The 72,089-nt window shown below is 48.3% G+C and overlaps 1 protein-coding gene across 1 annotated transcript; it reads right to left on the reverse strand.

The window, feature by feature from the left end:
- Window positions 1-23,031: 23,031 nt before the first annotated feature.
- Window positions 23,032-28,134, reverse strand: LOC147091180 (putative G protein-coupled receptor 139). The gene is made up of 2 exons (XM_085976670.1): window positions 27,950-28,134; window positions 23,032-24,068 (listed from the first exon to the last, which is right to left on the reverse strand). The coding sequence occupies exons 1-2, from the start codon at window positions 28,086-28,088 to the stop codon at window positions 23,167-23,169; spliced, it is 1,041 nt and encodes a 346-aa protein (XP_085832796.1). The 5' UTR covers window positions 28,089-28,134; the 3' UTR covers window positions 23,032-23,166.
- Between the last annotated feature and the right edge of the window lie 43,955 nt (window positions 28,135-72,089).

Consider the following 72,089-nt stretch of genomic DNA (forward strand, 5'->3'; position numbering starts at 1 on the left):
ACAACGAGCGGCTATTCTCACACATACCCTTGAAAGACACATCCATTGTCTTGAAGACATATATGGGGCAGAAAGTATACCCCAGAGGGAAAATAAGGGTGCCTGTCGAATACAACGGCAAGGAAATACAGAAATTGTATCTGTACATATTGCAAGATGGTGGACCACCGTTATTGGGACATGAATGGATCAGAAAGATAAGTTTAGACTGGCACTCCATTCAGGCACTGATGGTGGCTGGTAAAAAGGATGAGGACGTCACACCTGGACGATTGTCAAAAATCTTGGCTAACGCTAAAGAGGTATTTCAACAAGAACTGGGAACTCTTAAAGGCGTAACCGCCTCGATAAAAATAGAAGAGAATGCAATTCCCAAGTTTTTCAAAGCAAGACCGGTACCGTATGCAATTCCCCCAGCCGTCGAGGCAGAGCTGGAGAATCTGGAGAATGTAGGCATGCTAACTAAGGTAGACTGGAGCGAGTGGGCGACACCCATCGTTCCTGTCATGAAGAAAACGTTAAACAATAAGTCTGAGGAGCCAAGGAAGGTTCGCATCTGTGGGGACTTCAAGGTGACTGTGAACCCAGTCCTTCACACAGTACAGTATCCTCTTCCGAGGATAGAAGATATTTTCACCTCACTATCTGGAGGGAAAGGTTTTACAAAAATTGACCTAGCGCAAGCATATTTGCAGATGGAGGTTGAAGAATCCTCTAGGAAATATCTCACGATAAACACTCACAAAGGTCTTTACCAGTAAAATCGACTGGTATTCGGAGTTGCATCAGCTCCGGCTATATGGCAAAGAGCGATGTAACAAGTCCTGCAAGGGATTCCAGGGACTCAGTGTTACTTGGACGACATCCTAGTGACAGGTGAAAATGACAGTGAACACCTTGCCAACCTAGAGCAGGTGCTCACTAGACTAAGAGAACATGGGCTACGAGCCAATCACCTCAAGTGTGAGTTTTTTATGGAACAAATATCGTATTGTGGCCACGTGATTGATGAAGAGGGGTTACATAAGTCCCCTGACAAAATTGAAGCGGTAGTTAAGGCTCCAGCGCCTGAAAATGTATCGCAACTGAGGTCATTCCTCGGATTGGTGAATTACTACCATAAGTTTTTGCCGAATTTGTCCACAATTCTGCACCCACTGAACGCCCTGCTACGAACTGGAGTAGCATGGAAATGGAGCGATGAATGTAAGCGGGCCTTTCAGAAGTGTAAAGGCCTGATCACTTCAAGAGAATATTGGCTCACTACAACCCATCACTACCGATAAGACTGGCGTGTGATGCATCTCACTGCAGCGTTGGAGTGGTACTGTCACATAAATCCCTTGATGGTTCAGAGAGGCCGATAGCTTTTGCGTCACGCTCGTTAACGGCAGCCGAGCGTAACTACACCCAGATTGACAGAGAGGCCCTCAGCCTGGTGTGGGGGGTGAAGAAGTTCAATCACTACCTGCACAGACAGAAATTTACTCTACTAACTGATCATCAACCTCTTGTCTCCATTTTCAACACTAAGAAGGGCGTCCCGATAATGAGAGCACAATAGCTACAGAGGTGGTCCCTTTTCCTAGGGGCACACCAATATGACATTGAGTACAAAGGAACTAAACAGCATGGGAATGCTGATGGATTGTCGTGCCTACCGTTGCCGACGGTGGAAGAAGCACCTGCAGTGGATCTTGTGGAGATATTCCACTCGACCATACTCGAATGTCTACCTGTGACGAATACAAACATAGAAAAGGAAACACGAAATGACCCGACACTCTCCAGGGTCTATGATTTAACGGTGAAGGGATGGCCAGCACATGGCGAACCACTGTTGCCAGCATTCTCGCCGAGAAGAGAACAGCTGTCAGTGTACCGAGGAACCTTGATGTGTGGATCCAGAGTAGTAATTCCACCCAAATTGAAGGATAGAGTGCTCAATGAGCTTCATGAGGGTCATCTGGGAGGGGGAGAAATGAAGAACTTAGCCAGAGCGTTTGTGTGGTGGCCGGGAATCGATAGAGAAATCGAAGAGATGACCAAGAGCTGTACAGGATGCCAGAAGGTCCAAAACGCCCCACCACAAGTCCCTCTACATCCATGGGAGTGGCCCTCATCTCCATGGCAAAGGGTACACATTGATTTTGCTGGTCCATTTATGGACTCGATGTTGTTAATTGCAGTGGATGCACATTCAAAGTGGCCAGATGTAATAAAAATGTCCTCAACCACCACAGAAAAAACCATCACAGTCTTACAAACCATATTCGCCAGAAATGGGCTGCCTGAACAGATTTGCTCCGACAATGGACCACAGTTTGTGTCTGAAGTGTTCCGGAGGTTCTTAAAGAACAATGGTGTTAAGCATTACACATCCGCCCCATATCATCCAGCCACCAATGGATTGGCTGAGAGGTTCGTTCAAACATTCAAGAAGGCTATCAAGGCAATGTTTAATGAAGACATACCCCTACAACACAAGGTGGATAACTTCTTGTTTGCGACACATGAGGTTACCAACCAAACTCCAGCCATGATGTTCTTCAATCGAAGTCTACGATGCCTCTTCGATTTGGTTAAGCCAAACATCAGAAGAGATGTGGAGAACAGGCCGTTTCAGAATATGAATGAAAGGCCAACCAGGAGTTTTAAGATAGGTCAACCAGTTTTGGCCCGGGACTACTGCACAGAGAAATGGCAGCCAGGAACGATCTGCATGCGGCAAGGACCTCTAATGTATACCGTGGACATTTGAGAGAGCATTGTAAGACGCCATGCTGACCAGATTCTAGAGTCACTGGAAAACATCAAATCCACACCACAATCCGATACACCTGGTGATGAAACCGAAGTACCAATTGCATCTACCTCAGAATCAGTGATATTGGAAGCAGACGAACCAAACAACGACATTGATCCCGAATCAACTTTGCCAGAAGAACCTGATACCCCAAAGAGGCGTTACCCTGGCAGAATCAGCAAGCCTCCTCAAAGACTGAATTTATAATTGCTTAACTTCAGCTAATGTATATAGCAACTGTAATTGTAAATATGTTATTTAATTGTTAATCAAATGTTATGTACTTTTTAGCTAAAAGGGGAGGAATTGTAGTGTATGTACTTTGAAGAAGGAACTATATTCTGCAGCCCCTGTATACTGCAGTACCAGTAGTGACCACCCCGGTATATAAGCCTGTGCAGTAACTTTGTATAGTAGTTCCAGTTTTGTCTCCATTCAGTAAACACCTGTTATAACCAACTCCTGCAGTCTGTGTCTCAATTACACACAGACGTTACAGGTGCCTTCCCCAATCTCCCATTTACAGCTTCCCTTCCCCAATCCCCCATTTACAGGGGCCCTTCCCCAAACCCCCATTTACAGGGGCCCTTCCCCAAACCACTTTTACTGGTGCCCACCCAATTCCACATTTACTGGTGCCCTTTCCCCATCCCCCATTTACAGGTGCCCTGCTCCAATCCACTTTTTATTGGTTCCCACCCAATCCCACATTTACTGTTGCCCACCATACCCACCTTTAATAGTGCTATTCCCCAATCCCCCTTTTACTGGTGCCCACGCAATCCTCTATGTATAGATGCATTCCACAATCCCCGATTAACTGGTGCCCACCCAATCCCACATTTACAGATCACCATCCCCAATCGGCCATTTACTGGTGCCCTTGCCCCATCCCCCATTTACTGATGCCTTCCTCAATCCCCCATTTAATGTTGCTTCACCAATCCCCCATTTACTGGTGCCTTGCCGAATCCCCCATTTAATGTTGCTCCACCAATCCCCCATTTACTGGTGCCTTCCTCAATCCCCCATTTAATGTTGCTTCACCAATCCCCCATTTACTGGTGCCTTCCCGAATCCCCCATTTAATGTTGCTTCACCAACCCCTCATTTACTGGTGTCCTTCCCCAATCCACCATTTACTGGTGCCTTCCCCAATCCACCATTTACTGGTGCCTTCCCCAATACCTCTTTGATGTTGCCCTCTCCAATCCACCATTTACTGGTGCCTTCCCCAATACCTTTTTGATGTTGCCCTCTCCAATCCCCCATTTACTGGTGCCATTCCCCAATTCCCCATTTACTGGTGCCTTCCCCAATCCACCATTTACTGGTGCCTTCCCCAATACCTCTTTGATGTTGCCCTCTCCAATCAGCCATTTACTGGTGCCTTCCCCAATACCTGTTTGATGTTGCCCTCTCCAATCCCCCATTTACTGGTGCTTAGTTCCAATTCCACAATATATTGGTGGTCTCCCCAATTCCTCCGTGTACTGGTGCTTTCTCCAATTTCCACATTTACTGGTGCTCTTCCATGTTTACTGCTTCATTCCTCCTATTTTGCCATTCACTGGTACCCTAAAAAATTCCCCATATATTTAATGCCGTTCTCAAATGTCCCATTTACTGGTGCCTTCCCCAATTCCAACATCCTGGTGCATTCCACATTTGGCATATTTACTGGTGCACTCCCCCAATAACACACTTACTGGCGCCTTCCTCCAACTCCCCAATGTATTGAACTCTCCTTCACTCCACTGTTTAAAGCTACCCTCCCCCAATTCCACACTTTACTGTTGTCTAACTCCAATAGATCCATTTACTACGCCCGTCCAACTTCTCTATTTGCAGGTAACTGTCTCAATTACTCTATTCACTAATGCCCATCCTCAACATTTATTTGTGCGATGTGAATATTTCCTCAGTTCAGTGCTCATTTATGTTTCATAAGAACATAAGAAATAGGAGCTGGAGTCGATCCTTTGGCCCATCGATCCTGCTCCGCCATTCAATATGATCATGGCTGTACGTCGAACATTTCTCCACTTTCCTGCACTATCCCCATATTCAAATATCTATCGATCTATTTCTTGAATATACTCAACGACTGAGTGTCCACAGCCCTCTGGTGTAGACAATTCCAAAGATTCACCACCCTCTGAGTGGAGAAATTTCCCTCCATCTCAGTCCTAAATGGCCGACCCCTTATTCTGAGACTGTGATCCCTGGTTCTCGACTCCCCAGCCAGGGGAAACATCCTCCCTGCATCTACGCTGTCAATCCCTGTAAGAATGTTATATGTTTCACTGAGTTAACCTCACATTCTTCCAAACTCTGGAGAATATAGGTCTAGTCTACTCAGTCTGTCCTCATTGGACAATCCCCGCATCCCAGAAACCAGTCTGGTGAATCTTCGTTGCACTCCCTCTATGGCAAGCTTATCCCTCCTTTGTATAAGGATATGTTCAATTATACACATCCCATTGACCAATACTCATATATGAGATCTATCCTGTGAATATTCTCATTCCAATATACAATGGCCATTCAAGTTCCAATATACACATTCCATTTCCCTATAGTGAACTTTACTTGTGTAACTTATAGGTTTGTTAAGAACATGGAAGCCCGTGGAATTAAGGGTCAGTGGGCGGTATGGCTACGGAATTGGATCTGTAACAGGAAGCCGAGGGTGGGCGGATGGACGTGTTTTCAGATTTGAGCTGGTTTGCACTGCTGTTTCCCAAGGGTTGATTTTATCTCCTTTACTCTTTTCAACTTTTAGAAACGACCTAGACTCGGGTGTAAGGAAGCTTCATAATTGGCCCAGAATTTCGGGTCCCCTGTGCAGATGGAAATCAATGTGGAGCAATGTGAGCTGATGCACTTTGGGGGCAGTAATATGAAAAGATGGTCTACTATAAATGGCACAATTTTTAACAGTGTAGATGAGCAGAGAGAACTCGGTGTGCAGATAAACCAACAATAAAATGTGGCAGAGCAAGCTGATCAAATGGTTAACAACACCTATGGGTTAATTGGGATTATAGGGAGAGGAACAGAATATAAAAGTAAAGAGATCATTCTAAACTCAATGAATCACTGGTTCGGCATCCGTCGGATTATTGTGGTCATTTCTGGACACCACACTTCAGAATAGATTTAAAGGCGTTAGAAAGGGTACAGAGGATGTCAATCAGGTTGTTACCAGGGAAACATATAAACATAGAAGATAGGATCAGGAGTAGGCCATTCGACCACTCGAGCCTTTTCTGTCATTTAATGAGATCATGACTGGTCATCCAAATTCAGTACCCTGTCCCTGCATTCTCCCCATATCCCTTGATTTCCTTAGCCTTATGAAATATATCTAACTCCTTCTTGACTATAATTCATGAATTGGCCTCAATGGCCTTCTGTGGTAGAGAATTCCACAGGTTCACCACTCTCTGGGTGAAGAAATTCCGCCTCATCTCAGTCCTAAATGGCTTACCCCTTAACCTTAGACTGTGGCCCCTGGTTCTGGACTCCCCCACCATCGGGAACATCCTTCACGCACCTAGTCTGTCTAGTCCTGTTAGAATTTTATAAGTTTCAATGAGATCCCCTCTCCTTCTTCTAAACTCTAGCGAACACAAGCCTAATCGACACAATCTCTCTACATACGTCATTCCATCCATCCCAGGTCTCAGTCTGGTGAATCTTGAAAGATGAGCTTCAGCTTTGAAGAGATGTTGGAGGAGTTAGGACTGCTCCTTGGAACAGAGAATGTGAAGAGGTGACCTAATCAAGGTTTTCAGGAAGATGGGAGGATTTTAGAGAGACAACCTACTCCCTCTGGCGAGTGGATTAATAACCAAAGGTCCTAGATTTAAAACTATTGGGAAAAGATCCCGAGGGGAGATGAGGAGACTTGTTTTCACTCAGAGTTGTTGGGCCTGTGATGCTCCACTTGAAAGGAGACAGAAGCTGATTAATTCAATAATTTTAAAGGCGGTTGCATAGTTTCTTGAGGAGGAGCAATTACCAGGTTTCAGCAATACGTGGGGTCAGGGGTCAAAGCACCACTGTTCTTCCAGAGAGCCAGCGTGGACATGACTGACTGAATGGACTCCTTCTGCTGTAAGTTGATGTGATTCTATGATTACATAGGATTATATCGAATATACGGCACAGAAACAGGCCATTCGGCCCAACCAGACCATGCAGGTGTATATGCTCCACACGAGCCTCTTCCCGTCTTTCCTCATCGAAATCTATCAGCATAACCCTCAAATACTTGTCCAGCCTCCCCTTAAATGCACCTATGCTATTTGCTTAAACCACTCCCTGAGGTAGCGAGTTCCACATTCTCACCAGTCTTTGGGTAAAGATGTTTCTTCTGAATTCCCTATTGGATTTCTTGGTGGCCTCTAGTTATGCTCTTCCTCACGTGGAAACATTCTCTCTGTATCTGCTCTAACAGAACCTTTCATAATTTAAAAGACATCTATTCGGTCACCGCTCAGCCTATTTTATCAAGAGAAAAGAGAGCCAGCCTATTCATTCTTTCCTGATATGTATACCCTGGCATTTCTGGTATCAGTCTTATCAATATTCTCTGCACCCTCTCCAGTGCCTCTGTAGCCTTTTTATAATATGCCGACCAGAACTGCACGCAGTCCTCCAAGTGTGGTCTAACCAAGGTTCGATACAGGTTCAGCATAACATTCCTAAATTTCAGTTCTATCCATCTAGAAATACTTCCTAGTGCTTGGTTTGCTGATATCTGTGTCACTTTTTTTTACTGCCGTTATGTTATCCCGAATAAGAAAAGCTACTCCAGCTCCCCTTTTTCCTTCCCTGTCTTTTCTAAATAGGTTTTACCCTGCAATGTTTAATTCCCAGTCCAGTTTTTCTGCAGCCATGTCTCAGTGAACCCTACCTTGTCTGGTTCCTCGCAACACATGTGAACCTCCAGCTCCCTGTTTTATTATGGACGCTGTGTGCATTGATATACAGACAGTTTATCTCATTTTAATAGGATTTCCTCTCACTTTATGTTTAACCAGCTTTGTAGACTCCTGCTCCATATCTCTATTTTTACCCTTGCCATCAGTGTGCTCCCTCCCTTTATTCGTTCCTATGTGCTTTTTTCCTGCTTTGTTTGTATTTAGGCAGCTTACGCTTATTGTAGATCTCTCCCCCCCCCCATTATACTAATTTAAACCCTTTACCACCTTCTAATTTGCCCTTTCTGCTAGGACGTGTGTCCCATTCTGGTTCAGGTGGAGCCCGTCCCCTCGCTACAGGTCCTTCCTGTCCCAGAACTGGTACCAGTGTCCAATGAAAAAGAACCCCTCTTTCCCACACCAGCCCTTTAGCCACGTGTTAATTCTTCTGATCTATCTGCTTCTATGCCAATTTACACGTGGCTCTGGCAGTAATCCAGAAATTATTCCCCTCGAGTTACTGCTTTTTAATTTAATCCTAACTCCTGATATTCTTTCAGCAGGACCTCCTCCCTGCCCTTACTTAGGTTAATTGTTCCAACATGGATCATGACAACTGGATTTACCTCTTCCCTGTCCAAGTTCCTCTCCAGCTGCCGTGAGATATCCCTTACCGTGGCACTGGGTAGGCAACACACACTTCGCGACTCTCGTTATTGGCTACAGTGGACGCTATCTATCCCCCTAATTATAGAATCCCCGATTACTACGGCATTTCTATTCAGCTCTTCACCCCGCGACCCCCCCGCCCCCTCTGAGCAACGGTGCCTTGGTGTGCATTGTGGCTGTCCTCACTGCAGTCTTTCTCCTTGTGCTCACAGGTAGTGAGTACTTTGCACCTGTCGGACAGGACCAGTGTCTGTGGGAGCTCCTGCTCAACCTCTCCTAAATCTCCACTACCCGCCTCCCTAAAAGTCCCACCCTCCCTATCCTGAACCTGTGATTTCGTCTGGGGTGTGAATGTATTGTGGATAAAAATGTCCAGAAATTCCTCCACCTCTCTTATGTTTTGGAGTATCTTCAACTCGCACTCCAGCTCAGTGACCCTGAGTCGAATTCTATTACTGGAAAGGAAGGGATTTATCTTGACGATATTTTATCTCCAGCAGTGCCGATTAAAATTCCAGCTTACAGAATCATTGCCTAAGAGTGACACATTCCTCATATGGAAGAGATTAATCCTGTACGTTTTTTCTATATCACTCTCTACCCATATTCACCATTCCCCTACTAACCTCTTTTATTTTCGTATCCGCCCCGGGAAAATGCTCTCCCTCAATCCCTCACGACTGCACTTTCTAATTCCCAGCTAGCTCGCCTTTGGCCTACTATTCACCACGACTGATTCAATCACATTCTCTACACCCCCATTATGCCCATGTCTTGACTAAAGTCATTACACTCTCTCACCCGAGTCATTCCCCCTGCTATTCCCCTCATCTCCACTCCCTTATGTCCACGGGATGCAGACTTGATTGTCTTTGGCAGACAACTGGTCTAATCATCCATCATCAGATTAGACTAGATCCTACAAAGCTCTATCGGTCCTACTTTCCATCACTAAAACCATCCAGAATGACAACAATGACACCAGGCTTCCCTTCTCCACCACTTACCGTCTTCTCAAACCACCGTCCCCCGCCTCCTCCCTCCTCATCTCCAGCAATAAATGTGAGGAGCTCAAGGACTTCTTTGTTATAAATAATCGACAACAATCAGTTCAACTGCTTCTGCTATTAATTCCTACTCTTCCCCTATCCCACGGGATCTTACTACCTCTGCATGTCCCCTGGCCCTAATCCTAAATGTATATATTTCTCCAGTTTCTCTCCGGACACCCCTCATGCCCCTCCGAGCTCATGCTATCAATGAGACAGACCTCCTGCTCTCTCGACCATATTTCTACTAAATTGCTGATAACCGAACTTTCCTTCCTGAATCCAAAGTTAGCGGATATTGTTAACTGTTCTCTCTCCTCTGATGTTGTCGCCCTTTCCTGAAAATCTGCTGTCATCACCCCTCACATCAAAAGAAACCCTTCCGCCCTCTGTCCCTTAAACTATCGGCCCATCTCATAGCCCCCTTTCCTCTCCAATATTCTTGAACGTGTTGTCGCCTCCCAAATCAGTGCCCATCTCCCTCAGAACTCCTTCTTTGATTCCATCCAATCAGGCTTCCACCCCTGCCACAGTACTGAAACTGTTCTTACCAAGGTCACAAATGACATCCTAATTGTCTCTGACAAAGGTAATCTATCGCTTCTCATCTGCAGCCTTTGACACGGTTGTCCACAAAATTCTGCTCCAAGGCCTCTCCACCGTCGTCCAGCTGGGTTTGACTGTACTCGCCTTGGTTTCATCCCTATCTTTCAAGCCATAACCATAGAATCTCCTGCAATTGAATCACTTTCCGATCCTGCACAGTCACCTCTCGTCTCACACAAGGATCTCTCCTTGGCCCCCTCCTATTTCTCATCTACATGCTGCACCCCGGTGACATTATCCAACAACACTAACATGAGTTTTCACATTTACGCTGATGATACCCAGATCTACCCCATCACCAACTCGCTCGAACCCTCCACCACCTCTATACTATCAGACTGCTTGTCCGACATCCAGCACTGGAAGAATAGAAATTTCATCCAAATAAATATCAGAAAGGCCAAAGCCATTGCGTTCGGTTCACACCATAAACTCTGTTCACTTTACACTGATTCGATCTCGCTCCCCAGCAACTCTCTAAGGCTGACCAAGTCTACTCGCAACCTTGGTGTTATGTTTGATTTCGAATGGAGCTTCCTACATCCTCAAAAGCAAAATACTGCGGCTGCTGGAAATCTGAAATAAAAACAGAAAATGTTGTAAATATTCAGCCGGCCAGGCAGCATCTGAGGAGAGAGAAACAGATTTAATTTTTCAGGTCGAGGACACTTCGTCAGAAATGGAGAAAGCTGGAGATGGAACAGGTTTGTAAGCCAGGGTAGGGGCAGGGAAAGGGGAGAGGGGAGGAAAGAACAGAAGGGAAGGTCTGTGATAGGATGGAAGGCAGGAGAGATTAAGAGACAAAAGGGACGATGGTGCAAGGCAATAGGAGATGCTAACGGGACAGCTTAAGAAACAATAGATTGCTTTAGATGAAGTGTAAATGGCGATGGCAGAATGAAAGATAGCTGGAATGTGAGAGAGAGAAAAGATATGGAAAAATTGATAGGGGTAGAGGTTATGGCCTGACATTGTTGAACTCGATGTTGAGTCCAGAAGGCTGTAAAGTGCCTAATCGAAAGATGAGGTGCTGTTCCTCGAGCTTATGTTGAGCTTCATTGGAGCAGTGTGAGAGGCCGAGGACGGTGAGCTCTGAGTGGGAGTCGAGCTGAGAATTAAAGTTACAGGCGACCAGAAGCTCAGGTTTAAAATATAGAATGAAGAGGAGTTCGGCAAAGCGGTCACCCAATCTGCATTAGGTCTCCCCAACGTAGAGGAGACCGCATCGTGAGCAGCGAATACAGTGTACTAAATTGCAAGAAGTACAACCAAACCGCTGTTTCACCAGGAAGGAGTGTTTGGGTCGCCGGACAGTGGCAAAGACGGAGCTAAATGGCATGTGTTGCATGTCCTGCGCTTGCATGGGAAGGTGCCAGGGAAAGAGGTGTTGGGGGTGATGTACGAGTAGACCAGGGAGTCACAGACATGGTTCCTACTCCCTATACATTCTATCACTGAAACCGCCCATTTCCACCTTTGTAACATCGCCCGTCTCTGCCCTTGTCTCAAAATACCTGCTGCCAAATCTCACGTCCACGCCTGTCTCACATCTAGACTTAACTATTCCAACACACTCCTGGCTGGCCTCCCTCATTCTGCAATCCATGAACAGGAGGTCATCCAAAACTCTGCCATACGTGTCCAAACTTGCACCAAGTCCCACTCATCCATCACTTCAGTGTTTGCTGACCTACATTGGCTCCCACTTAAAGAATGCCTGGATTTTAAAATTCTCATCCTTGATTTGAAATCCCTCCACGGCCTCACATCTCCTTATCTCTGCAATCTCCTCCAGCCCTTTAATCCAACTCGGCCTCTGCACACCGCCTATTCTGATCTTTTGAACATCCCAAATTTAATTGTCTCCACCATTGTCGGTCTTGCCTTCAGCTGCCTTATGTCCTAGGCTCTGGAATTCCTTCCCTAAATCTCTCCATTTCTATTTCCTCATTTAAGATGCTTCTAAAAATCTACATCATTGAACAAGCTATTGTTCACCTACCCGAACATCTCCTCAAACGGCTCGGTGTGAATTGTTTTTTGATAACACTTCTCTGAAGCGTCTTGGGACATTTTATTACGTTAAAAGCACGATATAAATGTAAGTTGTTGGTCTTTTTTTGATGGAACAATTGAGAGAGAGTTTTACTTTTCATATAACACGTGCTGCACCTCACCTTACCTACTCTTCGTTAATTGTTATTTACCGGGTAGTACCGTACCCTCTCATCTTTAGTAATGCATTATCTATTCTTCCCTTGTTTGCGGGGACATTGAACCAGGAGCTTTATCGATTATCTGCCAAGATGTACCCCTCCAATTATTGCTCCGATGGTCACAGCCCTTGATCCCCCTGATGATCACTTCACTTATTGCCTCTGATGCCCTTCTTGTTGCAGGGAATAGACTGGTTTCAGAACACAGAATAGTTTGTAATATCCCTGCCACGTCCCAAGAGAAATACATCAAACTGCCTCTCACTGCCAATGCAGGAGAGAGACTACAGGGTTTATAATGCGAGAGATGGACAATGGAGGGGGGGCGGTGGCCATGGAATAATGGGACCTGACCTTTGGAGGATTGGAGGTTGAATTCATGAGAGGTTATTTTGGAAGTCTGTGCGCCCTGCCTGGAGTCCCAGAACATGGGAGCGGGGTCGGAGATGAGGCTTATTGTACAACCTGTGTTCATGCCCAGTGAGACTGCACACCAGGAGCAGAGCCTGGTCAATGTGACCCAGTGACATCTCGAGAGGGAGGGGCTCCGGCGTCTTTGTGACATTGTTCCTGGCTGCTGTGTGATTGGCTCCCGATTCCTTTGTGATGCCACCAGCTGACAAGTCCCCACCCCTGATTATGGCCCATCAGTGGGATGTCAGTGTGGGAGGAGCTGGAGTGCTTGATGACACTGGGATTGAGTTTAGTCCCAATAAACAGGGCAAAGGGCAGTATAGATCAACTTAACATTGAAGTAAGTAATTCATATATATTAATTAATTACAAATATATTCAAATTAACTATGATCACTGTGACAAAAGCAGCCCAATTGTATTCAAGGTATATATTCTGGAATTAAAATGAATAATTTCTCTGTTGAGTCTCTGGCAATGAGCAAAATCTCAGGCAGATGGAGAGAGAGAAGGTGAATCATTTCCATGCTCACTGGGACTGGAGAAATATTGCTGGCTGCAAAGAGCAGACCCGGCAGGAACGAGACACTCAGTATTGGAGACAGGATAAAAGGAAACCCTCATCAATGATTGGGAAGGTGAGGAACTTTACTGAGAATGCCATAATCCACGATTTTACCGAAGTGAGAGTTAACCAGACACTGGGAGCTGATCAAGATCTGCCGTCAGGCTCGGACTTTGATGTGAGTAGTTAAGTGGAGCTTTACTCATAGATAAACCTTGCCAATATATCACCTGGGAGTGCTTGACACAGGTAGAGGGATCTTCATTCTGTATTAACCCCATGCTGTACCTGACCTGGTTGTGCTTCATTGGGTAGTGTCAAGTGAGCTGTGCACTGCGTGTGTTTGAGCTTTACTCTGTATCTAACCCGCGCTGTAGCTGTCCTAGGAGTGTTTGGTGGGAGATTGTAGAAGGAGCTTTACTCTACCTAACCCGTGCAGCACCTGCCCTGGTAGTGTTTGATGGGCAAGTGTAGAGGGACATTTACTCTTTATCTAGCCCGTGCAATACATGCCCTGAATGTTTGTTGGGATAGTGCAGAGGGAGCTTTACTCTCTACCTAATCCGTGCTGTACCTGCCCTGGGACTGTTTGCTACGACAGTGTAGAGATAATTTTTCACTGTATCTAACGCGTGCTCTACCAGCCCTTTAATATTTTTGATGGCACAGTGTAGGGGGACATTTACTCTATCTAATGCATACTGAACCTGCGCTGGGCGCGTTTGATGGTGCAGTGATGAGGGAAACTTACTCTGTATCTTACTCGTGCTGTGTTTGCCAAGGAAGTGATTGATGGGACAGTGTAGAGTGTTCTTTTCTTCATATCGAACCCGTGCTGTACCTGCCCTGGTTATGTTTAATGTGAAGGGGAAATAACAGTACCACTCACTTTTCGCTCCTTTTCCGTAACTCTATTTATTCCCTGTCCAATTTAAACATGGTAACCAATTCACAGGGGATAAAGTTATAGTTAATTATTAAATTGGAGATGATGAGCAAGATGTAGGGATATAAAGTTACAGTTAATTGTAAAATTGGAAATGATAAGCGACAAACAGAAGAATGACGCTACAGTTAAATGATAAATTGGACATGATAAGAACACAGCAGTACTTTGTGGAATTGGGAGGCAGCAGTAAATGGTACAATTGGGGAGGGCAGCAGTACTTTGTGGAATTGGGAGGCAGCAGTAAATGGTACAATTGGGGAGGACAGCAGTACATTGTGGAATTGGGAGGCAGCAGTAAATGGTACAATTGGGGAGGGCAGCAGCACTTTGTGGAATTGGGAGGTGGCAGTAAATGGTACAATTGGGGAGGGCAGCAGTACATTGTGGAATTGGGAGGTGGCAGTAAATGGTACAATTGGGGAGGGCAGCAGCACTTTGTGGAATTGGGAGGTGGCAGTAAATGGTACAATTGGGGAGGGCAGCAGTACATTGTGGAATTGGGAGGTGGCAGTAAATGGTACAATTGGGGAGGGCAGCAGTACATTGTGGAATTGGGAGGCAGCAGTAAATGGTACAATTGGGGAGGGCAGCAGTACATTGTGGAATTGGGAGGCAGCATAAATGGTACAATTGGGGAGGGCAGCAGTACTTTGTGGAATTGGGAGGTGGCAGTAAATGGTACAATTGGGGAGGGCAGCAGTACATTGTGGAATTGGGAGGTGGCAGTAAATGGTACAATTGGGGAGGGCAGCAGTACATTGTGGAATTGGGAGGCAGCAGTAAATGGTACAATTGGGGAGGGCAGCAGTACATTGTGGAATTGGGAGGCGGCAGTAAATGGTACAATTGAGGAGGGCAGCAGTACATTGTGGAATTGGGAGGCAGCAGTAAATGGTACAATTGGGGAGGGCAGCAGTACTTTGTGGAATTGGGAGGCAGCAGTAAATGGTACAATTGGGGAGGGCAGCAGTACATTGTGGAATTGGGAGGCAGCAGTAAATGGTACAATTGGAGAGGGCAGCAGTACTTTGTGGAATTGGGAGGTGGCAGTAAATGGTACAATTGTGGAGGACAGCAGTACATTGTGGAATTGGGAGGCGGCAGTAAATGGTACAATTGGGGAGGGCAGCAGTACATTGTGGAATTGGGAGGTGGCAGTAAATGGTACAATTGTGGAGGGCAGCAGTACATTGTGGAATTGGGAGGTGGCAGTAAATGGTACAATTGGGGAGGACAGCAGTACATTGTGGAATTGGGAGGCGGCAGTAAATGGTACAATTGGGGAGGACAGCAGTACATTGTGGAATTGGGAGGCAGCAGTAAATGGTACAATTGGGGAGGGCAGCAGGACATTGTGGAATTGGGAGGTGGCAGTAAATGGTACAATTGGGGAGGGCAGCAGTACATTGTGGAATTGGGAGGTGGCAGTAAATGGTACAATTGGGGAGGACAGCAGTACATTGTGGAATTGGGAGGCGGCAGTAAATGGTACAATTGGGGAGGGCAGCAGTACTTTGTGGAATTGGGAGGTGGCAGTAAATGGTACAATTGGGGAGGACAGCAGTATATGGTGGAATTGGGAGGTGGCAGTAAATGGTACAATTGGGGAGGGCAGCAGTACTTTGTGGAATTGGGAGGCGGCAGTAAATGGTACAATTGGGGAGGGCAGCAGTACATTGTGGAATTGGGAGGTGGCAGTAAATGGTACTATTGGGGAGGGCAGCAGTACATTGTGGAATTGGGAGGCGGCAGTAAATGGTACAATTGGGGAGGGCAGCAGCACATTGTGGAATTGGGAGGCGGCAGTAAATGGTACAATTGGGGAGGGCAGCAGCACATTGTGGAATTGGGAGGCAGCAGTAAATGGTACAATTGGGGAGGGCAGCAGTTCATTGTGGAATTGGGAGGCAGCAGTAAATGGTACAATTGGGGAGGGCAGCAGTACATTGTGGAATTGGGAGGCAGCAGTAAATGGTACAATTGGGGAGGGCAGCAGTACATTGTGGAATTGGGAGGTGGCAGTAAATGGTACAATTGGGGAGGGCAGCAGTACATTGTGGAATTGAGAGGTGGCAGTAAATGGTACAATTGGGGAGGGCAGCAGTACATTGTGGAATTGGGAGGTGGCAGTAAATGGTACAATTGGGGAGGACAGCAGTTCATTGTGGAATTGGGAGGTGGCAGTAAATGGTACAATTGGGGAGGACAGCAGTACATTGTGGAATTGGGAGGCAGCAGTAAATGGTACAATTGGGGAGGGCAGCAGTACATTGTGGAATTGGGAGGTGGCAGTAAATGGTACAATTGGGGAGGGCAGCAGTACATTGTGGAATTGGGAGGTGGCAGTAAATGGTACAATTGGGGAGGGCAGCAGTACATTGTGGAATTGGGAGGCGGCAGTAAATGGTACAATTGGGGAGGGCAGCAGCACTTTGTGGAATTGGGAGGCAGCAGTTAATGGTACAATTGGGGAGGGCAGCAGTATATTGTGGAATTGGGAGGCAGCAGTAAATGATACAATTGGGGAGGGCGGCACTACATTGTGGAATTGGGATGCAGCAGTAAATGGTACAATTGGGGAGGGCAGCAGTACATTGTGAATCTGGGAGGCAGCAGTAAATGGTACAATTGGGGAGGGCAGCAGAACATTGTGGAATTGGGAGGCAGCAGTAAATGGTACAATTGGGGAGGGCAGCAGTACATTGTGGAATTGGGAGGCAGCAGTAAATGGTACAATTGGGGAGGACAGCAGTTCATTGTGGAATTGGGAGGCAGCAGTAAATGGTACAATTGGGGAGGACAGCAGTTCATTGTGGAATTGGGAGGTGGCAGTAAATGGTACAATTGGGCAGGACAGCAGTACATTGTGGAATTGGGAGGCAGCAGTAAATGGTACAATTGGGGAGGGCAGCAGTACATTGTGGAATTGGGAGGCAGCAGTAAATGGTACAATTGGGGAGGGCAGCAGTACATTGTGGAATTGGGAGGCGGCAGTAAATGGTACAATTGGGGAGGGCAGCAGGACATTGTGGAATTGGGAGGCAGCAGTAAATGGTACAATTGGGGAGGGCAGCAGTACATTGTGGAATTGGGAGGTGGCAGTAAATGGTACAATTGGGGAGGGCAGCAGTACATTGTGGAATTGGGAGGCGGCAGTAAATGGTACAATTGGGGAGGGCAGCAGGACATTGTGGAATTGGGAGGTGGCAGTAAATGGTACAATTGGGGAGGGCAGCAGTACATTGTGGAATTGGGAGGTGGCAGTAAATGGTGCAATTGGGGAGGGCAGCAGTACATTGTGGATTTGGGAGGCTGCAGTAAAGGTACAATTGGGGAGGGCAGCAGTACATTGTGGAATTGGGAGGCAGCAGTAAATGGTACAATTGGGGAGGGCAGCAGTACATTGTGGAATTGGGAAGCAGCAGTAAATGGTACAATTGGGGAGGGCAGCAGTACATTGTGGAATTGGGAGGCAGCATAAATGGTACAATTGGGGAGGGCAGCAGTACTTTGTGGAATTGGGAGGCGGCAGTAAATGGTACAATTGGGGAGGGCAGCAGTACATTGTGGAATTGGGAGGCGGCAGTAAATGGTACAATTGGGGAGGGCAGCAGTACATTGTGGAATTGGGAGTTGGCAGTAAATGGTACAATTGGGGAGGGCAGCAGTACATTGTGGAATTGGGAGGCAGCAGTAAATGGTACAATTGGGGAGGGCAGCAGTACATTGTGGAATTGGGAGGCGGCAGTAAATGGTACAATTGAGGAGGGCAGCAGTACATTGTGGAATTGGGAGTTGGCAGTAAATGGTACAATTGGGGAGGGCAGCAGTACATTGTGGAATTGGGAGGCAGCAGTAAATGGTACAATTGGGGAGGGCAGCAGTACATTGTGGAATTGGGAGGTGGCAGTAAATGGTACAATTGGGGAGGGCAGCAGTACATTGTGGAATTGCGAGGCAGCAGTAAATGGTACAATTGGGGAGGGCAGCAGTACATGGTGGAATTGGGAGGTGGCAGTAAATGGTACAATTGGGGAGGGCAGCAGGGCATTGTAGAATTGGGAGGCAGCAGTAAATGGTACAATTGGGGAGGGCAGCAGTACATTGTGGAATTGGGAGGCAGCAGTAAATGGTACAATTGGGGAGGGCTGCAGTACATTGTGGAATTGGGAGGCGGCAGTAAATGGTACAATTGGGGAGGGTAGCAGTACTTTGTGGAATTGGGAGGTGGCAGTAAATGGTACAATTGGGGAGGGTAGCAGTACATTGTGGAATTGGGATGCAGCAGTAAATGGTACAATTGGGGAGGGCAGCAGTACATTGTGAATCTGGGAGGCAGCAGTAAATGGTACAATTGGGGAGGGCAGCAGAACATTGTGGAATTGGGAGGCAGCAGTAAATGGTACAATTGGGGAGGGCAGCAGTACATTGTGGAATTGGGAGGCAGCAGTAAATGGTACAATTGGGGAGGACAGCAGTTCATTGTGGAATTGGGAGGCAGCAGTAAATGGTACAATTGGGGAGGACAGCAGTTCATTGTGGAATTGGGAGGTGGCAGTAAATGGTACAATTGGGCAGGACAGCAGTACATTGTGGAATTGGGAGGCAGCAGTAAATGGTACAATTGGGGAGGGCAGCAGTACATTGTGGAATTGGGAGGCAGCAGTAAATGGTACAATTGGGGAGGGCAGCAGTACATTGTGGAATTGGGAGGCGGCAGTAAATGGTACAATTGGGGAGGGCAGCAGGACATTGTGGAATTGGGAGGCAGCAGTAAATGGTACAATTGGGGAGGGCAGCAGTACATTGTGGAATTGGGAGGTGGCAGTAAATGGTACAATTGGGGAGGGCAGCAGTACATTGTGGAATTGGGAGGCGGCAGTAAATGGTACAATTGGGGAGGGCAGCAGGACATTGTGGAATTGGGAGGTGGCAGTAAATGGTACAATTGGGGAGGGCAGCAGTACATTGTGGAATTGGGAGGTGGCAGTAAATGGTGCAATTGGGGAGGGCAGCAGTACATTGTGGATTTGGGAGGCTGCAGTAAAGGTACAATTGGGGAGGGCAGCAGTACATTGTGGAATTGGGAGGCAGCAGTAAATGGTACAATTGGGGAGGGCAGCAGTACATTGTGGAATTGGGAAGCAGCAGTAAATGGTACAATTGGGGAGGGCAGCAGTACATTGTGGAATTGGGAGGCAGCATAAATGGTACAATTGGGGAGGGCAGCAGTACTTTGTGGAATTGGGAGGCGGCAGTAAATGGTACAATTGGGGAGGGCAGCAGTACATTGTGGAATTGGGAGGCGGCAGTAAATGGTACAATTGGGGAGGGCAGCAGTACATTGTGGAATTGGGAGTTGGCAGTAAATGGTACAATTGGGGAGGGCAGCAGTACATTGTGGAATTGGGAGGCAGCAGTAAATGGTACAATTGGGGAGGGCAGCAGTACATTGTGGAATTGGGAGGCGGCAGTAAATGGTACAATTGAGGAGGGCAGCAGTACATTGTGGAATTGGGAGTTGGCAGTAAATGGTACAATTGGGGAGGGCAGCAGTACATTGTGGAATTGGGAGGCAGCAGTAAATGGTACAATTGGGGAGGGCAGCAGTACATTGTGGAATTGGGAGGTGGCAGTAAATGGTACAATTGGGGAGGGCAGCAGTACATTGTGGAATTGCGAGGCAGCAGTAAATGGTACAATTGGGGAGGGCAGCAGTACATGGTGGAATTGGGAGGTGGCAGTAAATGGTACAATTGGGGAGGGCAGCAGGGCATTGTAGAATTGGGAGGCAGCAGTAAATGGTACAATTGGGGAGGGCAGCAGTACATTGTGGAATTGGGAGGCAGCAGTAAATGGTACAATTGGGGAGGGCTGCAGTACATTGTGGAATTGGGAGGCGGCAGTAAATGGTACAATTGGGGAGGGTAGCAGTACTTTGTGGAATTGGGAGGTGGCAGTAAATGGTACAATTGGGGAGGGTAGCAGTACATTGTGGAATTGGGAGGTGGCAGTAAATGGTACAATTGGGGAGGGCAGCAGTACATTGTGGAATTAGGAGGAAGCAGTAAATGGTACAATTGGGGAGGGCAGCAGTACTTTGTGGAATTGGGAGGCAGCAGTAAATGGTACAATTGGGGAGGGCAGCAGTACTTTGTGGAATTGGGAGGTGGCAGTAAATGGTACAATTGGGGAGGGCAGCAGTACATTGTGGAATTGGGAGGCAGCAGTAAACGGTACAATTGGGGAGGGCAGCAGTACATTGTGGAATTGGGAGGCAGCAGTAAATGGTACAATTGGGGAGGGCAGCAGTACATTGTGGAATTGGGAGGTGGCAGTAAATGGTACAATTGGGGAGGGCAGCAGTACATTGTCGAATTGGGAGGCAGCAGTAAATGGTACAATTGGGGAGGGCAGCAGTACATTGTGGAATTGGGAGGCGGCAGTAAATGGTACAATTGGGGAGGGCAGCAGTACATTGTGGAATTGTGAGGCGGCAGTAAATGGTACAATGGGGAGGGCAGCAGTACATTGTGGAATTGGGAGGCGGCAGTAAATGGTACAATTGGGGAGGGCAGCAGTACATTGTGGAATTGGGAGGCGGCAGTAAATGCTACAATGGGGAGGGCAGCAGTACATAGTGGAATTGGGAGGCAGCAGTAAATGGTACAATGGGGAGGGCAGCAGTACTTTGTGGAATTGGGAGGCGGCAGTAAGTGCTACAATGGGGAGGGCAGCAGTACATTGTGGAATTGGGAGGCGGCAGTAAATGGTACAATTGGGGAGGGCAGCAGTACATTGTGGAATTGGGAGGTGGCAATTAATGGTACAATTGGGGAGGGCAGCAGTACATTGTGGAATTGGGAGGTGGCAATTAATGGTACAATTGGGGAGGGCAGCAGTACATTGTGGAATTGGGAGGTGGCAATTAATGGTACAATTGGGGAGGGCAGCAGTACATTGTGGAATTGGGAGGCAGCAGTAAATGGTTCAATGGAGAGGGCAGCAGTACTTTGTGGAATTGGGAGGCGGCAGTAAATGCTACAATGGGGAGGGCAGCAGTACATTGTGGAATTGGGAGGTGGCAGTAAATGGTTCAATGGGGAGGGCAGCAGTACATTGTGGAATTGGGAGGTGGCAGTAAATGCTACAATGGGGAGGGCAGCAGTACATTGTGGAATTGGGAGGCGGCAGTAAACGGTACAATTGGGGAGGGCAGCAGTACATTGTGGAATTGGGAGGCGGCAGTAAATGGTACAATTGTGGAGGGCAGCAGTACTTTGTGGAATTGGGAGGCAGCAGTAAATGGTACAATTGGGGAGGACAGCAGTACATTGTGGAATTGGGAGGCGGCAGTAAATGGTACAATTGGGGAGGGCAGCAGTACATTGTGGAATTGGGAGGCGGCAGTAAATGGTACAATTGGGGAGGGCAGCAGTACATTGTGGAATTGGGAGGTAGCAGTAAATGGTACAATTGGGGAGGGCAGCAGTACATTGTGGAATTGGGAGGTGGCAGTAAATGCTACAATGGGGAGGGCAGCAGTACATTATGGAATTGGGAGGTGGTAGTAAATGGTTCAATGGGGATGGCAGCAGTACTTTGTGGAATTGGGAGGTGGCAGTAAATGGTACAATTGGGGAGGGCAGCAGTACATTGTGGAATTGTGAGGCAGCAGTAAATGGTTCAATGGGGAGGGCAGCAGTACATTGTGGAATTGGGAGGCAGCAGTAAATGGTACAATTGGGGAGGACAGCAGTACATTGTGGAATTGGGAGGCAGCAGTAAATGGTACAATTGGGGAGGACAGCAGTACATTGTGGAATTGGGAGGCGGCAGTAAATGGTACAATTGGGGAGGGCAGCAGTACATTGTGGAATTGGGAGGCGGCAGTAAATGGTACAATTGGGGAGGGCAGCAGTACATTGTGGTATTGGGAGGTAGCAGTAAATGGTACAATTGGGGAGTGCAGCAGTACATTGTGGAATTGGGAGGTGGCAGTAAATGCTACAATGGGGAGGGCAGCAGTACATTATGGAATTGGGAGGTGGCAGTAAATGGTTCAATGGGGAGGGCAGCAGTACTTTGTGGAATTGGGAGGTGGCAGTTAATGGTACAATGGGGAGGGCAGCAGTACTTTGTGGAATTGGGAGGCGGCAGTAAATGGTTCAATGGGGAGGGCAGCAGTACTTTGTGGAATTGGGAGGCGGCAGTAAATGCTACAATGGGGAGGGCAGCAGTACATTGTGGAATTGGGAGGCGGCAGTAAATGGTACAATTGGGGAGGGCAGCAGTACTTTGTGGAATTGGGAGGCGGCAGTAAATGGTACAATTGGGGAGGGCAGCAGTACATTGTGGAATTTTGATGCAGCAGTAAATGTTACAATTGCAGACATAGAGTGTGAGAGAAAGAGTGATGTGGGGCATGCCAGGCGAGAGAGTGGGTGAGATTTTTCCACAGGACACCGATGACAGTGTAATACAATGAAAAATGTGTCTCTATGCTTGTGTTTATATTTGTTGTGGTTGTGTTGGAGAATGTCATTGCACAAAGAATGTCTCTGCCGGTATTTTCATATTTGCGCGGTGTTCTGTGATTCAGTTAATATTTGAACATGGACTGGGTTAATATTTACCGGGGGTTTCATTGTAAATATGAGCAGCGGATCTGGGGGAGTATTTTGTTGATTACTATCAGCGTTTGGCAGTATAACAGTATGATCAGAGTGTTCCAGTGAGTGTGTTAATATAAACCAGTTACCACTTTCAGTGTGCTAATATTTCTGAGGTCAGTGGCAGTGTTTACATTTCATAGGATGTCTCAGCCGCTGGGTTATGATGCAGACAGTGTGTCAGTGAGTGTGCTAATACTAACATATATCACTGGCCCTGCGGTTAGACTGGGTTGGACAGAATATGAGATGGGGTTACGTTCTGATGCAGGAACTTCTTCAGTTCATCTCATTCTTTAATGAGTTTTACAATTAAAGTAAAGGGATATTCCAACACATTTTTCAACTGCTGTCTGAACCTAGTCTGTGTCACGGCATAAATGCAAGTGTTTGTGCAGCAACTCAGTAGTTGGAGCATTTGTCCCAAACCTGGAAAATATATAGGTAGAGACACAATATAATCAACCAATCGCCACACCCGGTTATATATAGAATAGACCATAATCACAGACCATAACAGGATGAAATTGCACGAAATAGCAAACAGTAAAATGATGGATTTCCTTCGGCTCTCCATCTCTGGGTCTCTGGGACGCTCCTCACTGCTGGGACCCCGGAGTCTCCTGCGGGCTCTGCTGGACACTAAAATGTGTCTGACGGTGACAGCATTGAGCAGCAGAATCAGAACAAATGGGACCCCCGGGGTGAGAATATGATGAAGGAACTCGATTGCCCCCCAGGCCGGTGAAAACTGAACCTCGAGTGTTACATCACAGAACCAGGGGGTGTTCTCTAGCGCATATTCATCTGTCAACATAAAATACCAGAAAACGTTCTTTAAACAGCTCAGCACAGTCACTGTTCCTAGAACCACAGCAGCCGTTTTCTTAGTGCAATATTTAGTTTTCAGCTTCTGGCAACAAATTGCCACAAAACGATCAAAGGTGAAAGTGACAGTGAACCAGACAGAACAGTCTGTGACTGCATAAAGCAGGACGGCGTGGATATTACACACGGGGATAGAATACACAGGAGCAAATCGTTTCTTAAAAGTAATTGGAATCTGCCTCAATATCAGGTCGATGATAATGACCAGTAGATCCACCGCTGCCATGGCCACCAGGTAGTGAGTGACACATGTGGAGAGACCGCACTTTCCCCGAGACAGGATCACAATGGTCACTAAGTTAACTGCGGAAGGTAATAAACAGTGAAGATTTACATCAGGCTGGCAGCAAAAGCAGCATTTTAATGGAATTCGGGGTGAAATCTGAATCTAATTACCGACAATCATTGATATAATCTAATTATATTACCTTTGAATCTGTAAATCTTTATTGTCTGAATAATTAATCAATAAATGAAATGAAATAAATACATACATAAAAGTAACAGCTGTTTGCTCACTGAGAGATGAAATGATAGATCTACCTTTAGCTCAGCATATATAAAGCATCAGGTGAGGTACCAGGGATGCAAAGGACTAGAGTATGTCAGGAATAGATTGGGAAAAGCAGATTAGCACATTTCAGAAATGTAGTGAATTTATTGAGTGTGTCCAGGATAGTGTTCTGTAGCAATAGGTTCTTAACCAACAAGGGGCATTCCATGTTAGATTTATTAATGAGTAATGAGCCAGATTTACTTAACAGCCTAATGAAACATTTTTCTAATAGTGATCAGAACATGATCGAGTTCAATGAAGAGATACGCAAAACCGCTACTAGGATTCTAGGTTTAGGTAAGGCTGACTTCAACGGGATGAGGCAGAGACTGTCCACAGTAAACTGGCAAAACTGTTAATGGGTAAAACAACAGACAATCAGTGGGGATGTCCAAAAAATAATTTCAGCTAATACAGAAACAGTCTATACCCCTGAGGGGCAAGAGCTCTATTTGTAATAAACAGCCCTGGACGACTAAAGAGGTAAGGGACAGCATGGAAATAAATGACAAAGCCTATATAAATGCAAAATGTAGCACAGATCCTGGCGAATTTGAAAGATACAAAGAACAGCAAACGGTCACAAAACAGTTACTAAGAGCTACAAAAGGGATTATGAAAAGAAACTTGTAAGGGGTATCAAAATCGACACACATAAATTTTACAATTATATTATGAAGATCGGGTGGTCAGGAGTAAATTTGAACCCTTCATAACTGAAAGTTGTGATATTGTCAATGATAAGGAAATGGCGGACATGTTGAAAACAGACTTTGTTTCAGTATTTACTGTCGAGGAAGAAGCATGCCGGAAATCCCAAGGAAACTAATATTGTATCAGAGACTGGGACTCAATAAAATTGTCAATAAATAAATAGTAACAAATAAAATAATGACTCTAAAGTGTGACACATTCCCAGGACCAGATAGGGCCTCAACTATTCACAGTTTTTATTAACGACGTAGATGATGGCATAGAACGTCATATATCCAAATTTGCGGATGACACAAAGTTAGGCAGCAATGTAGGCAGTATTGATGAAAGCATGAAATTACAAAGGGATATCGATAGATTCAGTGAATGGGCAAAAATGTGGCAAATGGGTTTTAACGAATTCAAATGTCAGGTTTTCCAATTTGTACATGATAAGGATCGAACAGGGTACTTTCTAAATGGTGAGAAGCTAAAACGAGTGGCGCTCAAATGAGGCAGGGGAGCATCTACATAGATCATTAAAATATCATCGACAGGTACAGAAAATAATCAAAAACATTAATTGAATGCTGGCCTTTATATCTAAAGCCCGAGAACACAAGTGGGCAGAGGTTATGCTGCATCTATACAAAGCCCTGGTTAGATCACACCTGGAGTAGTGTGAGCATTTCTGGGCACCACACCTTAGGGAGGATATATTGGCCTTGGAGGAAGTGCAGCATAGGTTTACCAGAATGACACCCGGACTCCAAGGGTTAAGTTATGGGGAGAAATTACACAAATTACGATTGAATTCCTTAGAATCTAGAAGGTTAAGGGGTGATCTGATCGAAGTTTTCAAGTTATTAAGATGAACAGATTGGTAGATAGGCAAAGACTCTTTTCCCTGGTTGGGGATTCTAGGACTAGGGAGCACCGTCTAGAAATTAGAGCCAGACCTTTCAGGAGTGAAATTAGGAAACACTTCTACACACAAAGGTTGGTAGAAGTTTGGAACTCTCTTCCACAAAACTGAAGTTGATGCTAGATCAATTGTCAATTTTAAGGCTGAGATTGATAGATTTGTGTTAACCAAGGATATTTGGGGATATGGGGCAAAGTCGTGTATAAGGAGTTAGGTCGCAGATCAGCCATGATCTCATTAAATGCCGAAACAGGCTTGAGGGGCTAAATGCGTTACACCTCTTCCTATGTTCCTATGTTATTTTACTCTTACAGAACTCCGTGTCCCAGGACCAGTCAGCAATTTGAGCAGTGCAGTTCGCTTCTGTGCCCTGTGTTCGGGTTTCGGAAATCCCGCTTGGATTCCTGATCTTGGTTTGAATATCCTTTATATATAGAACAGTAAATGAATGCCACAGAAACTGCAAACTTGGCATGCAATAATTACAGTCAATTCTATTTAAAATGTACGGATGTAATACGACCATGTTAAGATAAATACAAATGAACTGCAGTTATAAAGACAACTAGGCTGTCAGACTTGCTTTGAGGATTGAGTTTACCGCATTTTTCTTGAAATACGCAAATTGTAGCTCATTGAAAGGAAGATTTTCCAAATAACATTGCAAAAAAATGGATTCTGAATTGCAATACATAGTTATCATTGGCAATAAATGCCTCAGTAAATGTATTTAACAACATCGAATTCAGACGAATAATCCAACAGGCAAAGTGCTGCTGAACGATTTTGTAAAGTACCTGAACACAAATTGAAGAGAATTATCCTTGTACATTTCACATGTTGGTTTCCAACCTTGTGCAGAGAATATTAGAGGACAAAATATCAAAGGATTGTCTTATCCTCAGCTGGGATTGTTAATCCTGAAGTACATCAGGAGGCAATAGAGAACCACACTGGGTCTCACTGAGAGATCCACTGAACTGTGCCAGACGGGTATGTGACTTAATTGTAAATTCAAAACAAAGATTGCACGTTACTGTATTGAAATCTGGCTAAAGAACATTTTATGAGAATGTAAATTATCCTTGTAATCCTGTTCCAACTACCTGAAGCAGTGCCACGAATGCTGAACTGGAGCTGGTGGAAAAAGAGACAGTGACTGGAACTGAATGATTAGCGGATATTTCACACATTTAAAGATATGAATATGACCTGCCAGGATTTTCTTCCTGTGACTCTGTTTAAATAGTCATTCCGATCATTAATCGAAAATAAAAGCAAAATACTGTGGATACTGGAAATCTGAAATGAAAGCAGAAACTGTTGCAAATACTCAGCAAGTGAGGCAGCACCTGTGGAGAGAGAGAAACAGAGTTAACGTTTCAGGTCGAAGACCTTTGCCATTACGTGAAAAGTTTCCTAATCCAAGAAAACATTTTTCTTATCTGTTAGGAATGTTCAGTGTGGATAGCAGACGGAAATTCGTTAAATAAAGAGTCTGGGTTCAATATCATTGCTTGAAATGAACATAGAATATTGCAAACTCGGTAACACCGTATCACGTTCAGAATCAATAGCGGACAGCAGCGCGGAAAGCATGGGGAATGACAAGGAACATGGAAAGAAGGAGAGAAATACAGTTAAGCATTATTTACAGAATTGAAAGCTGCATACAGAGATTTACCAGGGGCACCAACAGCAGCGAGGGCTGCCGGGGTGGGGGAGGAAATTATAAGAACATTAAATCTGTTAAACATAACTAACAGAATTAATTATTAGATATAGAGTCTTAACAGGAGCACCAACTGTAGCGAGGCAATCCGAGTATTTTTATACAACAACTCATGCATTAACATTGATAAAAAGAAAGACTTGCATTTAAACGATTTAGATGATGCAAGAAATGCAAGCACAGAAAATCATTAATGAATAAAATCACACTGTAAATAGCAAGAATAATATTACAGTGTAACATGGTTTATGGAATTCATAACTGGTCATTGAACTTACTCGGAACTCCAACAGTAGCGAGGATTGGGTAGTAAATCTTTTGTATTTCATTAAATAAGTTAGCTATCCGCAAATTTTCAAGCCAATTATCAGGAAGGGGCGGGGGAGGCGGAGGGGGCGGTGGAGGTGGCACAGCCATATCTTCCGGTCTGTGAGTCGCTGGTGGTCTTTATGCTGGAGGCAGCGCGCTGACTGTGTGAGGTCACACTGTGAAGGGAGCTCCTTCTTTATAGCAGAGCAAAATCCCTGAGTGATATAATTAGGCCTCACTGTAAATAGCATTAATTACAGACATTGAACAAACACACTCAGTGACCCAATGTCAAATCAACACGTTATTGCAACACAACCTAGGTTAGCATGTTGTACACAGTTTTAAATTAAAAGTGACCGAATGTGGAATATTTCAGCCGAGCATAAAATACCGAGATTGATCAAAGAGAATGGAGTTTCTCTTCCTGAATTAAACACAACCAGTGAACAAAAGAGGAGAAAGTGACAGAAACAATATGAATAAAAGAAGAGAGGAGGCTGGATTCCCCCAATCTTGTTATCTGATGTATTCAAACCCAGACTAACAAGGCAAAAATAGTCACCATCAATAAATATTCCTAAACGGCAGGAACTTAGAGATGGACACAGTGATGGAAAGATTGTAATCACACATGACACACTGGCCTGAGTCCAGGAATGGTGTTCACTGGGCTGACACGTTTCCACTGTTCCGGCTTCAGTCCAGGACATTTATTCCCTGGACCGCCGGGATTACATTGCTGCTTCCTCAGTCCAGGAATGTCATTCCCAGGCTGGCTAGATTACACAGCTCCCACCTCAGTTCAGTAATTCCATTCCGAGGGCTGGCTAGAATACATTGCGTCCTCCTCAGTCCAAGAATGTTATTCCCTGGGCCGCCTAGATTACTCTGCTTTTGCTTCAGTCCAGCATTTTAAATCCCTTGCACTGCCTAGATTACACTGTCCCCGCCTCAGTCCAATAATGTAGGAGGCCTACATATACTGCTCCTATCTGAGTTCAGGAATTTTGTTCTCTGGACTAGCTAGAATTCACTGCTCCCACTTCAATCCAGGAGCTTAATTCTCTGGGCCGCCAAGATTACACAGAAACCTCGTCAATCAAGGAATTCAATTCCCAGGGCAGCCTACTTTACACTGCTCCCGCCTCACTCCAGTTATTTCATTTTCAAGGCCGCCCAGATTATACATTTCACATTTGAATCCAGAAATGTAATTCCATGAACAGTCTATTTTTCACTGCTCCTGCCTGAGTCAAGCAATTTCAACTATAGGGCTGACTATATTACACTACTCCTGCCTCTATCCAGAAATTTCATCCCCTGGACAGTGTAGATTTCGCTGCTCCCGCCGTAATCCTGGAATTTAAATTCCAGGGTCACTAAGATTTATTTTATTTGATCCTGGGATTTGGGTATCGCTGGCAAGGCCAGCATATATTGCCCATACCTAATTGTCCATGAGACCGTGGTGGTGAGCCGCCTTATTGAACCGCTGCAGTCAGTGTGGTGAAAGTACTCCCACAGTGCTGTTAGAAAGGGAGTTCCAGGATTTTGACCTATCGACAATGAAGGAACGGCGATATATTTCCAATTCAGGATGGTGTTGAGGGGAATTTGGAGGTGATGGTGTTACCATGAGCCTGCTGCCCTAGTCCTTCCAGGTGGTAGAGGTCGAGTGTTCCAGAGGTGTTGTTGAAGAAGCCTTGGCAAGTTGCTGCAGTACATCTTGTACATGGTACACACTGCAGCCACAGTACGCCGAAGGTGGAGGGAGTGAATGGTTATGGTGGGGTGGCAACCAAACGGTCTACTATGTCCTGGATGGTGTCGAGCCTATTGAGTGTTGTTGATGCTACACTCATCCAGGCAACTGCAGAGTATTCCAGCACACTCCTTACTTGTGCCTTGTCGATGGCGGAAGGCTCTGGTGAATCAAAAGGTGAGTCACTCGACGCAGAAAACTCAGCATCTGACCTGTTCTTGCAGCCATAGTATTTATGAAGCTGGTCCAGTTGTGTTTCTGCTCAATGGTGATATCCAGGATTTTGATGGTGGGGGATTCGGCGATGGTAATGCTGTTGACTATCTAGGGGCGGTTGTTAGGCTCTCTCTTTTGTGTGAAAATCATTGCCTGGCACTTGTGTGTTGCAAATTTAACTTGTCCCTTATCAGCCCAAGCCTGAATCTCGTCCAGATTGCACTGCTCCCGCCTCAGTCCAGAAATTGCATTCCCAGGTCTGTCTAGATTACACTAATCCGGCCTCAATCCGGTAATGTAAATCTAGTTGCATCCTATATTGCTTTGCTCCCGCAACAGACCATGAATTTATTTCCCAGGACAGCCTAGACTACACTGATCCCGCCTCAAACCATTAATTCCATGGCAAGGGCAACCTGCAGTAATCTGCTTCCATCTCAGTCCAGGAATTCTCGTTCCCAGTGCCGCTTAGATTACACTGCTCCAGCCTCAGTCCAGTAATGACATTCCCAGAGCCACCTGCATTACACTGCTCCTCCCTCAGTCCATGGATTATATTCCCAGGGGCGTACTGATTTCACTGCTCCCGCCTCACTTCAGGAAAATCAATCGTAGGGCCGCCTAGTGAATACTGCTCTCGCCTCAGTCCAGGAATTTTATTCCCAGATTACCAAGATTTGCTGCTCCTCCCTCAGTCCAGCAATTTCATTCCCAGAGCAGATTAGGTTACACTGTTCCTCCCTCAGTCCAGGAATTTAATTCCCAGGGCCACCAAGATTAAACTGCTGATGGCACTCTCCAGGTATTTCATTCGCAGTTCCACCTGGATTGCACTGTTCCTCCCTCAGTCTAGGCATTAAATTCACATGTCCACGCAGATTGCTCTACTCACACCTCATTCGAATTAGAGGGCCGGATTGATTACATTCACCATCCATTAGTCCAGGAATTAGGTTCCCTGGACCGCCTAGATTTCCACTCCCCCGCCTCAATCTGGAATTTTCATTGACAGGGATGCCATATTACACTGTTCCTATCTGAGTCCAGGAATTGTATTCTCTGGGCCACCTAGTTTACATTGCTCCTGTCTCTGTCCATGAACTTCAAACCATAGGCGGAGTGGGTCAAACTGCTTCCGCATCTATCCAAGAATTTCATCCGAGGCTCACTAAGATTTTGTTTAATTTGTTCATGGGATATGGTCTTCGCTGACAACGCCTGCATTTATTGCCCATTCCTAATTTCCCAGGAGAAGGTGGTGGTGAGCCACCTTCTTGAACTACTGCAGTCCATGTATTGAACGGACTACCACAATGCTGTTAGAGAGTGAGTTCCAGGAATTTTACCCAGTGGCGATGAATGAACGATGATATATTTCCAAGTAAGAATGGTGTGTGCCTTGGAGGGGAGCTTGGAGGTGATAAGAACATATGAAATAGGAGCAGGAGTAGGCCATATGGCCACTCGGGCCTGCTCCGCCATTCAATAGGATCATGGTTGATCTGAATCTAGACTCACGTCCACTTCCCTGCCCTCTCCCCGTAACCCCTAATTCCCTTATCTGCAAGGACAATGTCTATCTCCATTTTAAATTTATTTAATGTTGCAGCTTCCACAGCTCTCTGGGGTAGCAATTTCCATATATTTACTACCCTCTGAGTGAAGAAGTTTCTCCTCATCTCAGTTTTGAAAGGGCAGCCCCTTATTCTAAGATTATGCCCCCTAGTTCTAGTCTCACCCATCAGTGGAAACATCCCCACCGCATCCACCCGATAAAGCCCCCTCACAATCTTATATGTTTCGATAAGATCGCCTCTCATTCTTCTGAACTCCAATGAGTAGAGTCCCAACCTATTCAACCTTTCCTCATACGTCAACCCCCTCATCTCTGCAATCAACCGAGTGAACCTTCTCTGAACCGCCTCGAGAGCAAGTATATCATTTCATAAATATGGAAACCAAAACTGCATGCAGTATTCCAGGTGTGGCCTCACCAATACCCTGTATAACTGCAGCAAGACTTCCCTGTTTTTATACTCCATCCCCCTTGCAATAAAAGCCAAGATTCCATTGGCCTTCCCGATCACCTGCTGCACCTGCATACTAACTTTTTGTGTTTCATGTACCAGGACCCCCAGATCCCTTTGTACTGTAGCACTTTGCAGTTTCTCTCCATTCAGATAATAACTTGCTCTTTGATTTTTTCTGCCAAAGTGCATAAACTCACACTTTCCAACATTATATTGCATCTGCCAAATCTCAGCCCACTCACTTAGCCTGTCTATGTCCTTTTGCAGGTTTTTTATGTCCTCCTCACTCACTGCTTTCCCTCCCATCTTTGTATCGTCGGCAAACTTGAATATCTTGCACTCGGTCCCTTCCTCCAAATCATTAATATAGATTGTAGAGAGTTGGGGTCCCAGCACTGATCCCTGTGGGACACCACTAGTTACTGATTGCCAGCCCGAGAACGAACCACTTATCCCAACTCTTTGTTTTCTGTTAAATAGCCAATCTTCCACCCATGCCAGTATGTTACCCCCAATCCCGTGATTTTTTATCTTGATCAGTAATCTTTTGTGTGGAACCTTGTCAAATGCCTTTTGGAAGTCCAAATACACTACATCCACTGGTTCACCGTTATCCACCCTGTATGTTACATCCTCAAAGAATTCGAGCAAATTTGTCAAGCATGACTTCCCCTTCGTAAAACCATGTTTTCTATTAGATAGCCAATCTTCCACCCATGCCAGTATATTACCCCCAATCCCGTGATTTTTTATCTTGATCAGTGATCTTTTGTGTGGAACCTTGTCAAATGCCTTTTGGAAGCCCAAATACACTACATCCACTGGTTCCCCTTTATCCACCCTGTATGTTACATCCTCAAAGAATTCGAGCAAATTTGTCAAACATGACTTCCCCTTCGTAAAACCATGCTGACTCTGTCCTATTAAATTATGTTTATCCAAATGCTCTGATACTGTTTCCTAAATAATGGACTCCAACATTTTGCCAACCACAGATGTTAGGCTAACTGGTCTATAGTTTCCAGCTTTTTGTCTACTTCCCTTCTTAAATAAGGGTGTTACATTAGCAGTTTTCCAATCTGCCGGGACCATTCCTGAGTCCAGGGAGTTCTGGAAAATGATCAACAATGCACCCACAATCCCTACCGCAACTTTTCTCAAGACCCTAGGATGTAGGCCATCAGGTCTGGCGGATTTATCCGCCTTAAGTCCCATTATTTTACTGAGTGCCATCTCTTTTGTGATTTTAATCGTGTTTAGCTCCTGCCCCCCAATTGCCCCCTGTTTGTCCAGTGTTGGGATATTTTTAGTGTCCTCTACTGTAAAGACTGATACAAAATATTTGTTCAGCGTCTTTGCCATCTCCATGTTCCCCACCACTAGTTTCCCGGTCCCATCCTCTAAGTGACCAACGTTCACTTTTGCCACCCTTTTTCTTTTTATATAGCTGTAGAAAATCTTGCTATCTGTTTTTATATTTTTTGCTAGTTTACTTTCATAATCTATCTTCCCTTTCTTAATTAATCTTTTAGTTATTGTTTGCTGGCTTTTAAATGCTTCCCAATCTTCTCTCCTCCCACTAGATTTGGCTAATTTATATGCCCTTGTTTTCAGTCGAATACTATCCTTTATTACTTTACTAAGCCACGGATGGCTGTCTTTTCTTTTACTCCCCTTTCCCCTCAGTGGAATATATTTATCTTGAAAGATGTGAAATATCTCCTTGAATGTAGACCACTGCTCTTGTACCATCTTACACTTTAATCTGTTTTCCCAGTCCACTTTAGTCAATTCTACTCTCATACCTTCATAGTCTCCTTTATTTAAGCTTAGTACGCTGGTTTGAGGTCCAACTCTCTCACCCTTAAACTGAATTTGGAATTCAACCATATTATGGCCACTCATTCCAAGGGGATCCTTAATAGGACATTTTTTATTAATCCTGTCTCATTACACAGGACTAGATCTAAGATTGCCTGCCCCCTGGTTGGTTCAGTTAGATACTGCTAAAGGAACCCGTTCCTAATACACTCTATGAACACTACCTCAATGCTGCCATGCCCAATTTGATTAGTCCAGTCAATAAGAAAGTTAAAATTCCCCATGATTATAGCTGTTCCCTTATTACAAGTGTTAAGTCCGTGAATGATTGAGAAACGGACTAGCAGGAGAGAAACAAAGAGATGTTTACTGGTGAAAGGCATAAACGAATCTAACCAACAGAGGCTCTCTAGCACCTTTTATACAGGGGTGGTCACTGCCGGTACTGCAGTCTGAGACCAATTATTCTCTTAAAGGTACATACACAACAATTCCTCCCCTTTTAGATAAACAGTACATAACATTCATTTAACAACTAATGATAACGAATTACAATCACAATTACTGTTGCTAGATACATTGGTTAAGTTTAAGCAATTATAAGTTCCGTCTTTGAGGAGGCTTCCTAATTCTGTCTGGATAACGCCTCTTTGGAGTATCAGGTTCTGCTGGCAATGTTGAGTCGGAATCTATGTCGTCGTTTGTTTCCTCTGCTTCCAATATTACCGGTTCTGCGGTAACTGCAATTGGAACGTCGATTTCATTACCAGGTGTATCAGATCGTGGTGTGGAGTTGACGTTTTCCAGTGACTCTAGAATCTGGTCAGCATGGCGTCTTGCAATGCTCTCCCCAACGTCCACGGTATATATGAGAGGTCCTTGTCGTGTACAAATCGTTCCTGGCTGCCATTTCTCAGTGCGGTAGTCCCGGGCCAAAACTGGTTGACCTACCTTAAAACTCCTGGTCGGCCTTTCATTCATATTCAAAAACTGCCTGTTCTCCGCATCTCTTCGGACGTTTGGCTTAACCAAATCCAAGCGGCATCGTAGTCTTCGATTGAAGAACATCATGGCTGGAGTTTGGTTGGTAACCGCATGTGTCGCATTCCGGTAGGCAAACAAGAAGTTGTCCACCTTGTGTTGTAGGGGTATATCTTCATTACACATTGCCTTGATAGCCTTCTTGAATGTTTGGACAAACCTCTCGGCCAATCCATTAGTGGCTGGATGATATGGAGCAGATGTGTAATGCTTAACACCATTGTTCTTTAAGAACCTCCGGAACTCTTCAGACACAAACTGTGGTCCATTGTCAGAGCAAATCTGTTCAGGCAGCCCGTTCCTGGCGAATATGGTTTGTAAAACTGCGATAGTTTTTTCCGTGGTGGTTGAGGCCATTTTTATTACCTCTGGCCACTTTGAATGTGCATCCACTGCAATTAAAAACATCGAGTCCATGAAGGGACCAGCAAAATCAATGTGCACCCTTTGCCATGGAGGTGAGGGCCACTCCCATGGATGCAGAGGAGCTTGTGGTGGGGCATTTTGGACCTTCTGGCACCCTGCACAGCTCTTGGTCATCTCTTCAATTTCTCTATCGATTCCCGGCCACCACACAAACGCTCTGGCTAAGCTCTTCATTTTTACCCCACCCAGATGACCCTCATGAAGCTCATTGAGCACTCTATCCATCAACTTAGGTGGAATTACTACTCTGGATCCACACATCAAGGTTCCTCTGCACACTGACAGGTGTTCTCTTCTTGGCGAGAATGCTGGCAGCAGTGGCGCGCCATGTGTTGGCCATCCCTTCACCGTTAAATCATAGACCCGTAATAGTGTCGGGTCATTCCGTGTTTCCTTTTCTATGTTTGCATTCGTCACAGGGAGACATTCGACTATGGTCGAGTGGAATATCTCCATTGGATCCACTGCAAGGTATTCTTCTTCCACCGTCGGCAACGGTAGACGTGACAATCCATCAGCATTTCCATGCTGTTTAGTTCCTTTGTACTCGATGTAATATTGGTGTGCCCCTGGGAAAAGGGACCATCTCTGCAGCCATTGTGCTGTCATTATCGGTACGCCCTTCTGAGGGTTGAAAATGGAGACAAGAGGTTGATGATCGGTTAGTAGAGTAAATTTTTGACCGTGCACATAGTGATTGAACTTCTTCACTCCCCACACTAGGCTGAGGGCCTCTCTGTCAATCTGGGCGTAGTTACGCTCGGCAGAAGTTAACGAGCGTGACGCAATAGCTATCGGCCTCTCCAACCCATCAAGGAATTTATGTGACAGTACTGCCCCAATGCCGTAGGTAGATGCATCACACGCCAGCCTGATTGGCAGTGCTGGGTTGTAGTGAGCCAATACTTCCTTCGAAGTGATTAAGTCCTTACTCTTCTGAAAAGCACGTTTACAATCATCGCTCCATTTCCATGCTACCCCCGTTCGTAGCAGGGTGTTCAGTGGATGCAGAATTGTCGACAAATTCGGCAAAAACTTATGATAGTAATTCACCAACTCGAGGAATGACCTCAGTTGCGACACATTTTCCGGCGCTGGGGCCTTAACAACCGCTTCAATTTTGTCAGGGGACTTATATAACCCCTCTTCATCAATCACGTGGCCACAATACGATACCTGTTTCTTAAAAAATTCGCACTTGGGGCGGTTGGCTCGCAGCCCATGTTCCCGTAGTCTAGTGAGCACCTGTTCTAGGTTGTTAAGGTGTTCACTGTCATCTTCACCTGTTACAAGGATGTCGTCCAAGTAACACTGAGTCCCTGGAATCCCTTGCAGGACTTGTTCCATCGCTCTTTGCCATATCGCCGGAGCCGATGCTCCTCCGAATACCAATCGATGATACTGGTAAAGACTTTGTGAGTGTTTATCGTGAGATACTTTCTAGCGGATTCTTCAACCTCCATCTGCAAATATGCTTGTGCTAGGTCAATTTTTGTAAAACGCTTCCCTCCAGACAGTGAGGCGAAGATGTCTTCTATCCTTGGAAGAGGATATTGTACTGTGTGAAGGATAGGGTTCACCGTCACCTTGAAATCCCCACAGATGCAAATCTTCCTTGGCTCTCCGGACTTATTGCTTAACATTTTCTTCATGACAGGAACGATGGGTGTCGCCCACTCGCTCCAGTCGACCTAAGACAACACGCCCGCCTTCTCCAGATTCTCCAGCTCTGCCTCGACGGCTGGACGAATTTCATATGGTACCGGTCTCGCTTTGAAAATCTTGGGAACTGCATTCTCTTCTATTTTTAATGAGGCGGTTACGCCTTTAAGCGTGCCCAGTTCTTGTTGAAATACCTCTTTGGCGTTAGCTAAGATTGTTGACAATCGTCCAGGAGTGACGTCTTCATCTTTTTTACCATCCACCGTCATTGCATGAATGGAATGCCAATCTAAGTTTATCTTCCTGATCCATTCCCATCCCAATAACGGTGGTCCACCATTTGGCAGTATGTAGAGATACAATTTCTGTATTTTCTTGCCATTGTATTCGACAGGCACCCTTATTTTTCCTCTGGTGTATACTTTTTGCCCTGTATACGTCATCAAGACGATGGATGTCTCTCTCAAGGGTATGTGTGAAAATAGCCGCTCATAGTCTCGTCGATTCATGATGGTTAGCGCTGATCCTGTATCCAATTCCATTTTAACTTGGGACCCTGCTATCATGAGGGTGACCCAAATGGTTCGGTGATCCTCTTTTGCGATTACATTGTGAAGTTTGAGACAGCTTAATCTCCTGTTCTCGGATTCACTATCGCTCATCTGGTCTTCGGAACTACTGTCCGTCATCTTTAGTACATTCTTGTATGGTTCCTTAGTAGACTTTTTGTTGTCGCTGGTCTTCTTCCCAGACCTACAAACTCGTGCAATGTGTCCAATCTTCCCGCATCGTCTGCATATTTTGTCTTTGGACCAGCAGTCCTTCTGGTCATGGTTAGTTCTGCCGCAGCGATAACCTTTTTCCAAATCCCCATGTCATTTCGTGGGTGCCGTATTCCTGTGGATTTTGTTGAATTTCTGCAGCTGCCCTGGCTGCTGCTTCATACGATACTGCCACGCTGAAAGCCTTATCTAGCGTCAGCTCTTTTTCTGTGAGTAACTTCTTCTGTGTTCCTTCACTCAGGAGTCCACAGACAAATTTGTTCCGTAGGGTATCTGCCAGTCCTGCTCCGAACTGGCATTGCTTTGATAGCTTGCGTAGCTCCGTAAGATACTCAGCATTGCTCTCATCTTTGTACTGAGTTCTCCTGTGGAATTTAAATCTTTCTGCTATCAACAGCGGTGCAGGGTTTAAGTGCTCCTGTAGAACAGCAACAATTTCGTTAAAACTCTTCACCATCGGTTTGGCTGGAGTAATCAGATCCCGCAATAGGCCGTACGTTCTAGCGCCCATTACGTTTAGCAATGTTGATGCCTTTTTTCCCTCCGCTATTTCATTTGCCTCGAAATATACCTCGACTCTTTCCACATACATGGTCCAGTCCTCTAATGTATTATCAAAAGCAGTGATACAGCCAGTCTTCGGCATCTTGCAAATCTAAAATGGCGCCTCCCGTGCTTTGCCTTCTTCTCCGATTTAACAAAATGGCGCCTCCCGCGCTTTTCCTTCTTCCCTGCTGTTGTTAGTGCTGCTTTCCACGGTTTCCTGCGCGTTAAATATTAATTCATTTTCTTTTATTATCTTCCCGTCATGGAGCGGACCCTCTGGAACACTTCCCTCCCTCTTCTGAGGTCCGAACGCTGCCCAGCTTCGAAACACCGGCCATGCCTTGTATGCTCCACCCTCTCTCTCTCTCTCATTGCTTCCCGACTCGCTGCCCGGCCCCGTTGAAAGGCCACCCGATCGAGTTTCAGCCCGCCGCAGCCCAGGAAGGATCAGAGCACTACCTGCCACCAGCCCGATTAGCTGGGAAACCACGGACCGAGGAACCCAGCCTGGCTCTGGGCAGTCTCTCCTGCAAGTTTTGAAATCGATGATTGACGGTCGACGCACGTTTCTCGAGTTTCAATGGCCTATTTTTTTTTTTTTATCTGGCTCCGACCTTCAACACGTCGTCGGAGCTGCTGCTGAGTTGCAGGTAAGTTCGTTTCTAACTTGTCGCCAGTGTTAAGTCCGTGAATGTTTGAGACACGGACTAGCAGGAGAGAAACAAAGAGATGTTTACTGGTGAAAGGCATAAACGAATCTAACCAACAGAGGCTCTCTAGCGCCTTTTATACAGGGGCGGTCACTGCCGGTACTGCAGTCTGAGATCAGTTGTTCTCTTAAAGGTACATACACAACAACAAGCCCCAACTATTTCCTGATTTATACTCCGACCAACAGAGTTGCAACTGTTAGGAGGCCTATAGACTACGCCCACTAGTGACTTTTTCCCCTTATTATTCCTTATCTCCACCCAAACTGTTTCACTATCCTAATCCTTTGACCCAATATCATTTCTGACTATTGCAGTGATTCCATCCTTGATTAACATAGCAACCCCACCTCCCTTTCCTTCCTGTCTGTCCTTCCTAATTGTCAAATACCCTTGTATGTTTAGTTCCCAATCATGATTATCTTGCAGCCATGTTTCTGTAATGGCCACCAGATCATACCCATGTGTAGTTACTTGCACCGTCAACTCATCAATTTTGTTACGAATGCTGCGTGCATTCGGATAAAGAACTTTAAAACATGTTTACTTACAATTTATTCCTGCTTTTACCCCTTTTACTACTTTACCTTTATCATTATACATTCTGTCCCTTCCTGACACGCTCTGGTTTTTAATTCCCCCACTGCTACCTTGCTCTATTGCCTTCTCCGCTGTCATTTATATTTTTCGCTCTCTTAAAACTTCCCCCCCACTAATTAGTTTAAAGCCCTCTCTACAGCCCTAGTTATTGCTCCCATGAGCCTACTGCTCTTGTCCTTCTCAGGGGAAGAGGTCGCAGGTTTGGGAGGTGCTGTCGAAGAAGCCTTGGCAAGTTGCTGAAGGGCATCTTGTACATGATAGACACTGCAGCCACGGTGCGCCGGTGGTGGAGGGAAGGAATGCTTAAAATGTTGGATGGGGTGGCAGTTATATGGGCTGCTTTATTCTGTCTGGTGTCGAGCTTCTTGAGTGTTGATGAAGCTGCCCTCACCCAGCAAAGTGTAGAATCTTTCATCATATACATGACTTGTGCCTTGCAGATGGTGGGAAGGCTTTGGGGGGTCAAGGGGTGAGACAGTTCTCGCAGAATACCCAGCCTATGACCGCTGTTGTAGCCACAGTATTTATGTGGCTGGTCCAGTAAAGTTTCTGGTAAATGCTGAAACCCCAGGATATTGATGGTGGGGGATTCGGCGATGGTAATTCTGTTGAATGTCAAGTTGCTCTGGTTAAACACTTTCTTGTTGGTGATAGCCATTGCCTGGCCCTTGTGTGGCGCGAATGTTACTTGCTACTTATCAGGCCAGGCCTGAATGTCATGCAGATTACACCGCTCCTGCCTTAGTCCAGAAATTCCATTTCCTGGTCTGCCTTAATTACACTGCTCCCACCTCTGTCCGCGCACATAATTCCCTCGGCAGCCCGGATAAGTCTGCTCCCGTGTCAATCCAAGAATTTAATTCCGAGAGCTGCCTATATTATAATGCTCCTCCCTGAGTCCAGAAATTTCCTTCACAGGCAGCCTTGAATTCACTCTCCCACCCCAGACAAGGAAGTTCATTCCCAGGGCTGCCTCGAATACACTGCTACTGCTTCAGTCCAGGAATTTCATCCCCAGGGCAGCCTACATTGCACTGTTCCAACTCAGTCCAGGAATTTCATCCGTAGGGCAGCCTAAATTGCTCTGTTCCACCTCAGTCCAGGAATTTTATCCCTAGTGCAGCCTAAATTGCACGGTTCCAACCTCAGTCCAGGAATTTCACCCCTAGTGCAGCCTAAATTGCACGGTTCCAAACTCAGTCCAGGAATTTCATCCCTAGTGCAGCCTAAATTGCACTGCTCCAACCTCAGTCCAGGAATTTCATCCCTAGTGCAGCCTAAATTGCACTGTTCCAACCTCAGTCCAGGATTTCTTCCCCAGGGCAGCCTAAATTGCGCTGTTCCCGCTTCAATCCAGTAATTTCATTCCCAGGGTCGCCCACCTTAAACAGCTCCCTTCTTATTTCAGACATTTTATTCCCAGGGTCATTACGCTGTTCCCGCATTAGAAAAATAATTTAATTCGCAGGTTAAGCAAGATTGCAATTCATTTCAGGAATGTCATCACCAGGGCCACCTACATTTAACTGCTCCTCCCTCAGTTGAGGAACGTCATTCCCAGCTAAGCCTAGATTGCACTGTTGAGGCCTCAGTCCAGGAAAGGCATTCCCAGGGCAGCCTAAATTGAGCTGTTCCCGCTTCAATCCAGTAATTTCATTCCCAGGGTCGCCCACCTTAAACAGCTCCCTTCTTATTTCAGCCATTTTATTCCCAGGGCCGCCTACATTACGCTGGCCCCGCTTTAGAAAAATAATTTAATTCCCAGGTTCAGCAAGATTGCAATGCCCGCGCCTCATTTCAGGAATGTCATCACCAGGGCCACCTACATTTAACTGCTGCTCCCTCAGTTGAGGAATGTCATTCCCAGCTAAGTCTAGATTGCACTGTTGAGGCCTCAGTCCAGGAAAGGCATTCCCAGGCCAACTAGATTACACTGCTCCCGCCTCAGTTCAGTAATTCCATTCCTTGGGCTGCCTAGATTACATCCCTCATGCCGCATTCCTTGACATTCATTGCGACGGTCACCAAGTTTGCAGTGCTCCCACCTCAGTCCAGGAATTTTATTCCCAGCGAAGCCCACATTGCACTATTCCCGCCTCATTACAAATGTTTCCTTCCAGCGAGACCTTGATTAGACTGCTCCCGCCTCAGCCCATGAGTTCCATTCCCAGGGCTGCATGCACAAAATGCTTCTTCCTCATTCCAGGAATTTCATACCCAGTGACACATAGATTACACTGCTCCCGCCTCAGCTCAGGAATTTCACAACCAGCGACACCTAGATTACACTGCTCCAGCCTCAGCTCCAGAATTTCACAACCAGGGACACCTAGATTACACTGCTCCCGCCTCAGCTCAGCAATTTCACAACCAGCGACACCTAGATTACACTGCTCCCGCCTCAGCTCAGGAATTTCACAACCAGCGACACCTAGATTACACTGCTCCAGCCTCAGCTCCAGAATTTCACAACCAGGGACACCTAGATTACACTGCTCCCGCCTCAGCTCAGGAATTTCACAACCAGCGACACCTAGATTACACTGCTCCCGCCTCAGCTCAGGAATTTCACAACCAGCGACACCTAGATTACACTGCTCCCGCCTCAGCTTCGGAATTTCACAACCAGGGACACCTAGATTACACTGCTCCCACCTCAGCTCAGGAACTTCACAACCAGGGACACCTAGATTACACTGCTCCTGCCTCAGCTCAGGAATTTCACAACCAGCGACACCTAGATTACACTGCTCCCAACCGAGCTCAGGAATTTCACAACCAGCGACACCTAGATTACACTGCTCCCGCCGCAGCTCAGGAATTTCACAACCAGCGACACCTAGATTACACTGCTCCCTCCTCAGCTCAGGAATTTCACAACCAGCGACACCTAGATTACACTGCTCCTGCCTCAGCTCAGGAATTTCACAACCAGGGACACCTAGATTACACTGCACCCGCCTCAGCTCAGGAATATCACAACCAGCGACACCTAGATTACACTGCTCCCACCTCAGCTCAGGAATTTCACAACCAGCGACACCTAGATTACACTGCTCTCACCTCAGCTCAGGAATTTCACAACCAGCGACACATAGATTACACTGCTCCCGCCGCAGCTCAGGAATTTCACAACCAGCGACACCTAGATTACACTGCTCCCGCCTCAGCTCAGGAATTTCACAACCAGCGACACCTAGATTACACTGCTCCCGCCTCAGCTCAGGAACTTCACAACCAGGGACACCTAGATTACACTGCTCCCGCCTCAGCTCAGGAACTTCACAACCAGCGACACCTAGATTACACTGCTCCCGCCTCAGCTCAGGAATTTCACAACCAGGGACACCTAGATTACACTGCTCCCGCCTCAGCTCAGGAATTTCACAACCAGCGACACCTAGATTACACTGCTCCTTCCTCAGCTCAGGAATTTCACAACCAGGGACACCTAGATTACACTGCTCCCGCCTCAGATCAGGAATTTCACAACCAGCGACACCTAGATTACACTGCTCCCGCCTCAGCTCAGGAATTTCACAACCAGCGACACCTAGATTACACTGCTCCCGCCGCAGCTCAGGAATTTCACAACCAGGGACACCTAGATTACACTGCTCCCACTTCAGCTCAGGAATTTCACAACCAGCGACACATAGATTACACTGCTCCCGCCTCAGATCAGGATTTTCACAACCAGGGACACCTTTATTACACTGCTCCTTCCTCAGCTCAGGAATTTCACAACCAGGGACACCTAGATTACACTGCACCCGCCTCAGCTCAGGACTTTCACAACCAGTGACACCTAGATTACACTGCTCCCATCAAAATCCTGAAAATTCAATCGCTGGGCCTTATTGATTACGCGGCTCCCACCTCAGCTCAGGAATTTCCTATCCAGGGACCCCTAAATTACACTGTGCCAACCTAAATCCAAGAATTCTATTCCCAGGGCCACCGAGATTACACTGCCCCTCCCTCAGTGCAGCACTTTAATTCCCAGGGCAGGCAAGATTATAATGGCCCGGCCTCAGTACAGGAATTTAATTCCCTGGACCACCTAGATTAGCTTGCTTATGCCTCAGTCCAAGTATTTCCTTCCAGGGAGGCCAAGTTTAGTCTGCACCTGATTCTGACTAGGATTTTCAGTCCATGACCGCCTGGATTTCACTTCCCCCGCCTCAATCAGGGAATTAATTGCAGGGCCACCAAGATTACACTGCTCCCGCCTCAGTTCAGGAATTACATCCCTACGGCAGACCAGTTTACCTAGCTCCAGTCTCAAAACGGGAATATCATTCGCTTGGCAGGCAAGATTACACTGCTCATGCCTCAGTCCAGGAAATGCAATTCTAGGGTCGACCATATTATACTGTTATTGCTTCAGTCAAACAATGTAATGCCCAGGGCTGCCAATGTTACACTGCTCCCACCTCAGTTCAGGAATTGCAGTCTGAGGACCCCGTGTATTACACTGCTCCCGCCACAGTCCAGGAATTGCAGTCTGAGGACCCCGTGTATTACACTGCTCCCACCTTAGCCAGGAATTGTTGTCTGAGGACCCCGTGTATTACACTGCTCCCGCCTCAGCCAGGAATTGCAGTCTGAGGACCGCGTGTATTACACTGCTCCCGCCTCAGTCTTGGAATTGCAGTCTGAGGACCGAGTGTATTAAACTGCTCCCGCCTCAGTCCAGGAATTGCAGTCTGAGGACCGAGTGTATTACACTGCTCCCGCCTCAGTCCAGGAATTGCAGTCTGAGGACACCGTGTATTACACTGCTCCTACCTCAGTCCAGGAATTGCAGTCTGAGGACCCCGTGTATTACACTGCTCCCGCCTCAGTCCAGGAATTGCAGTCTGAGGACCGTGTGTATTACACTGCTCCCGCCTCAGTCCAGGAATTGCAGTCTGAGGACCCCGTGTATTTCACTGCTCCTGCCTCATTCCAGGAATTGCAGTCTGAGGACCCCGTGTATTACACTGTTCCCACCTCAGTCCAGGAATTGCAGTCATGAGGACCGCGTGTATTACACTGCTCCCGCCTCAGTCCAGGAATTGCAGTCTGAGGACCCCGTGTATTACACTGCTCCCGCCTCAGTCCAGGAATTGCAGTCTGAGGACCCCGTGTATTACACTGCTCCCGCTTCAGTCCAGGAATTGCAGTCTGAGGACCGCGTGTATTACACTGCTCCCGCCTCGGTCCAGGAATTGCAGTCTGAGGATCTTGGGAATTACAGTGCTCCCGCCTCTGTCCAGGAATTGCAGTCTGAGGACCCCGTGTATTACACTGCTCCCGCCTCAGTCCAGGAATTGCAGTCTGAGGACCCCGTGTATTACACTGCTCCCGCCTCAGTCCAGGAATTGCAGTCCCAGGACCCCGTGTATTACACTGCTCCCGCCTCAGTCCACGAATTGCAGTCTGAGGACCGTGTGTATTACACTGCTACCGCCTCAGTCCAGGAATTGCAGTCTCAGGACCGCGTGTATTACACTGCTCCCACCTAAGTCCAGGAATTGCAGTCTGAGGACCGCGTGTATTACACTGCTCCCGCCTCAGTCCAGGAATTGCAGTCTGAGGACCCCGTCTATTACACTGCTCCCGCCTCAGTCCAGGAATTGCAGTCTGAGGACCCTGTGCATTACACTGCTCCCGCCTCAGTCCAGGAATTGCAGTCTGAGGACCCCGTGTATTACACTGCTCCCGCCTCAGTCCAGGAATTGCAGTCTGAGGACCCCGTGTATTACACTGCTCCCACCTCAGTCCAGGAATTGCAGTCTGAGGACCCCGTGTATTACACTGCTACCACCTCAGTCCAGGAATTGCAGTCTGAGGACCCCGTGTATTACACTGCTCCCGCCTCAGTCCGGGAATTGCAGTCTGAGGACCCCGTGTATTACACTGCTCCCGCCTCAGTCCAGGAATTGCAGTCTGAGGACCCCGTGTATTACACTGCTCCCGCCTCAGTCCGGGAATTGCAGTCTGAGGACCCCGTGTATTACACTGCTCCCGCCTCAGTCCGGGAATTTCAGTCTGAGGACCCCGTGTATTACACTGCTCCCGCCTCAGTCCAGGAATTGCAGCCTGAGGACCCCGTGTATTACACTGATCCCGCCTCAGTCCAGGAATTGCAGTCTCAGGACCCCGTGTATTACACTGCTCCCACCTCAGTCCAGGAATTGCAGTCTGAGGACCCCGTGTATTACACTGCTCCCGCCTCAGTCCAGGAATTGCAGTCTGAGGACACCGTGTATTACATTGCTCCCACCTCAGTCCAGGAATTGCAGTCTGAGGACCGCGTGTATTACACTGCTCCCGCCTCAGTCCAGGAATTGCAGTCTGAGGACCCCGTGTATTACACTGCTCCCACCTCAGTCCAGGAATTGCAGTCTGAGGACCGCGTGTATTACACTGCTCCCGCGTCAGTCCAGGAATTGCAGTCTGAGGACCCCGTGTATTACACTGCTCCCGCCTCAGTCCAGGAATTGCAGCCTGAGGACCCCGTGTATTACACTGCTCCCGCCTCAGTCCAGGAATTGCAGTCTGAGGACCGCGTGTATTACACTGCTCCCACCTCAGTCCAGGAATTGCAGTCTGAGGACCCCGTGTATTACACTGCTCCCGCCTCAGTCCAGGAATTGCAGTCTGAGGACCCCGTGTATTACACTGCTCCCGCCTCAGTCCAGGAATTGCAGTCTGAGGACACCATGTATTACACTGCTCCCACCTCAGTCCAGGAATTGCAGTCTGAAGACCCCGTGTATTACACTGCTCCCGCCTCAGTCCAGGAATTGCAGTCTGATGACCCCGTGTATTACACTGCTCCTGCCTCAGTCCAGGAATTGCAGTCTGAGGACCCCGTGTATTACACTGCTCCCGCCTCAGTCCAGGAATTGCAGCCTGAGGACCCCGTGTATTACACTGCTCCCGCCTCAGTCCAGGAATTGCAGCCTGAGGACCCCGTGTATTACACTGCTCCCGCCTCAGTCCAGGAATTGCAGTCTGAGGACCCCGTGTATTACACTGCTCCCGCCTCAGTCCAGGAATTGCAGTCTGAGGACCCCGTGTATTAAACTGCTCCCGCCTCAGTCCAGGAATTGCAGTGTGAGGACCGCGTGTATTACACTGCTCCCGCCTCAGTCCAGGAATTGCAGTCTGAGGACCCCGTGTATTACACTGCTCCCACCTCAGTCCAGGAATTGCAGTCTGAGGACCGCGTGTATTACACTGCTCCCGCCTCAGTCCAGGAATTGCAGCCTGAGGACCCCGTGTATTACACTGCTCCCGCCTCAGTCCAGGAATTGCAGTCTGAGGACCCCGTGTATTACACTGCTGCCGCCTCAGTCCAGGAATTGCAGTCTGAGGACCCCGTGTATTACACTGCTCCCGCATCAGTCCATGAATTGCAGTCTGAGGACCCCGTGTATTACACTGCTCCCGCCTCAGTCCAGGAATTGCAGTCTGAGGACCCCGTGTATTATACTGCTCCCGCGTCAGTCCGGGAATTTCAGTCTGAGGACTGTGTGTATTACACTGCTCCCACCTCAGTCCAGGAATTGCAGTCTGAGGACCGTGTGTATTACACTGTTCCCGCCTCAGTCCAGGAATTGCAGGCTGAGGACACCATGTATTATACTGCTACCACCTCAGTCCAGGAATTGCAGTCTGAGGACCCCGTGTATTACACTGCTCCCGCCTCAGTCCAGGAATTGCAGTCTGAGGACCCCGTGTACTACACTGCTCCCGCCTCAGTCCAGGAATTGCAGTCTGAGGACCCCGTGTATTACAGTGCTCCCGCATCAGTCCAGGAATTGCAGTCTGAGGACCCCGTGTACTACACTGCTCCCGCCTCAGTCCAGGAATTGCAGTCTGAGGACCCCGTGTACTACACTGCTCCCGCCTCAGTCCAGGAATTGCAGTCTGAGGACCCCGTGCACTACACTGCTCCCGCATCACTCCAGGAATTGCAGTCTGAGGACCGTGTGTATTACACTGCTCCCGCCTCAGTCCAGGAATTGCAGTCTGAGGACCGTGTGTATTACACAGCTCCAGCCTCAGTCCAGGAATTGCAGTCTGAGGACCGCGTGTATTACACTGCTCCCGCCTCAGTCCAGGAATTGCAGTCTGAGGACCCCGTGTATTACACTGCTCCCGCCTCAGTCCAGGAATTGCAGTCTGAGGACCCCGTGTATTACACTGCTCCCACCTCAGTCCAGGAATTGCAGTCTGAAGACCCCGTGTATTACACTGCTCCCGCCTCAGCCCAGGAATTGCAATCTGTGGACCCCGTGTATTACACTGCTCCCGCCTCAGTCCAGGAATTGCAGTCTGAAGACCCCGTGTATTACACTGCTCCCGCCTCAGCCCAGGAATTGCAATCTGTGGACCCCGTGTATTACACTGCTCCCACCTCAGTCCAGGAATTGCAGTCTGAGGACCACGTGTATTACACTGCTCCCGCCTCAGTCCAGGAATTGCAGTCTGAGGACCGCGTGTATTACACTGCTCCCGCCTCAGTCCAGGAATTGCAGTCTGAGGACCCCGTGTATTACACTGCTCCCGCCTCAGTCCAGGAATTGCAGTCTGAGGACCGTGGGAATTACAGTGCTCCCGCCTCAGTCCAGGAATTGCAGTCTGAGGACCGCGTGTATTACACTGCACCCACCTCAGTCCAGAAATTGCAGTCTGAGGACCCCGTGTATTACACTGCTCCCGCCTCAGTCCAGGAATTGCAGTCTGAGGACCCCGTGTATTACACTGCTCCCGCCTCAGTCCGGGAATTGCAGTCTGAGGACCCCGTGTATTACACTGCACCCACCTCAGTCCAGGAATTGCAGTCTGAGGACCGCGTGTATTACACTGCTCCCGCCTCAGTCCAGGAATTGCAGTCTGAGGACCCCGTGTATTACACTGCTCCCGCCTCAGTCCGGGAATTGCAGTCTGAGGACCCCGTGTATTACACTGCTCCCACCTCAGTCCAGGAATTGCAGTCTGAGGACCGCGTGTATTACACTGCTCCCGCCTCAGTCCAGGAATTGCAGTCTGAGGGCCCCGTGTATTACACTGCTCCCGCCTCAGTCCAGGAATTGCAGCCTGAGGACCCCGTGTATTACACTGCTCCCGCCTCAGTCCAGGAATTGCAGTCTCAGGACCCCGTGTATTACACTGCTCCCGCCTCAGTCCAGGAATTGCAGTCTGAGGACCCCGTGTATTACATTGCTCCCGCCTCAGTCCAGGAATTGCAGTCTGAGGACCACGTGTATTACACTGCTCCCACCTCAGTCCAGGAATTGCAGTCTGAGGACCGCGTGTATTACACTGCTCCCGCCTCAGTCCAGGAATTGCAGTCTGTGGACCCCGTGTATTACACTGCTCCCGCATCAGTCCATGAATTGCAGTCTGAGGACCGCGTGTATTACACTGCTCCCGCGTCAGTCCAGGAATTGCAGTCTGAGGACCCCGTGTATTACACTGCTCCCGCCTCAGTCCAGGAATTGCAGTCTGAGGACCCCGTGTATTACACTGCTCCCGCCTCAGTCCAGGAATTGCAGTCTGAGGACCCCGTGTATTACACTGCTCCCACCTCAGTCCAGGAATTGCAGTCTGAGGACCCCGTGTATTACACTGCTCCCGCCTCAGTCCAGGAATTGCAGTCTGAGGACCGCGTGTATTACACTGCTCCCGCCTCAGTCCAGGAATTGCAGCCTGAGGACCCCGTGTATTACACTGCTCCCACCTCAGTCCAGGAATTGCAGTCTGAGGACCCCGTGTATTACACTGCTCCCGCCTCAGTCCAGGAATTGCAGTCTGAGGACCCCGTGTATTACACTGCTCCCACCTCAGTCCAGGAATTGCAGTCTGAAGACCCCGTGTATTAAACTGCTCCCGCCTCAGTCCAGGAATTGCAGTCTGAAGACCCCCTGTATTACACTGCTCCCGCCTCAGTACAGGAATTGCAGTCTGAGGACCTCGTGTATTAAACTGCTCCCGCCTCAGTCCAGGAATTGCAGTCTGAAGACCCCGTGTATTACACTGCTCCCGCCTCAGTCCAGGAATTGCAGTCTGAGGACCCCGTGTATTACACTGCTCCCGCCTCAGTCCAGGAATTGCAGCCTGAGGACCCCGTGTATTACACTGCTCCCACCTCAGTCCAGGAATTGCAGTCTGAGGACCCCGTGTATTACACTGCTCCTGCCTCAGTCCAGGAATTGCAGTCTGAGGACCCCGTGTATTACACTGCTCCCGCCTCAGTCCAGGAATTGCAGCCTGAGGACCCCGTGTATTACACTGCTCCCACCTCAGTCCAGGAATTGCAGTCTGAGGACCCCGTGTATTACACTGCTCCCGCCTCAGTCCAGGAATTGCAGTCTGAGGACCCCGTGTATTAAACTGCTCCCGCCTCAGTCCAGGAATTGCAGTGTGAGGACCGCGTGTATTACACTGCTCCCGCCTCAGTCCAGGAATTGCAGTCTGAGGACCCCGTGTATTACACTGCTCCCACCTCAGTCCAGGAATTGCAGTCTGAGGACCGCGTGTATTACACTGCTCCCGCCTCAGTCCAGGAATTGCAGTGTGAGGACCCCGTGTATTACACTGCTCCCGCCTCAGTCCAGGAATTGCAGTCTGTGGACCCCGTGTATTACACTGCTCCCGCATCAGTCCATGAATTGCAGTCTGAGGACCCCGTGTATTACACTGCTCCCGCATCAGTCCATGAATTGCACTCTGAGGACCCCGTGTATTACACTGCTCCCGCCTTTGTCCAGGAATTGCAGTCTGAGGACCGCGTGTATTGCACTGCTCCCGCGTCAGTCCGGGAATTTCAGTCTGAGGACTGTGTGTATTACACTGCTCCCACCTCAGTCCAGGAATTGCAGTCTGAGGACCGTGTGTATTACACTGTTCCCGCCTCAGTCCAGGAATTGCAGGCTGAGGACACCATGTATTATACTGCTACCACCTCAGTCCAGGAATTGCAGTCTGAGGACCGCGTGTATTACATTGCTACCGCCTCAGTCCAGGAATTGCAGTCTGAGGACCCCGTGTATTACACTGCTCCCGCCTCAGTCCAGGAATTGCAGTCTGAGGACCCCGTGTATTACAGTGCTCCCGCATCAGTCCAGGAATTGCAGTCTGAGGACCCCGTGTATTACCCTGCTCCCGCATCAGTCCAGGAATTGCAGTCTGAGGACCGTGTGTATTACACTGCTCCCGCATCAGTCCAGGAATTGCAGTGTGAGGACCGTGTGTATTACACTGCTCCCACCTCAGTCCAGGAATTGCAGTCTGAGGACCGTGTGTATTACACAGCTCCCGCCTCAGTCCAGGAATTGCAGTCTGAGGACCCCGTGTATTACCCTGCTCCCGCATCAGTCCAGGAATTGCAGTGTGAGGACCGTGTGTATTACACTGCTCCCACCTCAGTCCAGGAATTGCAGTCTGAGGACCGTGTGTATTACACTGCTCCCATCTCAGTCCAGGAATTGCAGTCTGAGGACCGTGTGTATTACACAGCTCCCGCCTCAGTCCAGGAATTGCAGTCTGAGGACCGCATGTATTACACTGCTCCCGCCTCAGTCCAGGAATTGCAGTCTGAGGACCCCGTGTATTACACTGCTCCCGCCTCAGTCCAGGAATTGCAGTCTGAGGACTGCGTGTATTACACTGCTACCGCCTCAGTCCAGGAATTGCAGTCTGAGGACCCCGTGTATTACACTGCTCCCGCCTCAGTCCGGGAATTGCAGTCTGAGGACCCCGTGTATTACACTGCTCCCACCTCAGTCCAGGAATTGCAGTCTGAGGACCCCGTGTATTACATTGCTCCCGCCTCAGTCCAGGAATTGCAGTCTGAGGACCCCGTGTATTACACTGCTCCCGCCTCAGTCCAGGAACTGCAGTCTGAGGACCCCGTGTATTACACTGCTCCCACCTCAGTCCAGGAATTGCAGTCTGAGGACTGCGTGTATTACACTGCTCCCACCTCAGTCCGGGAATTGCAATCTGTGGACCCCGTGTATTACACTGCTCCCGCCTCAGTCCAGGAATTGCAGTCTGAGGACCACGTGTATTACACTGCTCCCGCCTCAGTACAGGAATTGCAGTCTGATGACCCCGTGTATTACACTGCTCCCGCCTCAGTCCATGAATTGCAGTCTGAGGACCCCGTGTATTACACTGCTCCCGCCTCAGTCCAGGAATTGCAGCCTGAGGACCCCGTGTATTACACTGCTCCCACCTCAGTCCAGGAATTGCAGTCTGAGGACCCCGTGTGTTACACTGCTCCCGCCACAGTCCAGGAATTGCAGTCTGAGGACCCCGTGTATTAAACTGCTCCCGCCTCAGTCCAGGAATTGCAGTGTGAGGACCGCGTGTATTACACTGCTCCCACCTCAGTCCAGGAATTGCAGTCTGAGGACCCCGTGTATTACACTGCTCCCGCCTCAGTCCAGGAATTGCAGTCTGAGGACCCCGTGTATTAAAGTGCTCCCGCCTCAGTCCAGGAATTGCAGTGTGAGGACCGCGTGTATTACACTGCTCCCGCCTCAGTCCAGGAATTGCAGCCTGAGGACCCCGTGTATTACACTGCTCCCGCCTCAGTCCAGGAATTGCAGTCTGAGGACCCCGTGTATTACACTGCTCCCGCCTCAGTCCAGGAATTGCAGTCTGAGGACCCCGTGTATTACACTGCTCCCGCATCAGTCCATGAATTGCAGTCTGAGAACCTCGTGTATTACACTGCTCCCGCCTCAGTCCAGGAATTGCAGTCTGAGGACCGTGTGTATTACACTGTTCCCACCTCAGTCCAGGAATTGCAGGCTGAGGACACCATGTATTATACTGCTACCACCTCAGTCCAGGAATTGCAGTCTGAGGACCCCGTGTATTACACTGCTCCCGCCTCAGTCCAGGAATTGCAGTCTGAGGACCCCGTGTATTACACTGCTCCCGCCTCAGTACAGGAATTGCAGTCTGAGGACCCCGTGTATTACACTGCTCCCGCCTCAGTCCAGGAATTGCAGTCTGAGGACCGCGTGTATTACACTGCTCCCGCCTCAGTCCAGGAATTGCAGTCTGAGGACCCCGTGTATTACACTGTTCCCACCTCAGTCCAGGAATTGCAGCCTGAGGACCGCGTGTATTACACTGCTCCTGCCTCAGTCCAGGAATTGCAGCCTGAGGACCCCGTGTATTACACTGCTCCCGCCTCAGTCCAGGAATTGCAGTCTGAGGACCCCGTGTATTACACTGCTCCCGCCTCAGTCCAGGAATTGCAGTCTGAGGACCCCGTGTATTACACTGCTCCCGCCTCAGTCCAGGAATTGCAGTCTGAGGACCGCGTGTATTAGACTGCTCCCGCCTCAGTCCAGGAATTGCAGTCTGAGGACCCCGTGTATTACACTGCTCCCGCCTCATTCCAGGAATTGACGTCTGAGGACACCGTGTATTACACTGCTCCCGCCTCAGTCCAGGAATTGCAGTCTGAGGACCGCGTGTTTTACACTGCTCCCACCTCAGTCCAGGAATTGCAGTCTGAGGACCCCGTGTATTACACTGCTCCCGCCTCAGTCCAGGAATTGCAGTCTGAGGACCACGTGTATTACACTGCTCCCACCTCAGTCCAGGAATTGCAGTCTGAGGACCGTGTGTATTACACTGCTCCCGCCTCAGTACAGGAATTGCAGTCTGAGGACCGTGTGTATTACACTGCTCCCGCCTCAGTCCAGGAATTGCAGTCTGAGGACCGTGTGTATTACACTGCTCCCGCCTCAGTCCAGGAATTGCCGTCTGAGGACCGCGTGTATTACACTGCTCCCACCTCAGTCCAGGAATTGCAGTCTGAGGACCACGTGTATTACACTGCTCCCGCCTCAGTCCAGGAATTGCAGTCTGAGGACCCCGTGTATTACACTGCTCCCGCCTCAGTCCAGGAATTGCAGTCTGAGGACCCCGTGTATTACACTGCTCCCGCCTCAGTCCAGGAATTGCAGTCTGAGGACCGCGTGTATTACACTGCTCCCGCCTCAGTCCAGGAATTGACGTCTGAGGACCCCGTGTATTACACTGCTCCCACCTCGGTCCAGGAATTGCAGTCTGAGGACCCCGTGTATTACACTGCTCCCGCCTCAGTCCAGGAATTGCAGTCTGAGGACCGCGTGTTTTACACTGCTCCCACCTCAGTCCAGGAATTGCAGTCTGAGGACCCCGTGTATTACACTGCTCCCGCCTCAGTCCAGGAATTGCAGTCTGAGGACCACGTGTATTACACTGCTCCCACCTCAGTCCAGGAATTGCAGTCTGAGGACCACGTGTATTACACTGCTCCCACCTCAGTCCAGGAATTGCAGTCTGAGGACCCCGTGTATTACACTGCTCCCGCCTCAGTACAGGAATTGCAGTCTGAGGACCGTGTGTGTTACACTGCTCCCGCCTCAGTCCAGGAATTGCAGTCTGAGGACCCCGTGTATTACACTGCTCCCACCTCAGTCCAGGAATTGCAGTCTGAGGACCACGTGTATTACACTGCTCCTGCCTCAGTCCAGGAATTGCAGTCTGAGGACCCCGTGTATTACACTGCTCCCACCTCAGTCCAGGAATTGCAGTCTGAGGACCGTGTGTATTACACTGCTCCCGCCTCAGTCCAGGAATTGCAGTCTGAGGACCCCGTGTATTACACTGCTCCCACCTCAATCCAGGAATTGCAGTCTGAGGACCGCGTGTATTACACTGCTCCCGCCTCAGTCCAGGAATTGCAGTCTGAGGACCGCGTGTATTACACTGCTCCCACCTCAGTCCAGGAATTGCAGTCTGAGGACCCCGTGTATTACACTGCTCCCACCTCAGTCCAGGAATTGCAGTCTGAGGACCGCGTGTATTACACTGCTCCCGCCTCAGTCCAGGAATTGCAGTCTGAGGACCGCGTGTATTACACTGCTCCCGCCTCAGTCCAGGAATTGCAGTCTGAGGACCCCGTGTATTACACTGCTCCCGCCTCAGTCCAGGAATTGCAGTGTGAGGACCGCGTGTATTACACTGCTCCCGCCTCAGTCCAGGAATTGCAGTCTGAGGACCGCGTGTATTACACTGCTCCCACCTCAGTCCAGGAATTGCAGTCTGAGGACCCCGTGTATTACACTGCTCCCGCCTCAGTCCAGGAATTGCAGTCTGAGGACCACGTGTATTACACTGCTCCCACCTCAGTCCAGGAATTGCAGTCTGAGGACCCCGTGTATTACACTGCTCCCGCCTCAGTCCAGGAATTGCAGTCTGAGGACCGCGTGTATTACACTGCTCCCGCCTCAGTCCAGGAATTGTAGTCTGAGGACCCCGTGTATTACACTGCTCCCGCCTCAGTCCAGGAATTGCAGTCTGAGGACCCTGTGTATTACACTGCTCCCGCCTCAGTCCAGGAATTGTAGTCTGAGGACCCCGTGTATTACACTGCTCCCGCCTCAGTCCAGGAATTGCAGTCTGAGGACCCCGTGTATTACACTGCTCCCACCTCAGTCCAGGAATTGCAGTCTGAGGACCCCGTGTATTACACTGCTCCCGCCTCAGTCCAGGAATTGCAGTCTGAGGACCCCGTGTATTACACTGCTCCTGCCTCAGTCCAGGAATTGCAGTCTGAGGACCCCGTGTATTACACTGCTCCCGCCTCAGTCCGGGAATTGCAGTCTGAGGACCCCGTGTATTAAACTGCTCCCCCCTCAGTCCAGGAATTGCAGTCTGAGGACCCCGTGTATTGCACTGCTCCTGCCTCAGTCCAGGAATTGCAGTCTGAGGACCCCGCATATTACACTGCTCCCGCCTCAGTCCAGGAATTGCAGCCTGAGGACCCCGTGTATTACACTGCTCCCGCCTCAGTCCAGGAATTGCAGTCTGAGGACCCCGTGTATTACACTGCTCCCGCCTCAGTCCAGGAATTGCAGTCTGAGGACCCCGTGTATTACACTGCTCCCGCCTCAGTCCAGGAATTGCAGTCTGAGGACCCCGTGTATTACACTGCTCCCACCTCAATCCAGGAATTGCAGTCTGAGGACCGCGTGTATTACACTGCTCCCACCTCAGCCAAGAATTTAATCCCGAGTCTCAGATAGATTACAGTGCTACCGACTCATTCCTGGAATGTAATTCCATGGATGGCCTATTTTTCACTGCTCGCGCCTCAGTCCATGAATACCATTCCCAGGGCCACCTAGATTACATTGCTCCCCACTCACTCCAGCAATTTAATTTCCAGTGCATAGTAGATTTCACTGCTCCCGTCTCATTTCATTAATTTGATCCCTACGGCCGCATCGATTACATTGCTCTCGGCTCAATTCAGGAATTCCACTCCCAGAATCATGGAGATTACACTGCTACTCCCTCAGTCCAGGTATTTCCTTCCCATGATGCCTAGGTTGCACTGCACGTGCCTCCATCTGAGAACCTCTTTTCCAGGGATGCCTCGATTCCATTGCTCCTATTCAGTCGAGGATTATCATTTTCACGGCCAACTAGATTACACTGCTCCCACCACAATCCAGGAATTGTTTTCCCAGGGCTTGAAAGATTACACGGCCGATGCCTCAGTCCTGGAATTGCATTCAAATGGCAGCCTAGATCATAGTGCTGCCGCATCAATCAAGGGCTTACATTCCCACGTCCGCCTCCATTACAAATCTCCCACCGCAGTCCAGATTAAATTACTCCATTCTGCATCCAAATATTTAATTCCCTGGACGGCCTAGATTACACTGCTCCCGCTTCAACACAGGAATATCATCCCCTGGACTACGTAGATTACACTGCTCCCGCCACAATGCAGGAATTTCATCCCCTGGACGGCCTAGATTACACTGCTACCGCCACATTGCAGGAATTTCATCCCCTGGACAACGTAGATTACACTGCTCCCGCCACATTGCAGGAATTTCATCCCCTGGACAACGTAGATTACACCGCTCCCACCTCAATGCAGGAATTTCATCCCCTGGACAGTGTAGATTACACCGCTCCCACATCAATGCAGGAATTTCATCCCCTGGACAGCGTAGATTACACCGCTCCCACCTCAATGCAGGAATTTCATCCCCTGGACAGCGTAGATTACACCGCTCCCACCTCAATACAGGAATTTCATCCCCTGGACAGCGTAGATTACACCGCTCCTGCCACAATGCAGGAATTTCATCCCCTGGACAGCGTAGAAAACACTGCTCCCGCCTCAATCCAGGAATGTCATTCCCTCGACAGCGTGGATTTCACTGATCCCGCCTTATTCATGGGATTTCAATCGAGTGTCATGAAAAAATAGCTTTATTCGTTCCTGGGACTTGGGCATTGCTGGTATTCCAGCATTTATTGCCCATCACTAATTGCCCTTGTGAAGGTTGTGGTGAGCTGGCTTCTTCAATCGCTGCAGTCCATGTTTTGAAGATACTCCCAAAGTGCTGTTAGTGAGCGAGTTCAAGGATTTAAACCCTGCGGCAATGAAGGAACGGCGATATACTTCTAAGTCAGGATGGTGTTCCATTGGAGGGGAACTTGGAGTTGTTGGTGTTCCCAAGCGTCTGCTGCCCTTGTCCTTCTAGGTGGAAGATTTCGCTGATTTTGAAGGTGCTGCGAAGAAGCCTTGGTGAGTTGCTGCAGTGTATCTTTTAGATGGTACACACGGCATCCACTGTACACCAGTGTTGGAGGAAGTGAATGTTTAAGATGGTGGATGTGGTGCCAAGCAAGCGGGCTCCTTTGTACTGGATGGGGTCCAGCTTCTTGAGTGTTGCTGGAACTGCACTCATCCAGGCAAGTGGAAATTATACCATCACACTCCTTACTTGTGTCTTGTAGATAGTGGAAAGGTTTGGCGAGTCAGGAGGTGAGACATTCGACGCAGAATACATAGCCCCTGACCTGCCCCTGTTGCCACAGTATTTATGTGGCTGGTCCATTTCAGTTTGTGGCCAATGGTGAACCCCCAGGACGTTGATGGTGGGGGATTCGACGAAAGTAATGTCGTTGAATGTCAATAGAAAGAGGGAATAGAAAAATAGTAACAGGAATAGACCATTCGGCCCATTGAGCCTGCTCCGCCATTCAATATGATCATGGCTGATCCTCTATCACAATACCGTATTCTCACTGTCTCCCCATACACCTTGATGCCTTTTGTGTCTAGAAATCTATCTATCTCCTTCTTAAATATACTCATTGACTTGGGCTCCACAGCCTTCTGTGGTAGAGAATTCCACAGGTTCACCACCCTCTGAGTGAAGAAATTTCTCCTGATCTCAGTCCTAAATGTCCTAATCCCATATCCTAAGACTATGACCCCTATATTTAGACACCCGAGCAAAGGCAAGCATCCTCCCTGCATTCAGTCTGTCTAGCCCTGTCAGAAGTTTGTATGTTCCAATGAGAACCCTCTCATTCTTGTAAACTCTAGTGAATACAGGCCTAGTTGACCCAATCTCTCTTCATACAACAGTCCTACCATTCCAGGAAGCAGTCTGGTGAACCTTTGATGCACTCCCTCTATTGCTAGTTTAACCTTTATTAGGTAAGGAGACCAAAACTCCACACAGCACTCCAGGTGTGGTCACACCAAGGCCCTGAATAACTGCAGAAAACATCCTTGCTCCTGTACTCAAATCATCTTCCACTGAAGGCCAACATAAAATTTGCGTTCATTACTGCTTGCTGCACCTGCATGGTTGCTTTCAGTGACTGGTGTACAAGGATACCCATGACCCTTTGTACATCAACATTTCCCAATCTATCACCATTTAAATAAATTCACATTTATCCACGTTAAACTGCATCTGCCATGTATTTGCCCACTCACTCAACTTGTCTATATCGACTTGAAGCCTCTTTGCATCCTCCTCACAAGTCACAATCCCACCTAGTTTCGTGTCGTCAGCGAACGTGGAAATGATACATTTGGTTGCCTCATCCAAATCATTGATATATATTGTGAATAGCTGAGGCGCAAGCAGTAATCCCCGCGGTATCCTACCAGTCACCGCCTGCCTCCCCGCAAACACCCATTTATTCTTACTCTCTGTTACCTGTCTGTTAACCAGTATTCAATCCATGCCAGTATATTACCCCCAATCACTGGTGCTTTAATTTTGCACACTATCCTCTTATGTGGGACTTTATCAAAGGCCTTCTCAAAATCCAAACACACCACATCCACTGGTTATCGCTTATCTATTTTACCAGTTACAACCTCAAAAACTCCAGTTAGTTTGTCAAACACGATTTCCCTTTCATAAATCCATGTTGACTTTGTCTAATCCCGTTGAGATTTTCTAAGTGTCCTTTCAGCACATCCTTTATAATAGACTCTTGCATTTGCCCTACTACTGATTTTATGCTAACCGGTCTGTAGTTCCCTGTTTTCTCTCTCCTTTTATAAATAGTGGGGTTACATTTATCACCCTCCAATCTGCAGGAACTGTTCCATAATCTATAGAATTTTGGATGATGACAACCAATGCATCCATTATTTCCATGTCTACCTCTTCTAGTACTCTGGGATGCAGATTATCAGGCCCTGGTGATTTATCAGCATTCAGGCCCATTAATTTCTCCAGCACTTTTTAATACTAATAATAATTTCCTTTAAACCCTCCTTCTCACTAGACCCTTGGTTCCCTAGCATTTCTAGGAAGGTATTTGTGTCTGCTTCCATGAAGACAGAAACAAAGTACTTGATTAATTGCTCACCATCTCCTGGTTCTCCATTATAAATTCTCCCCTTTCTGACTGTAAGTGACCTACATATTTCTTCACTAATCTTTTTCTTGTCTGGAAGCCTTTACAGTCTGCTTTTATGTTCCTTGCAAGTTTACTCTCATGCTCTATTTTTCCCCGCTTAACCAATCTCTTGGTCCTTTTTTGCTGAACTCTATACTGCTCCCAATCCTCAGGCTTGCCACTGTTTCTGGCAACTTTATATGACTCAACTTTGGTTCTAATACTACACTAAATATATTTTATTGGCCATGATTTCACCGTTTATCCTTTTGTGTTTTTGCACCAGAAAGGAATGCATAACTGTTACATTTCATGCATTCTGTTCCTTAAGTGTTAGCCATTGCCTATCCATCCTCTTGGCTTTTAATGAAGCTCCCCAATCTATCATAGCCAACTCACTCCTCAAATCTTCGTAGTTTCCTTTGTTTAGATTTAGGACCCTAGTTTCTAATTGGACGTCTTCACTTTCCATCTTACTGAAGAATTCTTCATGTTATGGTCACTCTTCCCTAAAGGCCCCCGCACAGCAAGATTATGAATTAACCCCTTCTCATTACACAGAACCCAATCTAGGATAGCCTGTTCCCTAGTTGGCTCCTCAATGTACTGGTCTAAAAAACCATCTCGTTCACAGTCCAGGAATTCATCCTCCACAGTATTATTGCTAATTTGTGTTGGCCAGTCTATATGTACATTAAAGTCACCCATGATTACTGTAGTACCCGTGTTACATGCATCTCTAATTTCCTGTATGATGCCATCATCTACGTTACTACTACTGTTTGAAGGCATATATACAACTCCCACACATATATTCTGCCCTTTGGTGCTTCTTAGCTCCACCCAGACTGATTCTACATCTTGATTGTCTGAGCCAATATCCTTTCTCCCTATTGCTCTGATTTCATAGGCATAGAGTGCTGGAATCATAGAGTTTTACAGTACAGAAAGAGGCCCTTCGGCCCATCGTTAGCACGCCGGCCATCAAGCCCTGTCTATTCAAATTCCATTTTCCAGCATTTGTTCCGTAGCCTTGTATTCTATTTCGTTTCAAGTGCTCATCTAAATGCTTCTTGCATGTTGTGATGGTTCCTGCCTTTACCACCCTTTCAGGCAGTGATTTCCAGATTCCAAACACCCTCTAGTTGAAAAACTTTTTCCTCAAATCCCCTCTAAACCTCCTGTCCCTTACCTTGAATCTATGTCCCCTGGTTATTGACCCCTCTACTAAGGGGAAAAGTTCCTTTCTATCTACACTATCTATGCCCCTCATAAATTTGTCCCCCCTCAGCCTTCTCTGCTCTATGGAAAACAACCCCAGCCTGTCCAGTCTCTCTTCATAGCTGAAGAGCTCCAGCCCAGGTAACATCCTGGTTAATCTCCTCTGCACCCTCTCCAAAGCAATCACACCCTTCCTATAGTGTGGCGACCAGAACTGCACACAGTATTCCAGCTGTGGCCTAACGCGCATTTTGTACAACTCCATCATAACCTCCCTGCTCTTATACACTATGCCTCGGCTAATGAAGGCAAGTATCCCATATGCCTTTTTAACCACGTTATCTGCCTTCAGGGATCTATGTACATGCACACCAAGGTCGCTCTGATTTTCTGTCCTTCTTAGGGTCCTACCATGCAATGTGTATTCCCTTGCTTAGTTAGTCCTCCCAAAATGCATCACCTTACACTTTTCAGGGTTAAATTCCATTTGCCACTTTTCTGCCCATTTGAACAACCTGTCTATATCGTCCTGTAGACTGAGGCTTCCCTCCTCACTATTAATCACTCCATCAATTTTCGTGTCATCTGCAAACTTACTGATCATACCTCCTACATTCATTTCTAAATCATTAATGCACACTACAAATAGCAAAGGACCCAACACAGAACTCTGTGTCACACCACTGGACACATGCTTCCAGTCACAAAAACAACCTTTGACCATCACTCTCTGCCGCCTGCCACTAAGTCAATTTTGTATCCCATGTGCCAAATTCCCCTGGATCCCATGGGCTCTTAACTTCTTGACCAGTCTCCCATGCGGGACTTTGCAATTGTGTTACTGATGTCCATGTGGACTACATCAACTGCACTATCCTCAACCACACATCTAGTCACCCGCTCGAAATATTCATTCAGATTGGTTAGACATGATCTCCTCCTATCAAAGCCATGCTGACTTTCCTTGATTAATCCTTGCCTCTCCAAGTGGAGAATAATTCTGTCCCTCAGAATTTTTTCCAATAATTTCCCTACCACTGATTTTAGGCTCACTGGCCTGTAATAACCTGGATTTTCCCCGCTACCCTTGTTGAGTAATGGTACTACGTTGGCTGTCCTCCAATCCTCTGGCCTGTCCCGTGTGGCCAGAGAGGTTCTGAAAATTTGTGTCAGAGCCCCTGCAATCTCCTCCCTTTCCTCACACAGCAGCCTGGGGTACATCTCGTCTGGACCTGGGGATTTATCCACTTTTAAGCCCAATAAAACCGCTAGTACCTCCTCCCTCTCTATACTAATTTGTTCAAGTATATCACAATCCCTCTGCCTGATTTCTATGCCTACATTGTCCTTCTCCATAGTGATCACAGATGTAAAATATTCGTTTAAAACCTCACCTGCATCTACCAGGTCTACACACAGATTGCCACTTTGGTCCCTAATGGGCACTACTCTTTCCCTGGTTATCCTCTTGCCCTTAATATACTTATACACACCTTGGGATTTTCCATTATTTTGCCCACCAGTGTTTTTTCATGCCCCATATTCGCTCTCCTAATTTCTTTTTTAAGTACCGCCCTTCAATTTCTATACTCCGCTAGGGCATCCACTGTTTTTAGTCCTTTGTATCTGCCAAAAGCCTCCCTTTTTCCTAATCCATTCTTGTATAGCCATTGTCATCCAGGTTTCCCTGGGTTTGTTGGTCCCACCCTTGACCTTTACGGGAACATATTGGCGTTGTTCTCTCTCTATTTCCTTTCTGAAAGACTCCCGCTGCTCTGATGTGGATATTCCTACAAGTAGCTGATCTCGGTCCATTTTGGCCTGATCCTGCCTTATCCTATTAAAATTGGCCTTCCCCCAATTTAGAACCTTTATTTCCGGTGAATCATTGTACTTTTTCATGACTACATTAAATCTCACCGCATTATGGTCACTGTCACCAAAATGCTCTCCTACTGACACATCTACCACTTGCCCGGCTACATTCACTATAATTAAGTCCAGTACCACCCTCTCTCTTGTAGGACTTTCTACATGCTGGCACAAAAAGCTCTCCTGGATGCACTTTAAGAATTCCACAGCCTCTAAGCCTTTCACACTCTGACTACCCCAGTTAATATTGGGGAATTTGAAATCCCCTACTATTATTACCCTATTATTTCTACACTTCTCTGAGATTTGCATACATATCTATTCCTTGACTGTTTGGCGGCCTATAGTACACTCCCAGCAAAGTGCTTGCCGACTTTTTTTTTTAAGTTCTACCCATATGGCCTCATTAGATGAAACTGCTAAGATATCATCCCTCCTTACAGCAGTAATTGACGCCTTGATTAATTTTGCGACACCCCCTCCTCTTTTACACACCCCTCTGTCTCACCTGAAAATTCTACACTCCAGAATGTTGAGCTACCAGTCCTGCCCCTCCCTCAACCATGTCTCTGTGATAGCAAAAATATCTTACTCCCATTAATTTATCAACACGTTCAATTCCTCTGCCTTACTCGCAAGAATCCTTGCATTAAAATAAATGCCATTCAACCTTGCTATACTTGCTTGTGCCGTTAGATATTTGCACTGCCATCCAGGCTGACACGTTGTTTCCTATATGTTTGACTGTGCATCACCCTCTACTATAGCTCCACACGGTATCCCATCCCATTGCCAGGTTAGTTTAAACCACCACCGCAACAGTATTAGCAAACCTCCCTGCAAGGATGTTGGTCCCGTTCCGGGTCAGATTAAAGCCAACTAGTACAGTTTCCACCTTCCACAGAAGAAGACCCAGTGATCCAGGAAACGAAAACCAGCCCTCCTGCACCAAATCTTTCACCACACATTCATCTGCACTATCCTGCTATTCCTATACTCACTAGCATGTGGCACCGGGAATAATCCAGAATTTACAACATTTGAGGTCCTGCTTTTAAATCTGCTACCTAGCTCCCTAAATTCTTGCTGAAGCACCTCATCCCTCTTTCTACCTATGTCGTTGGTACCAATATGAACCACGACCTCTGACTGACCACCCTCCCCCTTCAGAATGCCCTGCCGCTGTTCAGTGACATCCTTGACCCTGGCACCAGGGAGGCAACATATCATCTTGGAGTCACGTCTGCGGCCACAGAAACGTTTATCTGTTCCCCGTATGATAGAGTCCCCTATCACTATTGCTCTCCCACTCTTTTTCTGCCCCTTCTGTGCAGCTGAGCCATGTATAGTGTCACGGACTTGGCTCGTGCTGCATTCCCCTGAGAAACCATCTCGCCCAGCAGTATACAAAACAAAAAACCTGTTGGAGAGGGTGATGGAACCAGGGGACTCCTGAACTACCTTCCTAGTTCTTTTACTCTGTCTGGCGGTCACCCATTCCCTGTCTGCCTTTGCACTCTTTAACTGCGGTGTGACCACCTCGTTAAAAGTGCTATCAACAAAGATCTCAGCTTCGCGGATGTGCCACAGTGACTCCAGCCGCAGCTCCAGCTCCGAAACATGGATTTCGAGTAGCTGCAGCTGGAGACACTTCCTGCGTATGTGTTCACCCTGGACACCGAAAGTGTCCCTGACTTCCCACATAGCACAGGAGGACCACTCCATGCTGCCGAGCTGCCCTGCCATATCATACCCTTAATTTAATCCCTTTACTTCCTTTAAATTAAAGAATATTATATACATTAGGGTCCTGACTTCCCTTGAAAAACTACTTACTCTGAACTAGAGACCTTACTTTTACTTTAAAGACTGGACTGTAGAAAGACTCAACAGGTCCTTCTTACCAATCAGCTCCTTCCCTGGTTGTGACATCAATTTAGCGGTTTTGCAGTTGTTGTTGTTTGGCTGCACCCGCTCTCGGATTCTTTCCTGCAGTCCTGTGACATCACTCCTTCATTTTGCTGTTCTTGTGGAATTCGCCGGATTTGTATCTGCCTCCTCGCTGCTGCTGCCGACTGCTCGCCGGTCCTTTACTAACAACGCCACCCCACCTCCTTTTCCTTTTTGCCTGTTCTTCCTAAATATTGAATATCCTTGGGTATTCAGCTCCCAGCCTCAGTCACCCTGCAGCCATGTCTCGGTAATCACAATGGTATCATATACATTTACATCTATTTGCGCTGTTAATTCATCTACCTTATTAGGTGTGCTTCGTGCATTGAGATACAATTCCCTTAGCTTGGTCTTTTTAACATTTTTACTTTTTTTTAATTATTGCCCTATTTGTCTTATTACCATTTGTTCTAACCTGGACCCTATTATTAGTGCATTCTTTTGTTTGTATGCAGTGCCCCTTCCTGACAGAATCTGGTTATCCTTACCCCAATCAGTTTCCTGCACTGTTTCCTCATCTTTTCTCTTCAGCATTCTAGAAGGGATGGTGGTTAAACTCACTTTTCACAGAATCACATAAACCCCACAGTGCAGATAGAGGCCATTTCGGCCCATCGAGCCTGCACCGACACATATCCCACCCAATCCCCGTAATCCCTACACCAACACATATCCCACCCTATCCCCGTAACCCCACGTATTTACTCCCCCTAAAACTAAGGGTCAATTTATCATAGCCAATCAACCTAACCTGCACATCTTTGGACTGTGGGAGGAAACCGGAGCACCCGGAGTAAACCCACGCAAACACGGGGAGAATGTGCAAACTCCACACAGACAGTCGCCCGAGGCCGGATTCGAACCTGAGTCCCTGGCGTTGTGAGGCAACAGTGCTAACCACTATGCCACCGTGCTGCCCTTGTTGGAGGTAGTCATTGCCTGTTATTTGTGTGTCACGAATGTTACCTGCAGTTTATCAGCCCAAGCCTGAATGATGTCCAGGTCTTGTTGCATGCGGGAATGGACTGCTTCAACATCTGAAGAGTTGTAAAATGATACTCGACACTGTGCAGTCATCAGCGAACGTCCCCACTTATGACCTTATGTTGGAGGGAAGGTCATTGATGTAACAGCTTGTTGTGGTGAAAAATATCACTTCAGTTAATTTCGCACACTAGCCTGTCAAGGGTAAAGAATCAAACAGTTTATTAAGATTCCAACGGTTTCCTACACACCTATGAACAGTTTTGATTGACCAACAGTTACAGACAAACAAATTGGGCTGATCAGGGAGACAACTTAGAGCTCCGGCCGCTCGTGCATGGTTGGCTCACCCGAATGCTTCGAATGTTCAGTGTTTATTCCTTCCATCCACAGAGGTCACATGTCACCACGTCCACATAATTCAATCATCTGCGGGGCCGCAGACGTCACATGTCACCACTTACACATAATTCAATCATCTGCGGGACCGCAGAGATCACGGCCTAGAAATTTAGTTGCGTTTGCCAGCCGTTAGCGCCTTAGGAGGGGTAGATCTCGAGCGCTAGGCACTTAGCGCCCGGGTGCAGGATGATCTGCGCCTACGCCCAACTTCAGTAGACATTTAGCGCCGGCGCAAAGTGTATGCGCGCGCTCAGCTGCGCGCTCAACTTATGACGTCATTTCGTTGTGCAACGCCCTTTGTGCACCCCAAACCGGAACTTCAGTCATGCCCGCCCAATGTGGGCGTGGCGGTATTAAGAACTGTGATCTGGAACGCAGCAGAGGCCCTGCGGGCCTCGGGGAGCGCTAATTAAAGGGCACTTACACTGAACTATAAAGGCCAGCCATTTTGCTGCAATGACTTTTCTGCAACGGATTTCTGGACAGAGACCAAGGAAGAGACCTTACTGATTTGGCCCAACATAGGAGAGGTAGTTTTGGCTTCTGACCAGAGCTTGGAAATTTGCCTCATTGTGATTTCATTGTTTCCAAGTATATTATGGGGGCTGCATGGGGTTCCAACCCTCAGTTCCAGCATTATGTGCGAAGGGCTCGCAGACGCTGTGTGAGAGGGGCAGCCATGCCTAGACGCAGATGGGGCATCAGGCATCGGCAATGTAGGCCTTACCCACTCAGGGAATACCGCCAGCAGGTGTCCTATCTCACCATGACTGCCGCGCAGTGTGTTAAGAGGCTGCGCTTCAGAAGGGAGGTGGTTGCAGAGATCTGCCAGCTGCTTCACAGAGATCTGCGTCCACAGCTGATGTGCAGGACGTCTCTGTCGGTGGAAGTGAAGGTCACGGTGGCTCTGAACTTTTATGCAAGCGGCACCTTCCAAGCCGCTGCTGGGGACATAGCTAACATCTCCCAGTTCGCCGTGCATCGCTGCATCCAGCAGGTCACCGATGCCCTTTTCACAAGGAGACACCAATTCATCTCCTTCCCCATGACCCTAGAGAGGCAGGAGCAGCGTGCAGTCGGATTTGCGAGGATCGCCAACTTCCCCATGGTGCAGGGCGCCATTGACTGCACGCATGTGGCTTTGCGGGCACCTATCGACAATGCCGAAGATTACCGCAGCCGGAAGGGCTACCATTCCCTCAATGTACAGCTGGTGTGTGACCACAGGCAGCGTATCCTAGCTGTCAATGCCCGCTTTCCAGGCAGCAGCCACGATGCATTTATCCTGCGCCAGACTACTGTGGCTGACATATTCCAGGCACAGCCTCCCCCAAGAGGATGGCTTATTGGGGACAAAGGCTATCCTTTGTGTACATGGCTCATGACCCCGCTCCGCGCGCCCAGGACCCCGGCTGAGGAGGCATACAATGAAAGCCATCAAGCCACAAGGAACATCATAGAGCAAACGATTGGCATCCTCAAGCAACGGTTCCGCTGCCTAGATCGCTCCGGTGGATCTCTGCAGTGTTCGCCGGATAAGTCTCCCAGTTCGTCGTCGTTTGCTGCATGCTGCACAACCTGGCTATCCGCAGGACTCAGGCACTGCCACCTAACGTTGGACCACCACCTCAGGAGGACGAGCAGGAGGACCATGAGGAGGAGGAGGAGGAGGAGGAGGAGTACCAGCCCAGGAGGGAGCCACAAGGTCCAAGGGCCGTCCGTCGGCGGCTTATTGAACGACACTTCCAGGCCCCCTGTCTGGGATGGCTTGTGGCAATGAAGGCACATGAATGCAGCCGCTCCGCAAGCCCTCAGCCGGTTAATGCAACAACCACTTGAAACATCACACATGGACAAGCTGAATAAAGAAAAAGCTTTATTGAACAAACTCAGGGCCCTTCCCACATGAAACCCAAAAACAGACAACACCCCCAAAAAACAGTCAAAAACATATCTCACTCCCACAACCTGGGGAGGAATAACAAAACTTGTCCATCCAAATGGCCTTCATCCTCGGCCTTACCAAAAGAACCCCCCCCATAGACAACACAACCACCCCCATATAAAAAAACATTTGCCAACACACTCTACTTTGTGTGCCGAGAGGGCGAGTCCTTGTCCAGGCTTTTCGGGCCCCTGGCCGACCTGCTGCTCTGCCTCAACCTGGGCCCTATGGGTGCTGCAAGGCTGGGGGAAGGCTCCTGAGGGGCACATTGCATGACGGCAGATGCCCTTGGGGGTCGGCCTAGACGAACTCTGGCCCTCGAGGGGCCGGCTGCCGGCTGCTGACTGCTGCAGCTGTGGCTGGGCAGCGTCAGTCCCTCCAGCAGCTCGTCGCAGCTTCGCTGGGGGAGTGGCAGTGGCGGCTGCAGCAATGGGGGCAAGCTGGCTGATGCCAGGTGCTCGCTGCTCACCTGAGACACTGGCACTCGGCCGGGCTGGCACTGCAGCAAGCGTAGCAATCTGGTGAAGGCCAGACCGCTGTGCTGCTGCAGCGCGGCGGGTGCCCTGGCGATGCCTGCCTGGCACAGCGAGTGTGGCAGCAGTGAGTGCCCGTACTGCCCTGGTCTGTGCCCGCATCAGACCAGCCAGTGACTGCACGGCACCACTGATCAACTGTCCACTCGCTGCCTGTGCTGCCCTGAATTCATCCCGACTCGCGTCCTGTGCTGCCCTGAATTCAGCCCGACTCGCGTCCTGTGCTGCCCTCAATTTGGCCCGACTCGCGTCCTGTGATGCCCCGAATTGTTCGAGACCCCTGGCCTGTGCTGCCACGAGTTGTTCGAAACCCCTGGCCTGTGAGGCCCCGAAATCGGACACACTATGAGCCAGGGACTCAATGGCCTCAGGCAACCGTGCAACAACCCCCATGAACTCGGTGTGCCGACGATCCGAGTCCACGGATATTTGGTCAAGGAGGCGCAACTCCTGGGCGAGGACCGTCTCCGGACTGGAGGCCGGACTCTCCCTCTGGGGAGAAGGCCGCCGAGCTGCCCGACCCTTCCTGCGTGGCTGCACGCCACTGGGCCCAGCAACTAGACTCCCCTGCAACACTTCCCCCCTCTGGGGAGAAGGCAGCCGAGCTGCCCAACCCTTCCTGCGTGGCTGCACGCCATTGGGCCCAGCAACTACACTACCCTGCAACACTTCCCGCCTCTGGGGAGAAGGCAGCCGAGCTGCCCGACCCTTCCCGCGTGGCTGGACGCCACTGGGCACAGGAGCTACACTCCCCTGCAACACTTCCCCCCTCTGGGGAGAAGGCAGCCGTGCTGCCCGACTATTCCCGCGTGGCTGGACGCCACTGGGCACAGGAGCTACACTCTGCTGGAGCACTTCCCCCCTCTGCGGAGAAGGCAGCCTTGCTGCCCGACTTTTCCCGCATGGCTGGACGCCACTGGGCACAGGAGCTACACTCCCCTGCAACACTTCCCCCCTCTGGGGAGAAGGCAGCCGTGCTGCCCGACCCTTCCCGCATGGCTGGACGCCACTGGGCACAGGAGCTACACCCCCTGCAACACTTCCCCCTGGCTCTCCTCCAGGGAAGGTGTGTCCCCTCTGTTGCCATTCCCTGGTGCGGATGAGGGTTCCCCCGATGGGCCGCCTTCCTCTTGCTCCTCCTCGTCCTCCTCTTCCGAGGGACTCTCACTGGCAGCTTCAGGGACCTCTTCCTCACCAGCTGAAAGCAGGAAGGCACAAGAGTAGCTTTAGAGTGAGGAGAGGGCATCAGCGAGGGAGGCATGAGTGCTGGCATTCTGCGCATTTGTCGGACAGTGGCAAAGGATGTAGATCTGAAGCGCAAGGGGAACGAGAGAGGTCCAAAAGGTCATGTCCTTACCATTGGGGCCCAGCACAGGATCGGCATCCCCAATTGCAATGGGGCCAATCACCCGGGCACCCATGAGTCGACCCACGTGCTCCTCCAGGTCACTGAGCTGCTGGAACTGGGGATGGCCTCCTCCGGTGACAGTCCGGCTCTTCAGACTCTGGGCCAGCTTGGCCTGCAAGAGAAAGGACGGCCTCTAAGTACAGTGTGGTGCCCTGTTGTTGTGTGCACTGCCTCCCATGGTCGAATAGCTTGGCCAGTGTGGTGCCCTGTTGTTGTGTGCACTGCCTCCCATGGTCGAATAGCTTGGCCAGTGTGTAAAGTGCAGAAAGTGCAATTGCTGTTCATGCCAGTGCCATAGCTGCTGGATGAGGGCTGGCTATTAAGCCTTTGAGGTCCCTTTGCCCATAATGTGAGGTGCACATGCAAGGATGAGGAGGACACTGGAAAGGGTACTCACCCTGACAATCCGAGTGAGGTCGTTAAACTTTTTCCGGCATTCGACAACAGTCCGGGGGACATCGCAGGTGGCTGTGACCCTCTGGGCGATATCCCTCCAGGCTCTCCTGTACACCCTGTTGGGAGGCTTCTTGCCACTGTCCGGGAACAAGATATGGCTTCTCTTCTCCAAAGCCCTAACCAGCACCTTTAAATCATGGCCAGAGAAGTGCTGCGCTCGCTCACGGGCCCTCTGCATCCTTCCTGGCGCTATTTCTCTCCAGCAGCAGTGTTTAGGCCTAGCTGGAGGGCTGCAGTATCCAGGGCATGGCAGCAGACCAAGTCGACCCTTCCCCCTTTAAGAGCTGGCCGGCGCCAGGGTGTCTGCTGTCAATCAGGCGGTATCAGTCTGCACCGCCGGCTTAGCGCCTAAGGATAGCCGTGCATCGCCAGTTTTAGCGCTCGAGCAAACTCCTTGGCCAAAGCTAATGAATTTCGGCGAGCTGCCCTCCACTTTCCGGCGGGCGCAAACTTTAGCGGCCGCCCGACTTTACCGCCCCAAAAGTGGCTATACTGAATTTCTAGGCCCACATGTTTATACACACCCTTTAGCTGCCACATCTCCTCGGAGATCCAATCAATTTAAAGGTTACACATTATTCAATTGTCCGGGGGTGGCTGTTCATATACATAATTTGCACACAATGTTGTTTTAGATTGATGTAGTTTCAAAAACTGTTTTAGATTGATATGGTTTCAAGAACTGTTTTTCTTAAGCACAGCAATTTCGCACGAACCCTATTACACCTTCACAGCTGAAGATGGTTTGGCCTAGGACACTGCCATGAGGAACTCCTGCAGTGATGTCCTGAGGCTGTGATGATTGACCTCCAACCACCACAACCATCTTCCTTTGTGCTAGTTATGACTCCAGCAAGGGAAGATTTTTCTTCCCGAATCCCATTGACTTCATGTTTACTGGTGCTCCTTGATGCCACACTCAGTCAAGTGCGACGTTGATTTCAGGGGTAGTCACTCTCACCTCACCGCTGGAATTCAACTCCTTTGTCCACATTTGTACTTAGGCTGAAATGAGGCCTGGAACCGAGTGGACCTGTCGGTACCTAAACTGAGCTTCGGTGAGCAGGTTATTGGTGAGTAAGTGCTACTTCCTAGCACTATCGATGAGACCTTCCATCACTTTAAATGATTGAGAGTAGAATGATGGGGCAGTAATTGGCAGGTTTGGATTTGTCATGCTTTTTGTGGACAGGACACACCTGGGCAGTTTTCGACATTGTCGGGTAGCTGCCAGTGTTGTAAGCTGTGGGAGACAGATAGAGAGAAAGATGGTGGGAGTTAGAGAGAGAGCAACAGCCCCAGGCTCGGTGGGAGAGACAGACCGATGGGGGTGAGAGACAGATGAAGACAGTCTGGGCGACCACAAATGGTAGGTGACACAGGGAGAAAGATTGTGCAAGCAGACGGGAGGAGGCAGAAGGGAGAGAATGACGGAAGTGAGACAAAGAGAGAGTGAAGAGACTGACAGGGAGACAGAAATAGACCAGACTGGATTGAGACAGAATGAGATAGACAGACAGGAACTTAGATGGGGTGACAGATGCTTGATTTACAGAAGGAGAGATAGACTGGCGGGGGAGACTGAAGCTGGGCTGACAGAAGAAGTGAGAAAGAGGGAGAGACAGAAAGAGACAGAATGTGCAGACAGTCGCGGGAGACTCAGATAGAGAGACAGAGACAGAAGTGGTTTGCTGATGGGGAAGAGACCGATAGAGTGAGAGACAGACCAGTGGGCGGATTGATATGGACGGGGCAGGGAGACTGGTGGTGATAACTGGGGATATACTGAAGCGGCGGGAAGCAGGGAGCGTGGTGGGGAGAGAGTGAGAGAGGGAGACGTGGGGAAACATGGGGAGACAGTCGGGTGTGACAGAGAGAGAGAGAGAAACAAAAAATGGAGACAGATAAAGAGAAAGGCAGTGTGAGTCAGACGGGGAGACAGACTGGAGGGACATAGAGTGAGAGTGAGATGGGGTGAAAAAGATAGAGA

This window comes from Somniosus microcephalus, unplaced genomic scaffold (assembly GCF_052327205.1).
Source record: "Somniosus microcephalus isolate GS21.2 unplaced genomic scaffold, FLI_Smic_1.0 unresolved_chr3, whole genome shotgun sequence".
Lineage (NCBI taxonomy): Eukaryota > Metazoa > Chordata > Chondrichthyes > Squaliformes > Somniosidae > Somniosus > Somniosus microcephalus.

What these genes read in the sequence shown, in the direction of transcription:
- LOC147091180 (XM_085976670.1), bottom strand. Translation starts at nt 28,088, where the DNA reads ATGGCTGTGCCACCTCCACCGCCCCCTCCGCCTCCCCCGCCCCTTCCT. An exon ending in CGCTACTGTTGGAGTTCCGA is followed by an intron (nt 24,069 to 27,949) that starts GTAAGTTCAATG and finishes TACCTTCCGCAG; the next exon opens with TTAACTTAGTGACCATTGTG.